Below are 72,089 nucleotides of genomic sequence, written 5' to 3'. Positions count from 1 at the left end.
CCACGCGTAAGTGTGATTCATTATATCAGCTGCTTACGTTTGACCACGCTGAATGCCGACAGTTGTGCAGATTTTTTACACGGTCTCCTGGCCAGAATCCTACAAAGATGCCTCCGAAGAAAGTGTTCATTTTTTTTATTACGTATTTCATTTGGGCGTTTAAGGTGGTATCCTCGGTCGATCACCTAGGGATACTTGCATTTTCACAACACATCGCGTGAGCAGCGCCGCGCGTGTCGGTGACTACGTGCAACAGTGTTCCATGGTGTTCCATTTCAAGATAGAGTGCCTGGAAGTTCGAACACTGCTGAGAATTGGACGCAAATACCTGCGGTGCTTCTTGGGTACAGCGCTAAGGAATACGGGACACAGACGAGGATGGTGAAGACGCACTCGTCTGCGTCCTGTTTTTTTTTTTTTTTTCGCGCTGAACCCAAGAATGAATCACCAACTCGCCCAAGCTTATATGCCCGGTGCTGTCAAGTAAAGCCTCTCGAAACCCTCTCTTAAAAACATGATCGACCGACAATTCGGTGCCATATTAGGGTATAACGCTGCGAGGGTTCTTGGCTCCAACAACGCACAATAGATAGATCTGTGGGAGCGCGTTTTATGTTGATGACAGCGCAGTGGTAGCTGTCAAGCGTCTTGTGCTGATAGGAAAGTGATCTGAGTCTCTAAACACATAATACTTGAATGCACCGCGTACCGAGACGCCAGAATTTGTATTGAGCGCCAAATGGACATGATCCCTCATGCTCTGTTAACGTAACAATGCATCTTAATTCCTATGCTGGGCCGCGCAAAACAGCCGCGGGTCTTTGGTTTATTGTTCCTTTATACCTATCAGAAATTGGCCTTCTCAGAAAGATTTAAACGAGGTTCACCTTCGTGAAATAGAAAAGTCTAAATCTCCCGCCCATAAATATCATTATCTCGTTTACTCGCTCATTTATATGTGTAGTTATTTTCTCTTCTTCCTTAGAATAATTCAGTCAGCTTTCTCCTTTATATGCAAAGCATCACTTTGGCAGTCATATGCACGCCGTCAGAAATATCAGCCGCTCAGTGCTCATTTTTCAACTGCAATAACAGCAAGTACCACTGTGGGGACTCGACAGATCCTCTAATGGATGAGTGCAACATTTTTTGCTGTTCCTACAGACTCTGAACACAAAACGCAAACAGCGCCCGAATTCGTGTCGCTTCCTTCTTTGGTTTTATCGCTGAGCTACAAGGTGAATCAAGTTAATGTTTTATCTACATGAGCCCACGAGGGGCAATCAAAACGTTTTGCAACTCGTATGTCAGGAAACCTGCCAGATCTTAAAGGAGAAAATAACTTTGATTTAAGACGGAAAGATTTGGAAGGATGGGCTCCCTTCCCTAGGTGGCAGCCATGAGTCCTTGAGCTGTAGCGGCACCCTCGGCTTGCCGAAGGACTTGGAGTTGCACTCCTGGGTCTGGGCTTAGCAGTGCGGTCTCCCACTGCTCTCAGTTAGTATATGTTCTATCTTGCCCTGGCACTCTGAGGCAAGCCCACAATATATGATTCAGGTCCGCCCTTCGATTACAAAACCTGCCAGAGCTTAGAAAAAAAAAATTATTTTTCAGCGTAATCTCCCCGCACACTAATGCACTTCTCCGATTTTTCCGGAAGGCTTTTGATACCCTGCAAAAAAAAAATCTTCCTGGTTGCCAAGCCACTCTGCGGGAGTTTGAACCGAGTTCAAGTAATCAAGCCTTGTTCCCTTGAGGTGTTTATTCAAATTCTGAAATAGGTAAAAGTCACTCGGGGCCAGGTCGGCACTGTAGGGCGGGTGGTCCAGCTGTTCGAAACCACTCTCGAATGTCAGTCTCGAATGTTCACGAGACCTGTGAACCGGGCCGTTGTTGTGCACCTCTTGTCATTAATCCTCGGCGTTTGTCCGCGATAGCTGTACGCGGTTTTCGAAGAACGTTGGCGTAGTATTCGCCTGTAACTGTCCTGCTGTTTTCATGATACTTAATGAGCACGATCCCCTTTGCGTCCCAGAAAAGTGTGGTCATCACTTTCCTCCCCGAGCGTTGGGTCTTGAACTTTTTCGGGGGAGGGGATCCCGGATGTCTCCACTGCGTAGACTGGTGTTCTGTTTCTGGGTCCCAGTGATACAGCCACGTATCATCCCCAGTCACAAGGCGGGAGAGAAAATCTTCTGGGACTCTTGAATAGAGGTGCAAAAGTTCCCTTGATGAATAAACGCGGTGGTGTCCATCTTGCGCCGAGAGGTTCCGTGGCACCCATCGCGCCGAGACCTTGAACATACCCAAAACGTCGTGGATGATAGTGAAAGCACTGCCATAAGAAATGTTCAATTCTCCAGCAACCTCGGACATCTTGATTCAGTGATTATTCACGATAAGGCAATCTGCAGAGACTGCATTGTCCAAATCGGTTGAAGTGGTCGGCCGGCCTGACCTTGGGTCGCCTTCCACGTGCACACGGCCAAGTTTAAACTCGTTGAGCCACCGAGTCACTGTAGCATATGAAGGACATTCACTGCCATACACATTCACCATCCACCCGCCACGGTGGTCTAGTGGTTATAGTGGTCTACTTCTGGCCCGCAGGTCGCGGAACCGAATCCCGGCCGCGGCGACCGCATTTTCGATGGAGGCAAAAATGCTTGAGGCCCGTGTGCTTAGATTTAGGCACACGTTAAAGAACCCCAGGCGGTCGAAATTTCCGGAGCCCTCCACTACGGCGTCTCTCATAATCATATCATGGTTTTGGGACGTTAAACCCCAACAATTATTATTAATTGCATTCGCCATCCTACTGTGGATTTCTTTGGCGGAACTTCCTTCTTTGCACAAAAATTTGATAACGCTCCGGTACTCGAGCCTGAAATCGTGGGAGGACGCCATGTTTTGCTGACTGATGCAGACCAAGTAACGAACTGGAAGGTTTGATATTCAGGCCTTGCTAGGCTGCAGAGACGACCTAAACAAAAAGTAGAGAGAGACCACTGTCACATATTTGGTTACAGCCTAGTTGCAAAACTTTTTGATCTCCCCTCGTACCTTATTTCTTGAATATCCGCGATCTTAACTGGACGGGAAAAAGCCCGAGAACAAGAAGGAAGACAGGCGATATCAGCAGCGCAAATTCTCAACTGTATATATAATTTATCGCAGGAAGAAGTATTATTATTATTAATATACTGCATCTTTTCAGGCACCGCCCACCTTAGTTCAAAAGTTTGCGCTGCAGTCACTTGTTCTTCTTTTGTCCCCGTGTTTTTTTTTTTCTTCGCATCCAGTACAAATGAATGCCAACTCGCGCAGCTGTCAATTCATCCGCGACCTTATAAATGTAAGCCTCGGTAGACAATTATATTTTCACCTCGACGACACACAGCTCACCAACTGTGTGCCGGACGCCGCATTAGATAATTGTGCTTGGCGTGTACCGTGAGTGACACTGCAGAACTCATCGCGCGTAGCTGAAGTGCCACGTTTCGTGTGCAGAGCCCGCTCCCGAGCCCAGCGGCGGCTCCTGGCCCAGCGCCGGTGGCAGCGCTGCCCCGTCTGAGAGCGTGAGTCCTTGCCCGCCGCTACATACCGGCGGAGCCGTCCAGCCCAGCGCCCTGAGCCCACTTCCCGCATTCGGATCACCGGCTCCGAGCAGCATCAATCTGTCCCAGTTCCAGAACTTCAACAGCCTGCCGAGGTCATGGTCGCCGCGCTGCTCCAGCCAAGCCTCGTTTCGACCAGTGAAGGCCCCCACCTTCTACGCCCGCTAATGCCATGGCCGTAGCTGGAGAGGCCAGTGTCGAAGTCAGGCTGTCATTTGCCGGCTCAGCAGGAACGCCGCCCACTCATGCCCTTGCTTAGAAACCATAAAGGACCGCAGACAGCCGGGAATACCTTAGAAATTACCTCCTTTGCTTTTGGTGGCGTAAGAGCGTACGTCGCCGCGCTGCCGAAGCTGCGGGAGGTTTATCGTGTTACGTACGTATTTAATGTACGCCTTGTGACGCATTTCTTTTCTGGCCTTGCTCCTGTATCATTAGACAGAAACGTACTTACATGCGTGTGTGCAAGGTTCATTCTGGGAACCCGGTAATTCAAGTACTAATTGCATCGTTAAAGAAAAACAGTACCTTCTTTTGCTTCATGACCCCTGTTGTCTACCACGCCTTCTATTCTCTGCGCATCGCTTTAAGGTTCGACCTCCGCATTGCGATATGAGCAGAAATCTTCGTACTACCCGGACTATTCACGATCTGTAAGATTCTCGATGTCACACTTTTTTTTTTATTTTGTGCCTCGGCTCATCTGTTCTTGTTGCATCGGCAGAAGACACGTTGACTTCAAATGAAACCATTTCTGCACATACGCTTGTCTCCAAGCCTTAAGAGAGGCAGAAATGCTTTCATGAGTGATAATGCAGTGTGTGTGCGTGTGTGTGAGTGCAGAGAAGATACAAGAACAAGAAGGAAAAAAAGTTCCATGAAAAGACTAATTCTCAGCTTAGTTTCAGCTAAGCTGAGACTAAGTCTCAGCTTATATATATACATAAAAAGAAATAATACACTACAAGTTGAAATGGACTTCCTGTAACATATTCGAGGCGCATACCAACAAAAACTCGAAGTGCAGCAATGTATCAGAATGGTAACCATGAAAAAAAAATGTTTTACAGAATGAAGGATGAGGAAGGCTAATTTAATGAAGAGGATTCATGAAACACGCCAATGTGGTAGCGCCGCCAGGCGGAGTAGCAATGAATTGGCGAAAATAAGTAGGTGCTATGTTGCGGCTTAACTTCGGAAAAGTGGCAGTGACTATAGAAGCATTCTAAAGGGGTCATATGACGCTGACAATTATATTGCGTCGTAAGGAAGCCCCCACTGCGCAGTGATGCCTTCGTGAGCAGGACTTTCACTTCTCTTTTCAAATACTTTCCTGACGAGCTGTGTATCAATAACTGTACTCACCCAAGGGAACCTAGCTGCTGACGGGAGGCAACAGTCTTGAACAGTCATGCACAGAGTCGTGCGTAACTACGTGAAATGAAGCGCGATAAGCATCGATCAAAGCACAAGTCATCGTAAATTCGTCAACACCAATACCGCGACTCGCTTCGACCTAGGAACAAACCAAATCCGACAGTGCGGTACATTTTATACGTCAGAGCGACGTTCCCATATTCATGTAATTAACGACGACGTGCTTGTGTGCTCTTCCGGGCCACCGAGCACGAATCTTGCCCGAGCGTCCGGCGGGTGGGCCTCGATCACTCGCGAATCGTTCCTGCGTGCACACAAGTAACGTACCCGCAGCGTGGCTATCATCGAAGGGATGTGCAAAGAGTTCCTTCCGAACAGGGAATAGTAGAGTGTATTTCTCAGAGTGCGTGACACGCCTGGAACACCTGCGTTGGCGCACCGCGGCCAAAAGGCGGTAGGTACGACAATTTCTCGTTATCACACACGCCGCATCACACGACGCGTGTGAAAGTCAATCGCGTGCGACATTGTAAAGGCGCATGACTTGTTCATCGAATTTCACGTGCATTTTGCCTCGTCAGCCAAGGAGACAGGCGTGTGTACTTTCTGAGTAACCGTGCATACTATACAAAAACAAAGCAACGACACAGTAACAACCTGCTGCCTTTAGGTAAGCAATGACTGCATCGCCCTAGTGATATATAGAAGTAGATATTTCACTGCTATCATTAAAACAACCATTGTGCCACACGACCTTCACAAGGAAGCCTACAATAGCGAGTAAGCGCCTTTTTTTCTGCTACGAGAATTTTCCTGCGGTAGTAAAAACGGCGCAGGGGTAAGGCGTTTACCTGCTATCAACCATGTGTCATGACCTCCGTTTCTCTGCTCAACTGCTTCATTTATTAAAATGAGCGTGAGTTTTTGATGACGATGATCGAAAGTACGAAAAGCTAGCGACAAAATAATGTATTTACGATTCGATATGTGTATGGCGTGCGTGGGCTGCACATTTAGCGGCGCTTTGGAGAGCAACCACTTTCCGCTGTAAATACTCACCGAGGAAATGAGACGATGCAAGCGAAGTACCACGACGATATTGCACTTGCACAAATGGCTCTTCTTGCGGAGCTCATTCACTAAGACTGCATCTTCGATATAGTATTAGTCGTAACGCACAGTGCGCTATCGAAGCGAGCAGTCAATGTGTACCAGGCGCAAGAATGCCAGTGTACGATAATACCTGGACGCACAACAAGCATGCGGCCTTTGTAGTGTAAACACGATGAAAAACTTTTTTTTTTCGAATCCCAGTAGATGAGAAAAACCAGCCTAGACTCCAGTTTGCATGCGTGCGATTTTCTTTGTCGATGTTTGCTTGTTTCTCGACTGACGGCGGAATAAAACGTTTCTGCTCCCGTCTCTTCCCGGATCCCTGCATTTCTTTCCATTTGCATAGCGCATTTCAGGTCGCCAGGATGTATTACTGCCGGCGTCAAATGAAACCCGAACGGGGGCAAGCATTCGCAATGGCATAGTGCGCGCCGTCCAGTCATCACAATGGACAGGCGCGCGCATCCGGTTTGGCAGCACTGCGCATGTGCGCGCCTGTCCACGGTATACCACGGTGATGACTTAGCTGCGCGCACTGTACCATTGCGAACGCTTACCGCAGTTCGAGTTTCATTTGGCGCCGATAGCGCACACACAGGTTCAATACCAGTTGTAAGGACCAGGTGGCCCTAATCAAACTATGCAGAAGTTACAAAAACCCGGACGTTTTTTAACTAAGGAAATTTTCTTACCCAACTCTTGCATTCCATTACCATTATATACCATACACGTAAAGAATTCGCTAAACAAAGCATGGTCGCTTGTGCGATCCCAGTTACTATACCCACCCAGTCCTTCATCCTCATAATAAATCCTTGTAAGCTTGCTAAAATAAATAAAAGTTGTTTTCAAGTGGCACTGCTATTGCAACTATGCCTATACAAAGACGCGGTGGAAAAACCCTGGCTCAAGGACATGTCCGCAAAATGTGGACAGAATTTCGCTAAGGGAACCCACGAAATTCTGAGGAAATGCTGGGCATATGTTGCGACAGGGATCATGTATGGTCTGTGAGAAGTGTGTGGGGTGGGCAGGTGCGCTGTGTAAAAGTATAAACTGCACATTGGAGTACGACGCAGTTTTGATGCGTGCGTCGTTTCGGAATGACCCTGCATGTCAAAATTAGATGTGGTATGAATGAAATTCGTTTTGGGCGGTGGTGGAGCATGAGAACGTTTTTATTTTAGGCTGAAATATCAGAATCCGTGCCCGACTCGATGTTGTAGATGGAAAGCATGGAGGCCGTCCGTCTAAGCAGGGTAGATGAGTCCTCGGAAAAAGGCGTCTCCTTTGAGTGTAGCAAATATAAGGTGATTCTTTTATAACTGACCTATTGCATTGGGCTGTAGTTTTGTTACAAAGTATCCGATTTTAATGCGGTTTGCACCAAAACATTCAAGAAAAATGAAAATTTAATTACCCTCCCCGTTTTTTGACCTGCAACGCCGAAAAAGAAAAAAAAGAGCAATAAGAAATAACGAAAACCGCAAAATGCTATACAAAGAGGGATGGCTTGCGCCTATAAAACGTTGTTAAAAACTCTGGTTGCCATACAACCTATATCAAACGTGACTAGTAAAGCTTTGTAAAGGTTATAAAGGTTTATAATCACTCACCTCACAGCAGACGTTGAAAATGGCCACCCTCCTGGCGTGCGTAGGCATAACCGAACTCGCCACTCCATGTTGTCTGCAACACTTCGAAATGTGTCGGCAGTGATGTTCGGCAGTGCCCTAGAAATGTTGGCCTTTAATTCGTCCAATATCCGTGGCTTATCGCGATAGACACAACCCTTCAGAAAACCGCATAAGAATAAATCTGGGGACCGAGTTTTTAATAACGTTTTATAGGTGCAAGCCATCCCTCCATGTATAGCATTTCGCGGTTTATTTATTTATTTTTTGCGTTGCACATCAAAAAACGGGACAGGCCAGTAAATTTTCATCCTTCGTCAATCTTTCGCCGCAAATCGCATTAAAATCGTATAATTTGTAACAAAACTAGAGACCAGTGAAATAGGTCAGTTCTAAAAGAAACACCTTGTGTAGAGCGCACGAAAAGAACGAGGACGAAGAAAGAGGACACACCGCGAGCATTCCGTCCTCGTCCTTTCAAAGCGATATCGTCGATTTCTCTCAGTTCGACCTTGACAGGACCGACAAAATCGGTCGTATTCGTTGATGAGTGGAATAAAGCAAAAAGCTGAAAAAATATTGGGCCGCGTATTTCCGTGCTTCGCTGCAAATGTCGTCGAAAGACGATAGTCGTCTGCCGGCCCTACTACATGAGTCCTCCTCCTCTATGTTGAATCGCCGCATCTGGCTCATAGCGTCGCATTTGCAGCGCAGCCCAAAAAACACTAGCATTTTCGGCGCAGTCTAAGAAACACTAGGGTCTTTAGAATTACATATCTATGTATTTTCTAGTAAAGTAAGACACCACCTAATACTTACGTATTGATGTTGCGCCTCAGATATGCGTAACATTTGCTTTTTGATCGACAATGTTCACAAGTATGAACGGCGGTACCAGTTCAAGATGGCTGGGCGTTCTGCAAGTGGTTAAACTTTGTCCGGATGGCTGAATCGGGTGACCGACAGACAAACAGAAAGACAGACAGACAGACAGACCAAAATTTCTGCGTTAAGTTCCCCAAGAAAGACTATCGTCTTTAAAAAAATACTGCTGACTCAGCTGGCAGTATTTGCCCCATTGTAGCCAATGTCCGAATCGAATACGCACCTGCATTGTATGGGTTCAAGGTACAATAATTAAAGATGACATTAGCGCGCCTAAAATGCGCTATTTTAAAAAAGACAAACATGGCATGTCTTAAAGCTGGTAATACTGCGAAAAAAAGAAAAGAACTAAACCAACGAACTTAAAGGGACATTAAAGTGAAACAATTAGTTTAGACCAAGGGTCTTAAACACGCGGCCCTTGGAGCGCTGCTTCACACGGAATACAGTTTTCTAAATTTGCTATAGTACTCCCATTGCGTGTGTACGTATGTGGGTGCGTGCCAGTATCGCATGTGTATGTATGCGTGCGTGTCTGTAATGTATGTACGTGCTTGCGTGCGTGTCTGTATAGCGTGTGTATGCACGTGCGTATGTGTATATCGCGTGTGTGCATGTCTGTATCGCGCGTGTATGCGTATGTGTGTGCGTATCTGTATCGCGTGTGTATGTGCGTGCGTGCGTGGGTGTCTGTATCGTGTATGTATGTGCGTGCGTGTCTGTATCGCGTGTGTATGCATGTGTGCGTGAGGCTACATCGCGTGTATGCATGTGCGTGCGTGTCTGTATCGCGCGTGTATGCTCGTGTGTATGTGCGTGCGTAAGTGTCAAGACCACAATTATGAAATAAATTCTAGTCTATACTTTGTGCTGCTTACATTATATACGCTGAACACACCTCCGCGTTACGGTCCGTTTATATTTATCAAAGCGTCTTAAAAAATATAGATTTGTCACTGTTCTGTCAGAAGCCCCCTTCCGTCACAAGTTTCTTAAAAGACAGATTCGTATTTAATGTTTCAAGGGGCCGATTAAACAAGCGCGCTGCTGCTGAAAAACATTTATTTACAGATGTTATTTACAGGGAGGCTGGGAGCGGTCCTTAAGGGGCCGCCCCGTACAAACACTAGGTGGGCTCCCTCTTACGGGAGCCCATTGGCGATGGCCGCGGCCCGGGCTCGCTCGACCAAGGCCCGTTGGGCCGTCAGGTCAGAGCAGCCGAGCAGGGCTGCCTCCCAGTCCTCCCGCGAAGGGTTGGGTAGTAGGGGAAGGTTTGGAGTTTTTTGGCAAGCCCACACCATGTGGAAAATGTCACAGGAATTTTCCTCACAATGCGGGCACTTCCCCGTGCAAGCGGAGTCAAAGTGTTTTATAATTGCCGGGCACAATAAAGTTTTGGTATAAAGGCGAAGGAGGATTCGCTCCTCCGCCTTCGTGAGGCCTTTACAGGGTTTTGGATAGATATTATGGCCGGATTGATAAAATTGTGTGACCTCCTTAAAGGTGTAGGCGGGATTGGGTTCGAGGTCCGGATCGGTAGGGGACGAGGATGGTGCCCGGAGAGTGAGCGCGCGGGCAGCGGCATCGGCCGTCTCATTACCATCGAGGCCCATGTGCGCCGGAGCCCATATGATCGTTCGGTGCGCGGGGGCACCTAGGTAGCTGCTGTTCTGCAAAATTTTATAGGCAAGGTACAGGGGTGCCTGTCGCAATATAGAACAAGCGCGCGCAGTGATTCCAATGCCGCTGCAGCGAGCCAGTGGAGGGTTCAGTGTGCCGTGCGCAGCGCGCCGGCCAGAGGAGGGGAGTAATCCGAGAATTCAGGAGGAAAACACGCACGCGGAGGAGAGTGTCGCTACTTTCCAGATCAAGGGGCTTTAGGCAACAGTAGAGTTACTGTATATGCTAAAGGTAGCATATACAGTAACTCTAGGAGACAGCGGCAGGCAGCGCCCCCAAGCAGGCAAACGTATTAAAGCAAATTTTAGTTAGACGCTGGAAGTTGTTGTGTGCCGAATGAAGAGCAGTATGCCGCAAGAATTTTTCAAATCAGTACATTACGAGCTGAGAAAAACAATAATTTGCAGCGGCGCGAAACCATGAGGCGAGGAGGCGAGTTTAAAACCCTTGCCACTCGCTCCGTGTAGCCTTAGCAAGCCAAATCTCTTCCCTGCCCTCTTCACTTGACACATACGCAGGAACACGTCATGCGCATGCATGGTCACGTGCGCATGACGTGCCCGAGCCAGCCCGAGTACGCGAGCGGCGTTGCATGGCCGCTACCTTTAGTTTTATGTAGCGGCCCTGGGCGTTTTGTCGGCGTTCTCTGTGGTGTACTGCCCGCTTCTGCGGGACGGCCATGAAAGTCGAGACATTTGTACGGGCACGAGAGTTGCGGTATCATGAGCTAGTGCCGCATTAACGTTTACTTGGACGCGGTAGAATAAATGAGCATAATTAGTGCTCGATGCGCTAACCGCGGGGACACGAACGCATGGGAAAGGGAGGCACATTAGCCCCGCATCTCGCCGCAGTTCACGAAAAAAAAATGAAAAAGACGCACACATTCCCTTTGTGTGTCTCATTATTTCTCTCAAGTTTTATTAATCTATTCAAGCAACAAACTATATGTGTCAAATAATTATCGCAGTTTCACGTGCTACTGTTGACGACGTCAGAGCACAGTCGTCTACGTAGAGGAGCGACGTCACAGCACTACCATCTACGTAGAGCCATTTTCTCATGTACGTAATCCCCTCATTCTCTAAAGCACGCGCCCGCGAGAGGAAGGGCAAGCAGCGTTCACCTTGACCCATTTGACCCATTCCGCGGCGCGTAGTGTTGCAAATTTTGGCAGACGTAATAGTGAACGCCCAGTGTGTGTATTAAAGGATGTACGTCACGCCGAGTTCCGGTCGACTCCGCGGAGCAACTTTTCCTGCGCCACGGAGTGACTCCCACTCTGAATCCACTCCGACTCTCCCATTGGAACGCTTGACTCCCTCTGCCATTTGAACACACTTGCTCCAAAAGGTGCAGAAAAGCTTGCTCCGACTCCGCCATTGGAATTCAACATAAGATTATGGTCTTATGACCATAATCTTATGACCACCAGGGGCGCAGCCAGAAAATTTTCAGGTGAAGGGGGGGTATATATTGTTCCGCGCCAGCGACATTCCAAAGAATGATGGACACTGTTCTCACCGGTCTAAAGTGGCACACTTGCCTTGTTTATCTTGATGATGTCGTCGTCTTTTCGGTCACCTTTGAACAACACCTGATGCGTCTGCAGGCTGTTCTGGAAGCGCTCCGCTCTGCAAACCTCACGCTGAAGCCAGAAAAATGCCACTTCGGTTACAAAGAACTCAAATTTCTGGGCCATGTTGTGAGCGCAGACGGCGTTCGACCTGACCCCGACAAGACCACCGCCGTTGCCTCTTTTCCTGTTCCCCGTGACAAGAAAGCAGTACGTCGCTTCCTCGGACTCTGCGCCTACTATCGCCGCTTCATCGCAAATTTTTCTAAGATTGCCGAACCTCTGACTCGCCTCACACGTGAAGATGTACCATTCACCTGGAATGAAGAACAGGACACGGCTTTCATCAATCTACGGGAGCGTTTGCAGGCACCACCAGTCCTTGCTCACTTCGACGAGGATGCTGCCACAGAAGTTCATACCGACGCGAGCAATATAGGTCTTGGCGCCGTTCTTGTCCAACACCAAGAAGGCACTGAGCGAGTAATAGCTTACGCCAGCCGTACCCTCTCTCGCGCCGAGACGAACTATTCTACCTCAGAGAAGGAGTGCCTCGCAGTAGTATGGGCAACCATGAAATTCAGGCCTTACCTGTACGGTCGTCACTTCAAGGTGGTGACCGACCATCATTCATTGTGCTGGTTAGCCAATTTACGAGACCCGTCTGGGCGGTTGGCACGATGGAGCCTTCGTTTGCAAGAGTTTGACCTTACCATCGTCTATAAATCAGGCCGCAAGCACGAAGATGCTGATTCGTTGTCCCGTGCACCTACTGAAGTTTGTGATCCCGACACTGAGGACGACAGCGGCTTCCTCGGAGTTCTCACTGCAACTGACTTGATCGCACGACAACACGAGGACGCCGAGATTCGCGCAATCATCGACAATCTAGAAGGACGCAACACTCCCGTACCACGACACCTTTCTCGCAATCTCGTGTCATTCTGTCTGCGCAGTGGTGTCTTGTACAAGAAAAACCTGAACGGCAACGGGAAAGCCTACCTGTTAGTCGTCCCTTCTGACATGCGAGACGACATTCTTCTTGCCTGCCATGACGAGCCCACATCCGGCCATTTAGGTTCTTCACGAACCCTCGCCAGAGTTAAACAGGCGTACTACTGGCCCAAACTTGCTGCATACATGAAGCGCTACGTAAAAAGCTGCCGTGAGTGCCAACGCCGCAAATCTCCGCCACTGAAGCCTGCAGGCCTGCTGCAACCCATCACACCACCTAGGGCGCCGTTCGATCGAATAGGAATGGATTTACTGGGGCCATTTCCGCTGTCATCTGCCGGTAACAAGTGGATCGTCGTGGCGACAGATTACCTAACGAGATACGCCGAGACAAGGGCCCTACAACGAGCTACGGCTTCCGATGTTGCCCAGTTTTTCATCGACCAGATCGTTCTTCGGCATGGCGCCCCGTCGTGCGTGATCACTGATAGAGGAACAGCTTTCACGGCCCAGCTTATTGATGACGTTTTCAAACTCAGCTACACGAACCACCGCAAGACGACGGCGTATCATCCGCAGACTAACGGCTTGACGGAACGAATGAACAAAACCATCGCCGACATGTTATCCATGTATGTGGACGTTCAGCACAAGACGTGGGATCAGGTCCTGCCGTACGTAACATTTGCGTACAACACTGCCATCCAGGAAACAACACGATTCACGCCGTTCCGTCTCGTCTACGGGCGTGAGGTACAAACCATGCTGGACGCTATGCTGCCACACGACTACGACGCTTCGCTTACACCTGAAGCTGAGCAGCTTACTCAATACGCCGAAGAAGCTCGCCAGTTGGCACGACTCCACATCACGCAACAGCAAACTGCAGATGCCCGCCGCTATAATCTTCGCCATCGACACGTCGAATACCACCCAGGAGATCAAGTTTGGGTATGGACTCCGGTTCGCCGCCAAGGGTTGTCCGAAAAGCTCCTGAGTCGCTACTTTGGACCGTACAAAGTGCTGCGTCGCATGAGTGATGTGAATTATGAGGTTGTCCCAGATGGAACCATGTCACCCCAACGTCGAAAGCACTACCCAGAGATTGTTCACGTTCTACGACTCAAGCCGTACTTCACGCGTTAGTGCGACTGTGCCTCGGCCTTCTCATTTTTTTTTTTTTTACGAAGTGCCCACACTGTGCCCGTTTGGTCTTTTCTGCTTATGCATGTCCGCTTGCACGAGCATCGGGGCGATGCTTTTTCAGTGGGGGAATAATGCCACCTGGATGATGAACTGCGGCAAGCACGAGCCCGCATCGAGCAAAAGCAAACGAAGAAGTCGTTTGGGACAGCGCGCGCTCTCGCTCAGTCTTTGTTGGTTTTGGCGCGGCCATATTAGTAGACCTGCGTCAGTCTTTCTGCCAGCGTGGTATTTCTTGCCCGGGGACCTCCTTTTCGCACGTGACAATATACACAAAATGTAAAAATTTGGGGGATGTTTGAACTCCCCAAACCCCCTATGGCTACGCAATGGCAGCCATACAGAAGAGGGCCCGTATTCACAAAAGCACCTGGTTAGAATTATTCATAAGGCGGTAGAATTGTTTGTCTATCATCAGCCCCATCAAAGTTCACTCCACAGAAAACTCATTCTGGAGAAAAATAAGCTTCAACTTCATGATAGCCCAAAGTTGCTGTTGGACACATCCATTACCTGCCTCTTCATTATATATCATAACGCCCCTGTGCAAAAATTGGGGCCTATAATGATGCTTCAATACTCCACATATTTGTAAGTTTCTGTCCCTTTTATGCTTAATGCATCCCTTATACATTCTACTGCATTAGGAGATTATTAAACCCATAACGCAATCTTACAAACATTACCAAAATAAGATTGTCGAGGCAAGGTGGAAGACGAGGCTTGCTGCACAACACATTTCTTGTAAATCCCATGCATAGCCATAGAATGCATGGCCGTGCATGGCAAAATGAGTGCTGCTATTTCCCACATACCTTCAATTTTGTAAATGCACAGGTCATTTCTGCACTCTTTTGTTCTCATTAAAGGGAAATGCCACACATATGCAGGTGCTCCACAAATCTTGACAGATAATGAAATGAAGCAGGACTAGTTTGTTAAAAGTGACTGATCACATACACAGTACTTGCACTTTCTGCAGATTTGGCTTCATAGGCACAGATAGCCATCCAAAGTTAGACATCTGCTACTGCCTAATGCCAATGGACAACGTATCCCATTAGCCAGTGAAGGTGGCCATTCCACGCACATTCCCATCTGTCCATGTGACTTGTAGATAAGAAATGCACGTGAGCACTCATGGTTCAGTGAATTTTTCTAATTTATTTTCCCTTGGTTTTTGTTGAACAAAAGTAAAAACCAACATAAAATGCGCAAAAACGAGGAAAACAATAACACGACGCCTATGGTGCAAGCGCAGCTTGCGAAGGCTGCTCCAGTGAAGGCCAACGCAAGGGAAATATCTCCCCAGAGGAAACACATGCACACACATGCACACACAAAAGAACTCTCTCACCAATGGGCGTCACAGTAAAAATTAAAATGTACAATGTGTTTTTTTTCTGTTCTTTATACAACGTCGTCTCAAAAAGGCAAAAACACTTTTCACCACCTGTCCTTCAAAAACCTAAAAAAGGGGCTTGTCCATCAGTACAGAGCGTATTAGTGGGACTCTAGAGGAAGTAAGACTATTGCGTATATATATGTACAGACATGGCGGCTAACCTACCCGATCAGACGAGCAGGAAGAACAGAAAGACTGCATCATCTGTGGGGTGTGCCCCAGACCCTGCAGCTAGTTGGCAAACCTGTCAGCGACCTGGTTCCACAGCTATCAACCTTGCTCTGTCACTCAACTACACATGAAACAAACATACACATTCACACACTTCTCTTTTAACTGACAACCAGCAGCTGAGCCAAATTGTCTGTCCACCTGTGCAAAAGCTTCCTGACAAGCCCATGTTTTGCAATGGATACAAGCCCAGGACTCTGCTGCTGTGTTCGAGCCTCGCTGAAATTGCAATCCTTGATCATAACACAGCACAATTTTAACATTGCCGTGTTCAGTGCTTTCTAGCAGTTAGACAATCCTGAATGGATAACCAATGTTTAAAAAGTCACCTCTTCCAAAATCACACATCACAAAAAGTTTTACACACTCATAACAAATGCCTCTGTACTGTCACAAGCACTTGGGAACAGTCTCGTGTATAACAACAAGGATGATAAAAGCACAAGAAATGAACCTCTTGTACATGAGAAATCCAAATGAACAGAATACAGACAAACGACAGTAGAAGAAAGAAGAGAGTCAATAGGGCCAACTAACAATCAGAGAGACAGATGGTGCACACATATGCAATTGCAGATCCTACTTTAAAAAAAAGAAAGACAACTCCTGTGCTAGGATGTCTTGCATGCTGCATGACTAGGTTCCACATGCCTCGGGCCTGACCTCTGCACTCAAGACTGAAAAAGCAGCCTCAATGGCCTGCACCATATCTTGCTCCTTCTGCCACACAGCCACTCGTAAAACCCTCAAAGAAGTCCACTTCGATTATCACAAAATCTGCCAAAAAAGCTAAAGGCATGCAAATTTTCAGCTCCATACAGTGAGCATACAGCTCCACAATCTATATTCCCTGCTGAAAGCAGACCCTCCTTTCTCACTGCTTTCATCATACTTTCAGTGATGCTAGCTGGCTAAAAGCTGTAACAGAAGCCAAAACTAACATGCCTGTGAAATTTATTCACCTGTTGGCCTGAATAAAATCCCATCAGCCGGCCCCTTCTTCATAACTCTCTTCCCAACAGACCCCTTGAGTTATGAAGAGATAATAATGGACAATAATTTACCTTGCACAATGAGCACAATTCTATTTTTTTTTCTATCATGCACTTTTTTTTTCACAATATTTTAAATACATTTATCTTCTTCAGAATAAAAAAACTCAGTGAAGCCTAAACACATAACTAGACACATTCTTCTAAAAGCCCGTCCCCATACGTAAAAGCAAGAAAAATAAAATGGCATGACACAAATCGTGCAGTACTGCAGCTCCAGATGTTGAAATGGGAAAAAAATAATAAATAAAATAAAAAAAGAGAACATGAAGGCTCTGATGCAACAGACATCTTTCAGCAATGAGAAGCCTTTCACAGAGCTTACAGCTTTCACTGGTACTTGCATGCTTTCCCTGCAGTGTGCTTTCCTACCAATGTTTACTGTCATATGAAAGTCAATAAAAAAAAAAAGCCAATGCCAGGAGCTGCATTTGTGGGGTGCAAGCAGCAACACAACTCCACTTTGCACAATACAGCTGCAAAAAAACTTAAAAATACAATGGCCTGCACACACAGAATTGGCTTGGGAAAAAAATTTTCTCCAGATACATTCGTCCTGGGGATACTGCCATAGCCTTATACATTGCAGCACATTATAGTGCCCACCGCAATCAGCATACGGAATTACAACCCTTACTACTGTCCAAATCTTTAAAGACAATTGTCAAATAATCCATTCACTTCACCTCAATGGGAGAAAAGAAGTTGTAATAAGGCAAAACTTATTAAATAAAACCACTTGCCCAACGGCAAGCATGCCCACCGTGTGAGGCTTCAAGATCACTCCATGGCCCCATGTTGTGAAAATCAAGGCAAGCAACGTTGAGCTCGTGGTTATGGAGAAGAAAACTGCAGAGATGGACAGCGAGAGAACAGGTGGTGCACGAGTTCTTCCTCCAGAGGCTTCCTGGGTGCGTCTACCCCAGCTGTCACAGTTCCTCCCATGAAGCTAGGATTGGTAACGCCGTCGATGGTAGCTGTTTGCTGAAGCCCCTCCATTGGATGACTGGTCCACAGACTGGTCTCCATCTATCACTTCTATTGCACCATCTGCACATGTAACAGGGCGCGTCATACATTGGCAACAAAAAAAATGCACAATCTGCAATGACTTACGAAACATGCAATATAGTAAAAAAGAAGCAACAAGAATATTCCATATATACCACAGGCAAAGTTAAACATAAGTTGCTCTTAGCAGCTCCTACCCTCATCCATACTGATGTGAAGCCAAACGAGGCAACTCTTGAATACCTAAATAGTACACAAAAAAAAATGATGGTTGATTCCTCTCAGACGGAAATCATTCATAACACCAAATGCAAAACATGTCTAGAAGTTGTTGCAGTTGCAGTTCGGTTGGATGTTAAGAAACAGAATTTGCACGGTGTTAAGCCAGCATGACAGCCTTCGACGTGGATGCACCCATGTTGACGCCCACTGCCACATTTCTGCCGAACATTGTGGCAGGACTCCATTGTGTCTTTAGCAGCCCGGAATGTTGTTGCACACTCAGCTTTATGAATGTGAGAGGTACAATTCATAGTCACACGGTCTGCTAGGCTCAATTTATGCGACACTTCCGATGCATGGCGACGCACTAACACTAGCTTTAAATATTAGGACGTAGGATGCCACATTGTGGGTGACCTGGACACAAAAGCTCACAGCCAGGGAACTTGGGTGCTGCTATAGGCCAGACAGTAAGAAGCAAACCCGTTACTCAAGAGTGAACCTGAACTGCTGACTGATGTCTGACAACTAGAACTGCATCTTTCTCTTTCTCACAGATGGAAATTGAACTCTGATACTTGTGGCCCCAAAAACAAAGCATTTTGGCACATTTGAGATGGTGGCAATTTTCAAATTGATGTGGCCTGCATGTAACGCAACTAGGGCTCCCTACTGAAGCCCGATTACAACCCCGGAAGTTGTCTCTAAACACGAGTGACCTTGCTAGAAACCTTTTGTTTTTGCTCTAAAGTTGGCCTTCGATCATGACCAGGCCTCGCCAAGAAAAGGTGCTTCAGTCTGGGAATATACCAACCAAGGGAATGATCAAGCTTTTGTCATCACTTGATTAACTCTGGGGCAAGTCTGTAAATGGCCAGAACTAGTTCCATACTTTGTGCTAGCACAGGGTAGTATGGCCGATGTTTCCGCTGGCAGAGTTTGAGCAGCTGACATGCCAGTTCAACAGTGAACTTCACTCAACAGCAGTTTATTTTGAATGCGAAGCAATACTTAGTGAACTTCTGAACTTCGGCTACAGCTTTGTGCTCTCATAGCCACTTCGTAGGCTTGATATACAGTCAACGTCCAATTTTTCGGACTTTCTAGGGACCGCGAAACCATCCGAAAAATCGGGCAGTCCAAAAAAAGTCACAGTTTCGCCGCAAGGGCGAAGCAATGAATGCGATAGCAGGAAACTAATGCTATAAGAAGTGAGGCTCGCCAATGGATACTCTCAGTTTGAACAGCGCTCCTGTTGCAAAGGCGGCCGAAGCAGCGAAGAAAACTAGCGTGCTTCAAGTGTCGAGCTGTGACACTTGATAGTTCGCGCTCATCGTCTGCTTGTTCATTTAGCGGCGTCCCTTGAGATCGAGCGACTTCCGTACGCTCCGTAACATGAGCGCGGATACCACGGTGAAAGCAAGAAACAACCCTCTTCCCCTCACCACCAGAAAACCACGCGAGCAGACAGCGGAAGGGCAAGGTTCTCCCTGCGCAATAAGAAGAAGCGAGCGAGCTCGCCGACGACTTTTAAATGCGCCCGTCGTTCTCCTAACGCCATCTCGCTGGTAATGAAGAAACGCTTATAAGCGCAGCCGTCTCCGAGTCCTCCAGCGGTAAATGGTGTGTATATAACGCTCGCCGTTACCTACGTGGAGGATCTGCGTTTCGTGGCGTAGTGGCTAGCGCCACTCGCTGCAGAGCAAGAAGTCCCTGGTTCGATTCCGCGCTTCGGGAGCATTTTTATGAATTATTTTTCTTTGGGGCTTTTAGATATATATATATACTTATACATATACGGTGCATGACGGCGACGGCGACGGCAAAATTCAGCCGAGACTGTCCATATAATTGCTATCGCAATAAAAAGAAATTCACGCTTTTTTTATTCTACTCAAGCGGTCAAATCACCACAGCCATGTCCGAAGTGGCTTAAATGCCTCCCGGTACAATTATCAGGCGTTTTGGTGCGTGCCCAGGTTCTCGCAAATACATTCGGTACCTGCCGCAAACCCCGCTTAACTACGTGCCAACAGCCACTTGCAAGTTTGCATCTCGTGAAGAGCGCTGCTGATACCAGCAAAGCGCGGAATGGATTACGGCTCTCTCGCATGGATCGTTTGGAAACGATGATGCGGAACACAAATACTGTGGCGGAAGAGCGGACGACTCGTCTGGCTTTCCCCAATGCATGTGTGCATGTAAATGATACGCACATACATCGCCGAATCTCCGCCGATACGCAGCATTTGCTGTCGTGTGAAGCCGATCGTTTCTAGTTATGTGCAGCGCATCGCCAGCTAAGCTGACGCCGTCACTATGCTGTTGCTGCATCGTATGCACGCATTTGTCATGAAAGGGATCGTGAAGCGCACTTTGTTTCTAACCGCACACAGGCGTGGCAATGGCGAGCTGCTTTCGTTCGTGAAGGCAACACGTTTGTGCGGCGCACTTAGCCGTCTCGCACAAAGAGGCAGCATGAATGGCGGCACGGCGCGTTTGGGTTTGTGCAACTGCGCTAGGCCACATGCACTACCCAGCAGTTAACTTAAGATGCTTATCGTAAGGGTTGTCAGCGATTAAGCCCTACTGGCGTGTTTGCCACCTGCCGCCTTCACGCCTCCGTGCATTTCCGCTGTTTATCCGTAAGGACATCACCGCACGGCACCGTGATAGCGGCCCCTTTGAATTTCTGGTCTGCTTCACCCCATAACACTTCGGCATTGCGGCAAAGCTTACCTTCGGACTCTGCTACAGTTGCAAACAGATCGACTCGCAAAAGCGCTGGTTTGAATCTTCGAGATGATAGACGCGGCAGAGGTGGGGGCTTCAATTAATGTCTTTGGGATCTGCAATTTGGGCAGAAAGTCCGAAAGATCGAACGCCAAAGAGTTTCAGCGTCCAAAATTTCGGATGTTCTCATACATTGACGTCTATGGGGCTGGTGACGGTGCCGCGAAAGCATCCGAATTTTCGAGCATGTCCAAAAAATCGGCAGTTGACTGCATACCAAAATTGGTATGGCGTGGCATGACTGTATGACAAACATAAATGATAGGTCCTAACATGCAAATTCTGACATGCATGTCATGCAGAGCACGATTTACATGACACTGTCCTGGTACGCTTCCGGCCGTTTTAACTGGTGGATATATGCCAAAATTGGTAAGACATGACATGAGTGCATAACGAACATAAATGACAGGTCATGTATATTCCAGAATACAGTCGAACACACTTATAACAATCCCAGATATAATGATCTATCGGTTATAATGACCATATTTCGGTGCACTGACGATTTTCATATGCTACTTATGAAACTGCGTCCAGATATAGCGAACATTTTTAAAAGCCTCCTACTTTTACAACAAACATTTCAAACATGGTCGCGGTAAAAATACGGCACATACAAAGTGAAAGAAAAGTTATAACAGGACTTCTAAAGCATGAGAGAGGCACGCGCTCACGCTCGCGTATGCCTTGCTCCAGTTTACTCGCAACTAAGGCCCGTATTCACAAACCAACCTTAACTTAGCGCTACAAGGCACCCTTCATAAGGACGAGAAAAGTTTAAGGATAAGAAAAGGTCACAGTGCATTTCATAAACTCGCCTTATTCGGTCTTAAGGCAGCCTTGTCGTCATAAGGAACGAGCATCGGAGCGAGGCTATGAACTTTTCCTGGCTGATTGTTGGTTTATTAGCAAGAAAAAATAGCTGCATGCTCCTCCAAACATTAAGACAAATGCAGGAACGAATGCCCGGGCAAGTTGAGAAAAGAACGCGTCTCGTCTGTCCGTGCCGTGTGCTCTTTTTCTTTGTTAAAGCTTTACCATGGTCATAGCAACCAGCGGCTCGTGTAGACGCGCCGCAGCACGCCGAGACAGACGCACCGGTCCACGAAGCGCTCGTTTCTACGAGGGCACCGACAGATGCATGAAGTTGCGAGTGGTTTTTCTCCGTCTGCCTGCGTGTGTGCATGTTTGTGTGTGTCATACATATGCCTTGTTATTGAGTGAAGGAAACTAACAGAGAATAATACCACGGAAAGTATAGGGGATGTTATTTCTAGTAATTAGGATATAAATGTGAAGCAAGTAAAGTGGACGAAAAGATAACTTGCCGCCGGCAGGGACCGATATCGGTCCCTGCAGGTTCGATCCCTGCCGCCGGCAAGTTATCTTTTCGTCCACTTTACTTTCTTAACGTTTATATCCTAATTATTACAAATAACATCCCCTATACTTTCCGTAGCATTATTGACTGTTAGTTCTCATTAATATTCTTATTGAGTGCAGCAGAAAGACGAAAATTGATTTTTACTGAAGATCCAGCACTACTCATCAACTTGAAAGCGTCGCATTGGGATAGTGAAACATCGTGAGAGCACGCGGTGTTAGTGAAGGACAACACAAGGAAGTGGGAGCAGCTCAAAGCAGCAAGAGCGACGTGCGGATGCGCACCGAGCAGCTGCTTTGCGATTGCAAAAAAAAAGAGAAAACTATTCCATACTGCAGTGAAACACGTTCGCTTCTGCGCCGTACCTACACTGATTTTTCCACATGTTTAATAATGCAGGGCAGTGTGGCTAGGTATGTCCACCAACTCACCATTCACAATTTGAAAAGTGCCTGCGCCGTAGAAACAGAGCGCCACCAGCAGCTGAAGGAGTGGTGGCACAGGAAAACGGACGTAGTGGGGGCTCATTTTCAGCAAGCTCGGGGGCATGAAGTGCTCGCTAGCAGAATCTGCTCATTAACACACCGTCAATGAACTCTTCCACAGAATTTTGACGGTTCCTCAACACTCGCAGAGTTGATTGCACATATGGATGCTGATCGCGCACGTCACCTTTTCTTTAATGACTTTGTAAAGCTTCTTGAGTATTGAGCCATAGCACACCGCATAAGTGGCACCTTAAGGTACCTGCCAGGCTACATTTTAAAACACCACCTTTTCAAGGTTAAGGAAAAGATGAACTGAGGCATAAGGTTCGTTTATGAAATGCGTTAAGGTGCTGAAAAGGTAGGAGGGCAAAAGATAAACATAAGGTTGGTTGGTAAATACGGGCCAGAGATACCTTCGATCGACGAGCACTGTATGCACATTTCGGACACTGCGAGCGAGGTTGCTCACTTTTCGGACGTTTCTTCTGTGACAGAATTGCAGCGAGGAAAAAAAATGAAATGGGAGGCAGCATCAAGCCTTGCAGTCAACTTTCACGAGGCAACCTTTTTTGTCGCCATTCTCTGCAGCTACGACTGCCTACGATGAACGAAACAACGCTTTGGAACGCAAGAAGTGATAACCGCGATAACTTTTCGTTGCATAAAAAAAAAGTTCACTGCTCCCTTTAACTCGTCGATGCCACAATCTGCCACAAAGGGTATACGTACCATCTCTTCGGTAACGGTAGAGACCGGTCGATCAATGATTAGATCTTCCACGCGATTGTGGCGATGCTTTCACGGATAAGCATGAGAAAAGAGCGAAGGCGAGGTGGCGGCAGGCGATAAATGTGCCATTATGACTTATCGCCGACAACCTTATCATAGTCATCTGCAGCTACAGTTGAACCCGTTTATAACGAACTCGAAAGTGTCGCGAAAAGTGGTCGTTATATCAGTAGTTCGTTGTATATGGACTCGCCCTTAAAAACGGGCGCTTAGAAGCCAAGCCATTTTTTTTTTCTTTGCACTTTTATTAAAGTACTAACAACCCTTTCGGTGACAAGCTAAGCCTTTTCGCGTCGTGAAGCGACGCCTGCTGCGTGCTCACGAGTGAATTAACCGCCTCTGTAATGAGCTGACACCATTTCACCGAAGCGCGGGACCGCGACGTGGAGCCGATCATCCCTGGCTAGTTGCGTGCAGCGCGTCGCCTAGTCGGCTTGCGGAGTCACTGCCGGGCTGCTTGCTGTATGCCGTATGCGCGCGTTTGTACATTCTTCGTGCTTGCTTCACTCCGGACCGTGCATGGGCGTGGCGACTAGCCTCTTCGTTCAACGCGGCGAAAACAAGCATTTTGCAAGCAACGCGCACTCGACGTCTCCGCGATGCTCTCGCGGCCCTGCACGACGATGCGCGGCGCACTTGAGTTGTCACCTAGTCAAACACGCAGTATACGCTCGCTGTCAGTGCATCGACGTTTCTCGGTGCCCGCGCCACTCAACAACAGCGAGCTACTTTCGTTTCTACAAAGCGATGCGCACTTTAAAGCGGTCTCGCACGACGCGGCGATGGCGAACTTGCGAACCGCAGCAGCGCGCTCGTACCGCCGTCAATCCGCAGTGTACGGCGTACGCAACACGCACAGCCGAGCAGCACGTCCATTGACGGCCGCCACCTCGCCTTCGCTCTTTTCTGATGCCTATACGCGAATGCATCGCCGTAATCGCACGGCAGTCGTAATACCGAACGGCCGGTCTCTGCCGTTACCGAAAAGACGGATGACCTTTTGCGGCACATTGTGGCGTCGACGAGTTTAGGGACGCAGTGAACCTTTTTGCGATGGAAAGTTATTGCGGTTATCACTTCTTGCATTTATGCCCTCTTGCGTTCCAAGGCATTGTTTGGTTCATCGCAGGCGGTCGTAGCTGCAGAGAACGGCGTCGGGAAAGGTTACCGTGCGAAAGCTGACCGCAAGGCTTCATGCTGCCTACTATTTTTTTTCCTCACTGCCATTCTGCCACTGGAGGAACGCCTGGAAAGTGAGCGACCTCGCTCGCAGCGTCCGAAATCTGCGTGTGGTGCTCGCCGATCAGGGATACCTTAGTCGCGAGTAAACTGGAGCGGGGCACGCGCGAGCGCGTGCCCCTCTCACGCTTTACAAGGCCTCTTTTAACTTTTTTTTTCGCTTTGTATGCGCCATATTTTTACCGCGACCGTGTCTGAAGTGTTCGTTGTAAAAGTAGGAGGCTTTGAAAAATGTTCGCTGTATGTGTTAGCATAGGAAAATCGTAAGTGCACCCAAATATGGTCGTTATAACCGATAGATTGTTATATGTGGGTTCGACTGTATCTGTTCGGCTGCGTGTGTAGCGTAAACTGTGCGGAGTGATGACAATACAAGTGTGTCGTGCTGCCGTTTGGAAGTTTGCCACTGCCGCGTTGTGCAAGACCGCTTTAAAGGGACACTAAAGGCAAATATTAAGTCGACGATTGTTGCAATAGCATTGCAGAAACCTCGCAGTGCTTGTTTCGTGCCAAGGAAATGCTTATTTTGAAAGAAAATCACGTTTTAGTGGTCCGCACGGCGTTAGTGCACTTCAAATCACCCGCCTGAACGGGCCTTCTGACGTAGCAGTTGCCGTGCCCAATGTTGCCCGCCTTTACTGCCCGGCCGCTGAAGCTACGGTTTCTTGCGCAACAGCTGCCATCAACCTTGCCCAGACGCAGCCACGGGCCACTCTGAAACTGTATAGTTCGCTGTAACGAAGCTTAGCTTGGCCAGCAGCAGCAGAAGTAGAGTATTGGCAGGGCGAAAATAGCGAGAGCCAAGCGCACGCAGCAGTACGCGATACCGAAACTACCACTAAGACGCGCAGATCGGCAAAAACGAAACTTTTGAACCACTCTCGTCATTCCCAATGGTAGCGCCAAGAGGTTCTTTTTTCCATGAGTCAAACAGAAACGAACGGGCAGCACTTTATTACGTCTTGTGATGAACCGAAGGTTCTTTTTTTATTGCAACTAGTTTGATTAGTAATGGATAATTGTCCTCGTGACTCTTTGACGTCATCGAGATCATTTCCAAAATGTCCCACTCGTGGCACATATCGTGTCCTACATTTACCTTAATTTCTCGATTACTAGAGCACTGCTGTTGGTACTATTGACGTCTTAGACGTTCTCACACATTGACCTTTCACTCTGACATAAATTACTTGCTTTAGTGTCCCTTTAAGTGCGTGTCGCTTTGAAAAAACCGAAAGTACCCCGCTCTTGAGCAGCACGGGCACCAAGAAATGTCGATGCACTGACAGCGAGCGTAACACTGCATTTTTAAAGAAGATAGTCTTTCTTGGGGAACTTAAACGCAGAAATTTTGGTCTGTCTTTCTGTCTGTCTTTCTGTTTGTCGGCACGTCCCTCGATTCAGCCACTCGGCCAAAGTTGAACCACTTGCCCAAGGGCCAGCCGTCTTGAACTGGTGCGGCTGTTCATACTTGTGAACGTTGTCGATCAGAGAGTAAATATCATGCATATCTGAGGTGCAACATCACTAGGTAAGTATTAGGTGACGTGTTCCTTTAATAGAAAATGCATACATAAGTAATTTTAAGGACCCTAGTTTCTTAAGCTGCGCTGAAAATGCATAAGAATGGAAGCTTGAGCGAGTTGGTATGCGTTCATCTTTGTTGAAACAGCGCTCACTAGACGACGACGAAGTAAAAGAAGGCACAGGACAGGCAGCGCCTGTCCTGTGCCTTCTTTTACTTCGTCGTCGTCTAGTGAGCGCTGTTTCAACAAAGCTGAAAATGCAACTGCGCTGAAATTTGCCGTCCTCCGTGCCCTTCGCACGAGCTCATTGTTGTGTTTCGGTTTCGGTTCTGTATTGCACTGTACGAATGCCATGGGTTGGTGTTGAAAAACTTTAGTTTTGAGAAGGCCAAGAAGGTGAAAAAAAATATTTTAAAAATGAAAAAGCAGCATTGTGGGCGGCCTTCAGGCTGCCGGTTGTGGGCGCCGCTCTGGCGTTCCTGTTTTACCCAGGCGACGTGTAAATAAAAGAGTGTGTGGAGAGTACTCGTTGAGTGCGGACGTTTCTCTGCTTCAGCGCTTCGCGCCAAACCGCGTTTTCGGGCTGGCTGGCGTCCCCGCCGGTCGCGTTGGTCACCGCCGGTCTTCGCCTGCTGCTGCGCCGGGACTACCAGCACGCAACACAGCACTCATGTTTCCCGACGTATTGCCAGATGGCGTCCATATCTCACACAGCGCCTCTTCTATCGTCTTTACACGACATTTGCAGCGAAGCATGCAGATACGCGGCCAATTTGTTTATTAGGCAACAACCCAAGCACCGCACCTCGTTGTGCAGGACTGTGCAGAGGCATAGGGTACACTTTGCTAGCAAAATGCTTGTCTTCACCGCGTTGAACATCCTGAGTGAAGCAGGTACGAAGAATGCACAGACGTGCACATACGGTATACAGCAAGCAGCCCGGCTGTGACGGCATGAGCCGAGTAGGCGACACGCTGCACGCAACTAGCCAGGGATGATCAGCTCTAAATGGCGGTACCGCGCTTCAGTGAAATGGTGTCAATTCATTGCAAAGGCGGTTTAATTAGGCAGTTTTAGAATAGCATACGCCAAGACAGCATTTGTTGCGGTCGCCCGCTATTTCCGACACTTAACGGGGGCCCACAAAAGGATAGCGTATGACATGTACACAATTGTGACAAGCGCTAATGCAAAGCTTTTGCCTATACTATTCTAAAACTGTCTAATCTCCCATGAGCACGCATCGGGTGTCGCTTCATGACACGAAAAGGCTTAACTAGTCACCGGAGGGGGGTTAGCACATTTTATTAAAAATGCGCAGAAAAACAAACAGCTTGGTCGCTAAGTGCATGTTTTCAAGGGAGAATCCACATACAACAAACTACTAATATAACGACCGCTTCTCGCGGTACTTTCAAGTTTGTTATAAACGGGTTTGACAGCATATGTTTCATTAGCATGGTATGTACCATACCGTACATGCATACATGCATGACGAACATGCGATAGTGACCTACATGTCATGACATGAATGCCTTCATTTGCCTCAAAGACAAACAATGAAATGTATGCAGCTCCTTGATGACTGCTTCGCATTTCATCGATTCCCACAGCGCGTGGGATCTGCCAGATTTTTCAATCAATGGAATTTATGCAAAAGCGTGAACCTGTGACATAGGCATCAGGCTACCCAGAGAACCTCTCACTCTTCAGAGTTGAATTCATTACTCCAATAGTCACTAACTAAATTCACCACCTATAGGTCAGCTGATTATTGGTTGACAAGGTGTGACCAATCGAACACAACACTGAGACAGTAAGATGACATAGTGGAAAGGCTACAGATTACCGTATTTACTCGAATCTAACGCGCACCTTTTTTCCGGAAAAACGAGTCCAAAAATCGCATGCGCGTTAGAATCGAGTACCGAAAAAAAAAAAAACTCTGTTATCGTATTGCCATCGACATTTCAAAATGGCCGCCTCCTACGCGCCTTGGCCATTTCTGCCATTTTTTCAGTTCGTACGTGTGCTGAGGAGATTGTCATCCCGTTCTGCGTTCGCATCGACGGTATGGAAGTGCCGACTCCAATACTCGACGAGTGTACCACAATGCCGCATTTAAAAGAATAGTTATTACATGTGCAGAGAGACGGACGGAAATCGGGCCGCATCGCGGTCGTTCGGATCAACGTTGGTTCGGATATAGTTCGGAGTTCCCGAAAACGTGCGTGCGAGACTGGCGCAAACAGAAGCAGAAGATTTTTTACAGCAAAGCTTCACGAAAAGGTTTCAGTGGACCAAAGCAGGGCCGGTTTCCCGAAATCGAAGAGTGTTGACAGCGACAAGGAGTTGTCCGACAGCGACGAGGACTGATCCTACGCGACTCGTATCGCCGCCGTTGTGGTGACAGTTTTAGCGGCAAGGCCTGCTTTTTGACTTTGTGTTTTACTTTTTTGAAACTTCAGTTCTTTAAAACCCAAATACTTGTTCTTCTGAATGTGCGAAGTTTGACTCCTACGGACTTTTTTTGTTCTTTTCTCTCACGAAAAATGGGTGCACGTTACAATCGATGTATTACTTTTTTTTTTTTTTTGGTCGCGGAAAACGGGTGCGCGTTACAATCGAGGACGCGGTAGAATCGAGTAAATACGGTAATTTTGATTACTGAAGTTCTTCAACGTGCACCAAAATCATGGCACATGGGCATTCTATCACACCATCCGCACATTGTATTCAGCCAATACAGCCAGGAAGTGACACCCCAACCTCATGCCTACAACAGACTGCCTTACTGCAAAGGTACTGAAGCAAGTAAAAGCTCAGCTACAAACTCCACTAATTCTTAAAATAAAATATCTATGCTCTTTGATTCGTGTATGTACTATACCATGAACGAAAATAAGAAAGATAAAAGAAAAAAAAATAAAATAAAGGCCTTCTGCAGAAGCTGTAGTACATAGTTCTGAATCCGGGCACAGTGGTTTTAAGATGCAAATCCTCCCGGCAGTACACTCGGGTTTTACAATGCCATCATTTTGTAGTATTTTGTACCACACCTTGTGAGGAGCCATGCAAAGCATTGCGACCAGGAGTTCCAAGGCTGTTGTGAGTCTGCTCATACTCCAGGACTTCCTTGTATATCAATTCTGCAAACACATGAAAAGTAAAAGAGAGCATTTACTGCACTACAAGCTCCGTTTCTACCACTTATTGCTCAAAAGTAACCAAAGCTGTGATGTACCAAGCACAAAACATTACAGAAAATCTTATGTAAGCCACATAAGCTATAGTTAGCTTTATTGCTCTAGCACAGGAGTTCTCAATTCCATGAATGGCAGCGCAGGGTTCAATAAGCAATCGGAACGAATCGATCCCATCCTGTTTTTACATGTTTATTTTCACAATTGCAGGTGCTCAACCTACATCGATGTGGAAAAAAAATCTAGAAAATCCAGGATGTCCAAAAGGCTTTCTCATTGTGCTGCTGGTAGGCTGACGTTGACATCAAGTGAGCACAGTGGTCGGATGATGAATGAGCAGCTAATGCAAACAAGTAGGCTTGTGCGAATATTCGAGCAGTTCGAATATTCGAACAAATATTACAGTATTCGAATTCGCTTCGAAACCAAATTTAAATTATTCTAAACTTCGAAGTATTCGAAATGAACATCATGTAACCCCCTGTAAAGGTGGTTTCACTGTAGTGCAGGGGCGCTATGCCGTGAATACATCTACCCAGGGGAAATTATCCTCACATCGATTCATCATTTTTGAAGTTTAAAGGCTCGTTATACCGGCTTATATGCTCTAAGTAAAGTAAAGTAAACTTTATAACCTAACATATTTTACATGTCATCACTTGCATTCTACCGAAAGTCAAATCCTGCTACTATTCAAAGTAGCTTCCACTTTCCATTGAACCAAAAAGAATGACATTTGCACATGCCCTGTTTCAATTAAAAAAAATATATATTGTGCAGGTTAGTTGGGTAATGACAAATTGCTCATTTTTCTTTATAATATGCGATACTATATACTATTCGAATTAGATTCAAAATTATTCGACCAAATCACTATTCGCTTCGAATTCACTTCTAACCTAAAATTTACTATTCGCACAAGCCAAACAACAACCTCGAACATGGGCAATTTCCTCAAAGACCACAAAGCTTGAGTCCTGCTCAAGAGTTTCTTTAAATAAAAGACCTTTCGCAAAGGGCCAAAAAATGTCAGACAGTCAAATAAGCAGGTTTTCACCTAACATTATGATGGGGCACGTGTCATCCATCTAACTTGTGAAAATATTTTCGTCCTTGCTTTTCAATACTACAGACTCAAAATCAAAATGAGCATTGTAAGCAGCTCTAGGCATTCGCTACATATGGACAGCTGTTTCGTTAACCCCCTCAACCATTTTGGACGAGCGTGGCTCATCCGCTTGAGATAATATCCCCCATGAGCATTTTGAATGAGACTCCCTCGTTTCCAAGCTAGTTCGTGTGTCGCTTCACAGATGGCAGCCCTTGCTTGGCAATTTCATTTTAACCACCATTTCACATTTTTTCGCGACTTGCGTTTAGAAAATGGCATCCAGTGAAGGCGATGCGTGCGTTTCTCGTGCATCGTCGCAGAAAAGAAGCCTTTCACCCTCGTCCAGCTTTTCAGGCGGCAATTATTCAGATATCGAAGTTTACTTTGATTATGGAAGCGAGAGCGATAGTGATGATGACATCGGGATAAGCAGTTCATTAGACAAGGAAGACTGTTCAGAGGACACCATCATTATGCACTTCATTATGCTAATTTGCCTCAACATACTCAGCAATTTTTTGTTTGTCAATCAAAACATGCTTTTTAGAAGCAAAATATTCAATATCAAATTTTTTTTAAATAAACTTTTTAGACTGAAAAACTCTCAAGAAACAAAACGGCTAAGAGGTTTCTACATAGATGTGCACCAAATGGGTATGGCCTATATATAACTTGACAGCACAGAATGATCTTAATATAATGCTCTTGATCATGACTAAATTTCCTCAGGCTTCATAAGATGAAGTTCGTTACTTTGTCCCTTCCACAATGCGATTTTCATATGAGCTAACAAATAGCTCAAAAGCTGCTTTTAACTGGTACTGTTGTAGTGACTTGTAGCCTTTGGTGCGCGCTCATCTGCCTTTTCATTACCAAGACCCAGAAAAATCAATTTGGTTTGGAAGTTTGAGCTTATTTTTTTCCTCGCCAAGAAGGATACTCTCTGGTGCAAAATAAAATCTCAAAGCAATGATCTTATAAGAATATGATAAAATGCACTCCTGATGGGGTTGAGTTCCTTGAAAATGACTGGCTTGCTTACTTGCACAAGATATGAAAAGGAAGTCAACTGTGGTCACAAAGCTCTATCCTGATCTGATCTGGGGTCAATTGCGATAAAAGTGCACACAGTGCACTTTGGTTGCTATCTGATAATGACAATTTTAAGCAAAGCAACCTTGACAATAATAATAATAATAATAATAATAATAATAATAATAATAATAATAATAATAATAATAATAATAATAATAATAATATAACTGTTGGGGTTTAATGTCTTGAAAACAAAATATGATTATGAGAGACGCCGTAGTAGAGGGCTCCAGAAATGTTGACCTCCTGGGTTTCGTTAACGTGCACCTAAATCTACGTACATGGTCCTCATGCATTTTCACCTCCATCGAAAATGCGACCACGATGGCCGGGATTCAATCCCGCGACCTCCTGTTCAGCAGTCGAGCACCATAACCACTAGACTAGCGTGGCGGATAGCTTGACAACTTCTAAAGGCTTCATCAGGCTTTAAAGACAGTAGCCCTTACCTTTCCACTGCTCCACGGTGTGTTCACGTTCATCTACAGAGTGGTCATATGATGCAGGTGCTGGCTGCAATGCCCACAAAACAATCAGCCATAAAACAATCCCCCTTACTCCAGCTTTCAGATTGCACAATTCAAATATATTGTACTAATGGGTAAACAGTAATTTTCAGTGAAGCAACAAGCACAAAGAGGCCCTAAGACAATGTGCCACACATATAATTCAAATACAGTAAAAGCTTGTCAATTCGGATTTCATGGGGTCAGAAAAAATGTCCGAATTAGCCCAATGCCAAATTATCAAAAGCATCAAAGGAACAATAAAGTGTCTATAACATCAATGCATTTTCATTTTATTAATGAATACATAAACCCAGTAGTTATTTTGCATAACCGCAGCATAAAGCCACGATTTTCATCCTTCGGGACTTCGTTCACTATGTGACCGCGGCTCATGACCTCCGTGTCGTTAGCCGAGACGTGTTCTGAATCCAACCCTTATTTAGTACCGCCACCACACACCCACATGACGATAATTTTTTTTCTTTTGTTGTTGTTGTTTTTTCGCCGGAATAATGGCTGGCAACTCATCGTTCGTTCATCGCAATGAAGCAAGTGAGTTTTATGCCCGCATGTGGACCGCGGCTGAAGCTCTTCATCTTCAACAGCTCCCACCATGCTTGCGTTTTGTGACATTGCACATGTATTGCCCAAAGTCAAATTGAAGCTACTGAGTGCCGCATCCACTGTGGACGACACCATGGTTGCTAAAGACACGATCATAGCGTCCTGAAGGCCATAGCAGTTCTGAAAGCCGCTAAAGCCTTGGTCACCAACAACGTTGTGGATGGCAACCACGCCTTTCTGAAAACCCACAGCCATTTCGGTTGTTCGCGAATGCTGTTTTCGCTCCATTGCGTTGCTTCGTGCTTGACACGCTCCGAAGATCGTCCGAATTAACCAGGTTGCAGCCAAATATGGCCACATTAATGAGAGTTTGATGCTATTAAACAATACATATTTGCCGGGACCAGAGAACATGTCTGAATTATCAGGTTTTGCAAATTAACGGAGGTCAAATTAACAAGCTTTTACGCATTCCCAGTTATTTTTCACATACCGATAAGCTAACCAGGGAGCATTTATTGTCAGAAGGGATAAGAGAAGGCAGCATGAACCCAAACATCAGATGATGAATGATTAGAGTGAAAAATGAGAAAAAAAAAGAAACATGTTTACAGTCAACCAGTCTTGTCACTCGAATGAAAAAGTTGGTAGAGCAATCAATGTTGTCCTTGTTCAGTACAACACCGTCATTTGTGCACCAGACAGAAAAGAAAAAACTCTTTTTACGAAGCAATGCACACTTTGTGGGGTGCATAACTATTTCCAAGTGGAAATAGTTATGGAATGCGTATACGAATCAGCTGACAATGCAAGTTGATTCTATCTACTTGCTTTGTGTAAATGTAAGTAGCCAATTAAGCAACTACTGGCTGTTATTAAATTCACCCAAAAGGCAGTGCTCCAAGATGATGGCATCATTACACTCAACACTACTAACTGCTTCGTTAGCATGGATTTGTTTTGCACATTTCACCCATACTTCGCCCCCTTTCTTTTCCTTTTACAAAATAGGTGCAACTGGGTTCAATACTATTCTATGTTTAGCCACCAGCAGAAATAAAATTAACAAAAAGATATAGCCATTCCTGCTCCCTAAAAACAAATTGGCAAGTCCAAAAATATTAACATAAATGCCTTGCAATAATTACCTTCAAAACAGAGGCATGAAAGTTAAGGTAAACCAATCATTAACGGTTACGGGAATATCCGTTGAAATAGCCGACAGATATAAAATTCTGGTTATAACTTTTTCTGCTGATATTACATGGTCACTTCATATTAAATCAATGACCAAATCATTACCATGTGCTACTGGTGCTGTCACAATGTAGACACTTTCTTCCAAAACAAAGCCAAACATCAGTGTTGTCATGCCCTGTTTTCTATTTATATCAACTACTGCCTATTTATCTGAGGCACTACAATTGTACGCAATGTAAATACAATTCATCAACTGCAAAAAAACAAAAACAAAAGGAAACCTCTTCAGACACCCAACTGTCGTTGGAAATAAAGATTTGATTTAAAATAATGCACGACATTATCTTTCAATTGTTTTTCTTTTTGGAATGCTGTGCATTCATTTGCAGGCTGAATTTTCTACAAGGTCTCCTTTCCTTACACCCTATTCTTTCCTTCCCTTATGTCACTTGAAATGTAGCTGAAAATGTGACATTTGTGAAAGTTCAAAGAAACAAGGCTGGCATTTTTCATAAGTCAAATTACTTTCAGGATTTTTTAAAGTTTCCCAATACGTGTACATTAGGAATGCAGCATTTCAAGGTGAGAAAAGCTAAGCACACAAAAAGCTAAATACATAGCTCCTAACCAGAAATATAAACTGAAGGTACAAACCCATCAGCAGACTGTCACTTCTGAACCACATTGCTTAAGAACTTGGGGACAGTTCAAGTATTTGAGCATTACACAGGGCCACTCACCGCGTTTACTTCAGCTTCGTCGTACCACACATTGATGTAAGGGTGAGCAAGGGCTTCATCGACAGAGATACGCCTTTCTGGGTCAATCACAAGCATCTTGGAGAGAAGATCACGAGCTTGACTGGCTGCAATGCCACCCCAAAAATGTTAAGATGGCACAGTATATTTCCATGAGAACAATGCCCTTGCCAAGCTACAAAGTGATGAGATCTCATATTAGAGCTATCCAAGCTGTATATTCAAATGTGACGCTCTAGAATACATTGCACTTAACATTGTCCTTAACATTACACGCACACAACCAGGTGCTCACCTTTCAGCCGGCTGTGCTCATGACTATCGGAAGGAAACAGTACGTCTGGAAAGAGCTTGTCAAAGCTGTAGCCTGCATACCGAGGACGATTCTCCACATAGTTGCGCACTGTTGGCTGTAGACGGCGCATGAACTCTTGTGATGGTGTACCCAGCTGTTCAATGATCTTATTCCATTGATCAATGTCTGTACAAACCAAAGGTCAAGGAATACTCTTTCTTTATATCCTGAAATAACTCATCTCATTTCTATTACACCCAACAGAGCAAGAGTAATCTCTCTTGCAATACAGTTAAACCATGATATAATGAAGTCGGTAAAATCGACAACTTACTTCATTATATTAAAAATCCATGAAATTCAAATTTATATGCCAAGTATGGTTCCCAAAGGGATTATTTTTCTACAGAAAGTGCCGCAAGAACATTTCAGCAATACTGGCAGAAAGAAAGAAAAAAATTTTAAAAAGTGGCCTTTCTAGCCACTATACTTTGGCCAGCAGCTCCAGTGGGTGTCAGTACCTGAAGCTGCCTGAAGCTCATGCGGTGCGCGTGGGGACAGCCGAAGGCGAGAAAGTGGAGGGCAAGAAAAGCCGAGGTGCACAGATTTCAATTCACGTCCGCTTGCCAAATGTGGCCATCAAGAAAAAAAAAAGCGTAAGGAACAGAAGCTCTTCCATCAACTGCCAGTGACCCCGAGCAAATCACTACTGAGCCACTGTTCATCGTCAGGATTGTAATAGCTGCTGATTGTAATATTGCCTCTTCCATCAACGATTGACACCTCGAAAATGGCGTGCGAGGCTCTTACGGAAACTTCAATCGTTGATGGCACAGTATATCTTCCAATCTTCCAATTTGCAGCGGCAGTTCTGAACAGCGGCTTCATAAAAGATGAAAACAAAACAGCTTCTTTAAAACAAGTGCGTGGAATAATTACCGTATGTTTTTGCATGTAACCCACACAAAAAAGTCCCAGTTTCGCCACAACAGTGAAGCAATGAATGTGATAGCAACAAATTAGAATGTCACAAGAAGAACAGAAAGCAGCTCGATGCTTGCAACGCGCCGCTCGAGCATAAAGAACTGACGAAAAGAACACACACAGGACGACCGCGAACTAACAACGGTCACAGCTTGACACTTGCAGCGCACTGCTCAAACACAAGGACGGACACTCAAAAAGAACGCACAGGTACACACAGGACGAGCACGAACTAACTGTTACAGGTGTTACTTCTTCGTGTTTGAGCAGCATGCTACAACCCAACACTCTTAGACTTCCTTTCCTTTAAAACTGCGGCGCGTGGCGTGACTCCTCAGCGTCTCCTGCCGCGCGATGGCGTTTGATGCATTGTTTACTCGGCGTTCCACATCATCAGTGGGTACCGAAATGGGCCCCTTTTTAATGCGCGTCTCAAGGGCAGCTTTCAAACTGAAGGAAAATGTAGGAGCGTTGCTTTAAAGCGCGCCCTTTGGGCAAATCTCGCGGGTGATACTACACACACTGAAGCACCTCCGAGCTCTGCGTGCCGTTAGTGTTTAATGGTGTATATAAACAGCTCGCTGTTGTTATGCTAAACAGCCGGTGGCGTGTGGCCGAGTTGTTTAAAGCAGCGCACCGTGGAGCAAGGGGTCGCAGGTTCGAATCCCGGTGGCGCGCTTAAAAAATTTTTCCTTCCGATTTATTTTTCTTTGTGGATTTTATTTATATATCCATACATATACATATCCGGAACATGACGGCGATGGCAAAAACCAGCCAAGAGTGTCCATATAATTGCTATCGCAATAAAAATACAGGAAATGCAGAGCTAAAGTTAAGATGAAAAGCATAAATTCTGGTGCGCAAAGATGGCTTCACAGCTATGCAGGAAAGCTAGCTTTGCAGCAATACGCGGGGATCACTTTTAGAAAATTTTCCGCGAATCATTGCTAAGGGTGCAGGTTATACACAAGAAAATATGCTCTATATTACAGGCAGAGACAGAACGCAAACGTCATATCGTAACCATGCCACAGCGTCCCTGATTTCTCGTTTGTTTCGCTGAACTGGTGGTACTAGTTTCGGTTTCGACAACCCCCCAACTTCGAATTTCAAATTTAGATAAAATGGGTCGACCTACAATATTGTAAATACGATAAGTGAGAGCTCATTGTGCATAGCGGCACCTCTACGGCTACTCATGCTTTTTGCTTGACACGCGGCGATAACAAAAACACCAAACTGGTCATTGACGCATTGCACACACGACACAGAATACAAGCCTAGTGTACAGTTCGTAAAGACATAAGAGTAGTGAACGACATGATGGGCCAGGATTCCCACATGCCACACATCAGCTGCATGCACTCACTCTATGCTGCTGCGAAGGTGAGGAGAGCATTGAGGTGCACCTGCAATGAACTGCAAGGCTGCTCTCTGAGAGCAGCCTTGCAGTTCATTGCAGTTCAATCGAGACCCCGGCTGCCTTGTCAACTGATACCTTCCCATGGTGTACCGTATAGTACAGCACCTCACTGGAACAATGAGTGTTATGCCTTTTGGCCAAGTTGATCAGCATTTGTGCAATTGGTGGCAGGTATACCTGCCAACTTGGTGACCTCGAAATTCAGGAGATAAGGAAAGTGGGGAAGGGGGGTGATGCGACAGAAGAAAACTGGTGTACGCATTAATTTACCTTTTCGCAGAGCCAAAGCGATATCGCAAACTAATGATTGCCAGTAAAGCTTTTAGACATCAGCGATAACATTGGTACTCGTAATTATGTGGTGCATACATGCGGACATAATTAAGGGACTAAACCTGCTTTGTCCAATGACAGCTAGTAGCCCCTTGCCAATCTTAGTGTGCTTTTTCGCATGATATCAATTTACTGTGGCGAAAGTGACTTAAGTATTCCTCACACTGATGCATCTTATTTTAGGCGCTGCTCACATACATGATCAGAAAGGTTTAGAATTGATGTCCTTATAGGTTATTTTTTTTCAAGGTGGCATCAGCACTGTCTTTTGGGAGATTTGTGGCCGTGCCCATACAATTGGAAGAACTTCTCAAAATTCGGGAGTCTCCCAGGCAAATTGGGAGAGTTGCAGGTATGAATAGCTTAGTTGTGTTGAGGCAAAAAACAGGCAAAAAGGATACGATCTGTGCCAGGAAACAGAACTGCACCTCGGATCATTTCTCCCATTATACAGCCAACTGACCAGATGTCCACTGCAATAAGGAAAAAAGACAAAAGTTGTGAAGCCAAACTTAAATGTGACACAATGACAGTTTTATTGTATAACCTTTGTATTTGTAGTACAGTAAAAGCTCGTTCATTCGACTCTCGTTAATTCGGACACGTCATATGGTCCCTGTAAATATACGCATCACTCTATGAGACTGGGGGCTCGTAATTTCGAACAGATTTGACCGCAAATCGGATAATTCGGCGACTTTCGGGCCGCTGGCGAGGCTCGAAAACGAAAAAAGAACAATTCAGAACAAAAGTGAAGCTCAAACGCAGCATCGCCATGGACATCAATTGTCGACTTTGCTTGACTTGAGACTGGTTGAACGTCTTTTCTTCGCGTGTGTTGTTGGCGGTACCATTTTATTGCTTTGTTCCCGTTGGTGTGCTGCATCGTTGAACGCTGTTTTATCGAGGAACGATTCAGTACGGCTCCTTTAGCTTGATTGTTGCTGGTGCTTTTGTGCTGACTTTTCGTGTGAACGCACTCTCCGCCGATGGCAACGCCGGCGAAGCGGCCAAAGTACGAGGCCAAGGACTTCACCACCAAAGTAGAAATTTTGCGTGCCCTGAAAAATGGCCTCTGCCGACAAGAAGTTGCTCCTGTGCCATGACGTCGGCAAACAATACGACTTGAGTCTCCAGAGCGCAGTTAGCATTCTTGCATATGTGTGGCAGAACACGCCTGCGCACGCCATTGCCAACTGTTTCAGGCACAGTGGCTTTGTTGTACCCGACTCCAGCGATGCCGAAGTGTCGCCGGACGACGGTGCCGACGATGGGCAGGATTTCGGAAGTGTTATGCCTGATGCAGTGACACTAGAGGATTATATCGGCATTGATGATGGTTAACATGCAGAGACACAGACCTCTTAAGATTATGGCAGGATTACACTGTGCTCCAAGAAAGTTCTGCCACTGACAAAAATAGCCAGTTTCCGCAGTATTACAGGTTCTCAAGGCCTGTAATGAAAAAAAAACCACCAAACAAGACCCACCATTTTCTTTGTAGCCCATGCCAAGAATGACTTCAGGAGCCCGGTAGTAGCGAGTGACCACATATGGGGTCATCATAAATGTTGTCCCTGCAGTTCGTGCCAAGCCAAAGTCCAGGATTTTCAGCGTGCAATCCGACTTAACAACAATGTTGCTAGGTTTCAAGTCCTGCACATGAAGTAAAATGCCTTGATGTGGACACTCAGACAAAGAAACACATCTGCATTATCTGAAACTTTACACACCTACTGTATATAGCAAGACAATAATTTCACAGTAATAATCAAAGAGAATAGTGAATGAAGTAAAAAGGCATAGTGAACAAAATATACAGTCCACAAAAACATGGAGGCCCGAACTGATTAACAGTGGTAGAATAAGAAACATTACTGGCTCTAGCACAATTCCTTGTTCTACCACTGTTTGTTCATATTGAATAAAAGTTTGGTGCACTGTACTATGTCTTGTTTGAAAGCTACAACAACAGCTAAACATACCTTGGGAACAAGCTCTCATGTCATCACTTCTATGATCAACATTTCCCAATGACAAATTTTAAAGGAGTCTGAAAATTGTTTTGCAATGGCTTATCAATGTGGAGCTTCCTCCACTGCAGGGATATAGCACGACCATACATAAAAAATCAAAAACAAAAAGCAGGCTTGGTGCTGCACCTGCCTTGAGACTTCAAATGCTTTCAATAAAACCCAAAACCAGACCCTGAAATAAGCACGCATTGTCACTTATTGGAGTGATCATAGATTGTGTGTGAGTGCCATGTACTGTAATTTTTCAGCGACACCAGTTAAGCACTCATAACCAAGTTTACTGTGTCCCCGTTTGTCATTTCTATATCACAACTGTCACCATGCCATAAAGTGGGGAAAAAAAATGTTCTGCCCACAGTTATGTCGGATAGGAAACTGGGCACACTAGTCCCCTCTGCTACCACACAACATTCACAGTTTAGTTATTATGCAGTAACTCTTCAGCTCTGAATAAATTTGCATGAATATGTCTCTGCTGCCCTAGCATAATTTTTTTTTTAAATTTTGAGTACTATAAATTTTCTATGACAAAATTTGACATAACCCAACGAAATTCATATCAGATATTGTGTTGCCATTTGTGAGCTGGCTACTTCTTTGGCATGCAGAAATGGTGCTTCTTTAATATGCCATACTTCTACACACTAATAAGGTGACTTTGCTCAAGAGAAGGGCCGTGCTGTGCGCAGCATTTCATATCAATGTCAATTTCAAGTGATAGTATTTAGCAGAACTAAGAAAATGAAGACCAACCAATCCGAAGGCTCTAGCAGTTACTACCGTAATGAATATTACTAGGTCTTACACAGTAAAACCTGGTTAAAGGGACCGTGCAACACTTTTCCAAGTAATCATCGAATGGCTTCATTAAAAGAGCTTATTGACTCATGAATTCACTGCCACAAAGATTTTTAAAATCCATCAAGTACAAGCGGAGGTAGAGGTAGCATGCATCAAGCGCTTTCTCTTTCCTTTCGTACCAGCGAGCACGCTGAAAGCTACGCAGGGGGGGGGGGGGGGGGATGACAAGGAGGCAAGAAAATGCATACATTCATGAGCACGCGTCATGACCTTGAACACGTTTTCTTCAAACATGCAGCTTACTTTCAGTGTGATCGCAAGCGCACATGCGGGCACGTGGCGGCATCCCACTGAAGGCGCGGCAACTATACAGCTCACGATACTCAAATTAGCCAATAGGCCTCCCAAGCTTGGCGAGAGGGCGTTGCGGCGCACGCGTTTTGCCGCCTTTCTGGCAAAAACCGGTCACTTGTTTTTCTGCACCCGCCTTTTGCCTGCACTTTCCCCACACCTTCACGCGCCCTGCACGCGCTGTCATCTGCTCGTCATGCGCGTGCAGCCTCACATGCGCCTGCTCTGAAGGTTTAAAAAGAATTAGAGATGGACAAAACATTGTCACGGTGTGAATCTCCCTGGAGAGTGGTTGACACTTTTGCAGGAACCAACAGGTCATCAAGGGCGATGCTGACTTTCGATGGCTTGGATGCCAAGTTTGTCGTGCGGCTAAACTTATTATGAGCTCAGTGTGAAGAGCTCATAATGAATGCCAGCCCTGTTGAGTTGCTGGCAGCAGTGCAATGCACAGTGTTCAGTTTCATGGGAGTTTCACTTTTGTGGAGGTTTGCATCGGATGATAACGTCGGATCGCAAGTTTAATGCCACCCTGGATTTTTTTACAGCTCCCACTGACAGCATACTGATGCGGCACAAAAAAATGTTTCATGCCCACTTTGACCATGCATGTTTCCTGCAGAGGTGTTTCATTTCAGATAATATATCAACACCTGATCACACACAGTGTTCGCCGATTCGAATGTCGCCTTGATTGTTTCAGCAGCTCACTTGGTCAGCATCACACTATGCAATACCCACTGGGATCGTGCATGTTAATGATTACGCCAAAATTTGCCCCGATGATAACCTCGTCAGCTTTCGCAAAGCCATCGAAAATTTTATTGCCGCTTTGGTTCTTTTTTCAGCTCATTTCCAAAGCGGAAGCTATATATCGCCCGCAGCTCACGCGCATGCAAGGCTATAATTTACTAGCCAAACCCAAGATATGGTGGCTAGAGGGGGAGGTGTCAGCAAGGGCGTGCCGGAGACGAAGCATTTTTTCATGACGATGCGACGGCGCGGGAGGCATCTCGGTGCCTCCCACGCCGTCTGTCGCGCGTCTGTCGGCCTGTCGGCTCCCAGATTTCATCCGCACGATGCCTTAGGTTCGCGGAGGTGTTTGGCACGGACGCGAGGCGCGTTTTCCGTCCACGACTTCTTACGGCGCTCACTAACCATACAACCACATAATTTTCGAGATTAGGCAAACATATCAATGAAGCTGGCCCAACAAGAGCTTTGGTAATTGCTTCGTGCTGCTGAAGCTTTGTGTGGAGTGTAACGATTGGAAAACACTGCACCTCGGCTTATGCAGTGGGTGGTCGTTTGCAGTGGGGGTATTGCCCCCCGTTTCACTGGCAACTTCTTGGAAAGGTACGCAGCGACGTTCGGGAACAAAGCTGGAACCGAATCTGGTGTTAGGGAAGGGCGACCACGGGGAATTACCACTGTTTCACCGTTGATCACGTGTGTGTAGCTGTGAAATATAAACCTCTTGTGGAAGTGAAGTTCACAGAAAACGCTGTTCTTGTACAGCGGCTTATCAGCTCGTGGAATGGAACGTTCTCATCCCTGGGGATGTTCATCATTGGCGGGATAACTGCGATGAGAGAGACCTTAATTTCTATCTTCTTTCCTGTCTGAGACGTATCCCGTAGTGGATCCATAGGCGAAACAATGTCTCTGCTGTCTCTGTTGCTTTGCCATCACGTAGCGTCAGCACATGCAAACAACAAACTCGCAGGTGAGCCGTCGGCGCATTGTAGCGGACACTTTTCGGCTTTCTTGCGAGCCTCGGTCGACCACATAAAGTAACTAAGGCACGCGTCCGCTGATCTTGTGACGGCAACGGATAATCTATCGACGGGACGACACAACTTCACGACAGAAAGCGTTTTGTGTGCTGACGAGATCGGCAGCAACACTAGCGTTCGCCGCACAATTGTCTTTTTCGCTCGCGAGAAAACGCGACATGCGTTTCTCGCTCGCGAAAAATGCGGCATACGTTTATCATTCGCGAAAAATGTGACATGCTTTTCTCGCTCGCAAAAACCACGACATACGTACGTTTCTCAGTCAAGAAAAACGCAAGATGAGTTTCTCGCTTTAGTAGACAGCGTGCCATACACGCGTTTGCTGACTAGGAAATTCACGTTTCCGCGAAGCGCCGGTGGTTACGGCAACGCCTTTTGCCATCAGGCACCAATACGCACAAACAAAAGCCGAGCAGGCGAATCAACAGGTCAAATAACACGCGCTTTGCCGGAGAGAATCCACGAGACCACTTCGACAGACCTCGCTCTAGGCATCTCGGAGACGACGAGCGCGCCACCTGTCGGCGTCATGAAAATGTGCCGCACCGGCTTGCACGGCGCAGCCTGGCCGATGCTGACACCTCCCCCTCTAGCCACCATACCCAAGATATCATTATGAGGCACGCCGTGGTGGGTGACCTCGGATTAATTTCGGCCACCTGGGGTTCTTTAAAGGGGTACCGACACAAAATTTCGCATCCACAATAGCCTGCGGGATCGATTCCCGTGAATATGCGTGTATCATCTGCAAAATACCAACAGCAAACATAGCTTAGAATGTATTTTGCATGAATTTTTAAGTGTGCGTGCGCAATCAAGCACCGCCCTCTCAAAAGTGACCCATGGTGACCTCCCTACTTCCCTAACGTCACCACGCTGCAGTCAATACAACAAGCTATGATGACGTCATAGCCCCCATTTTTCTTTTTGCTACGTTTGCTCCAGCAGAATACTACGCGGCGGCTGCTCACGAGTCCTAGCCACGACACATGCACTGAAAGTTATGTGTTTGGCGACACTGCTGTCCTGTTTCCTGTTCAAATGGACTTCTTGATGCATACTGTGCGGAAGTGCGTCACAGTTCTGTGTGCTGACGTGGTCGAGCGTTGCACACGCTAGGTGGTGATAGTTGCACCCAGCGGCATGTCATTTTTGGAGCTCTCTCAAACCCAAACTGAGACTGGTCGGTAATGAGGAGCATATAATTAATTATTTGTCACGCGCGGCAGTGAACGATGTGCCGTGCTAAGACTAACAGGCCCCAAACAACACATTGCAGCAAAAAACACGAGGCCAAAATTCGTGTGAGTGCCCCTTTAATGTGCGGTCAAGTTCAAGTACACTGGTGTTACTGAATTTTGCTCGCATCAAAATGCAGCTGCCGTATGCGGGAATCGAACCCACGACCTCCATCTTAGCAGCGCAACACCTCTGCCTGCTAAGCAATCATTGCGTGTTGCATGCAAGGCCAATATAAACGCTCAGTGAAAACATGCAGCTTAATTCTGTTTACATTGAGCAGTGACGGGAAATGTACTGCCATCAGCTGAATAAAACACTTGTAGTACTCACGGCACGGTATTGAACTGTGGTGTACACAGAATGCCGCTAATACGATTTTGAAGGGACCGTAAGAAACAAACGTAAGAGCTGGGAAACACAAGAGCCGAGAAAGAGGAAAACCGACAAAAAATATTTAGTGGTACAAAATTTTATTTTACTTTTTTACACTTCAAAAAACCATGCAACGTTGCCTGGTGCGTTTACTCATGCCAGAGCAGCATGAAAAGTTTTTCAAGCACCTGCAGTGTCATATACTTTTAATAAATGTAGTGCCAGCACGGCAGATACCAGGCAAACGGTTGCTTTTGGCGATACCTTCGCGATACTGTCACCGGATGTGTCGGCATCTCCGAGCGATAATGCAGCACAGTTGGCATAGTGTTGGACCACCGTGGCTCGCCGCAGGTGGTCGAACGCCTCGCGAAAGTGAAAGTACCCCCGAAAACGATCATCGAAGAAAATGACCCCTTTTCCACCAACTCCTCAACTTCGCCACTGGTGCACGCATGGCGCATTCGGCCACAATCTAGCCGATGGACAGAACCGCGGAGCTGACGGTGTCATCCACAGAAATGTAATCAACATATGCAATTCTATTGGCACCAACAGTTGTAGGCGTGAAAAAACGAAGCACACGCAACATAACCAGCGCGAAGAGTCTGACCACGAACCGCGCGAACTCCTCCAACCGTGCCTCCGACAAATAATGACGACGAGCCTACGGCAACGTGCCAATGCGATGGCAGAAACATGCCAATCAAGGCCTTACTTTCGTGAGCGCTAAAAATAAGTTTACAACCAATTACGTCATACACGCCATATTTACAATATGAATTTCAAAGGCTATGCTTTTGTTCGCGGCACCCGAAAGTACGTTACGCGTGTTGCTTCGGACACTCATGCGGCTAATCTTACAGTTAAGCCTGGCCAAGCTGCGTGAAAAATCAGCATGGTCGCTCACTTCCGTGGTCGCTCGACCGACTCAGCGGGCACTTTGTGACATATCATGCGGAAATGGTCTCACAGTGCGACGTAACAGCGGGGTTCTCAATACATTGGATCCTATGGGAGCTATGCCAGGACCAGCGGAAAACGATGCAACAGCCAGGAAAATGCAGCAGTGCGAAATGTAACAGCGGGGTTCTACTGTATTAAGCTAACATGCTCTGCTGCTGTCACTTACAAATGGTTTACTTGGAAAGCCAGCACGCAATCTTGAAATGTACAGCATCTGTCTATTTGTTGTAGCTTCGCTTCACAAATGCACTTCCCTTTCAAATGAGCGTGGCCGTCCCGTTTCTCCCCGTACTAATACTATGTGCGACAAAAATTGCTTCAAGGTGACAAGACCGTGAAAGCATCGCTTAGTTCGGCGAACTGCCATAATCCACTCTTGACGACTCTGCTCCTCGTACTGCTTCGATTGGAAACGGTAGAACTTGACAGGCAGTTTTCAGCTCTTCGGTATTTTTAAACCTTTGTGCCAGTTCACAATGCAGCAGGAATACGTGCTTGCTTTCCGAGACGACAAAGGGGGACAGCCATAGCTAGAAAAATACGAGAGAAAAGTGTGGAGAACCCCACCTGCTGTGCACGCAATGGGAAAACCAAGCACGTGCAACCCGTCCGAGCTACCGGAGATTCCCCCTCTCTCCGCTGGGGCAGGGGAAGGCGCTGCACAAACTTGAGCGTGGGAGGCCTATTGCCGTGGAGTTTGGGTTTATGGCGTGGTCATTTGAGTTTATGGCATCATTTGTTGAGAGAGGAGGGAACTATTTCTAGCTGGCTGAGAATCAATTGTAAATTCAGGCCGTGTGTTGAGTTATAATGTTTGGCTTATGTGTTCTCAGAAGCCTCGACTATCAATCGACAGCGTTTTTCTCACCATTGCAGAAGGGTTGATAGGCGGACTAGTAGGCACAAATTCATTATAGGAACTTGGCAGCACAAACAAACGGGACACAGAAGAAGTGGGACACAAACAAGAACTGACCATGCTGAAAAAGTGTTGCAGGGCCCCTTTAACATGTACCCGCTTTAACCCTTTCGGCCCTGGCGGTGTCAATTGACACCATGACACAACATTTCCCCTAGCACCTCGGAAATGAAACCAAAACTCGCCATTCTTGAGGGAATACTTCTTCAACGATCCCCACTGCATTTGACACCAAAATGGTGACATGCTTGCGGAGGTGGGAGCCGTAGTGAAAGAAGAAGCTTGACCGAACTCATGGGTGACGCCGTGGCGGGTCAGCTGAGGCGGCTAAGCGCAATATTCGGGTCGACGTACCGAAGCTGTTTCAATGAGTATCACTTTGAAAAATGAGACGTGGTTCACATTTTGTGTACTCTAGTGAACAGCGGGAAAAAAGATGCCATTTTTCTCATTTCACAACCGCTGAGCCCTGATGACCTAATTTGATGTCATGTCTGTAATTCGATTAATAATTGCACCACTGGCTCAATTTTTCGTTTGTGGTCTTCTGAGGAGATAACTATTAGGAAAACAAACACAAAAAATGTCCCCGACCAAAATAAAAAATCCAGGGCTGAAAGGGTTAAACGTACTAATGGTGAAAACATACTTGCGACAAATCTCCAAGTCTCAAAGACTAATGTATTCAGTGACCACTTAGGCTGCACAGGCACTGGTTAGCGAATACCACGATAACTTTTTGTCGCATAAATGTTAACAGCATCCCTGAACTCATTAACACCACACTGTGCTGCAAAAGGCCTTCCGTGATTTCAGGAAGTGCAGAGACCGGTAGATCAATGATTTAGACTTCTGTGCGATTGCAACGATGACTTTACGGATAAGCATCAGAAAAGAAAGAACACAAGATGACGCCCACCGACAAACATACCTCGTTCTGCATCCCTCAATTTGTGGTGGCGCTGACGACACAGTGTGCCACAAATGGTCTTGCATCTTTTTCATAAGTGCAGAGATTGGCTAACCAATGATTCAGACTTTGGCACAAGTGTGGCGTTGCCTTCACAGATAAGCACAGAAAAGCACAAAGGTGCTATGGCAGCCAGCAATGAACTCACCAGTATGGCTTATCACTGACAACCCTATCAGGATAACCACCTTCAGCTACCTGGTCAACAATGTGTGTGGCATAGCAAAGTTGGTGTTGTAAGCGTACTGCATACTTTTAATAGGCAACAACCCAAACGCGCTGTGCCACCATTTGCTGTTACGTGCTTTTCCAGGACCACTTGAATGTCGTGGAAACGCAGAATGCTCATTCCTTTCAGAAACAAAAGCAGTTTGTCATCGCCATGCTGACCCCCACACTGCATCTGTGGTACCTGCAGAGTCTTGAGTGGACCGGGTACAAAGAACCCTCCCACAACAAACGCATGAGTCCAATAAAGCAAGCGCCCTGGCAGTGACTGTGCGAGCTTAGTAGGCAACACGTTCAAACAATGAAAGAGCACCTCTTTTGCTCAGTGGCATATAGCGGTACAGACACAAATATGTATTTGGCAAAGCCAGACAAGTGACCCATCCACTCTACCACTATGTCAGCTGCTTTGTGTTCACGTTCATAGTTTCAAATGCTCCTTAGCAATGTCACTGCATGATAGCGTACAGTGGTAATGGACTTGCTACAGTATGAGTCTACTCAGATTTAGGGGGACGCGGCTTTCGTATTGCGAAAAATGGCAAAAAAATCGATTTTCTGAAAATCAAATTTTCAGTTTCTGGAACCCTTTTTCTATCTGATTCCAAAATATCTAAACTGAAAACCACCCAGAAGTGCTTCGAAAACTTTGTTTTGCCCTCCGAGGTGGCGCAAATTATTGTGGAAATTGCAAAAAAAACTGCGATTTTCAAAAAATTGTAGCTCCGCGATGACGCGACCGCGAACCAACTTTTTGGGCTTGTCGGAAAGGGCATTTCTCCGTGTTCAAATTCCCCGCTTCAGCGGGCTCCTTCATTCAGAAAGAAGCGCACAAAAAGCAAACACTTGAGAGTCGTTCCGAGGCCTCCGATTGGCCGCGTCCGCCATGTTGCCCCAGCTCGCCTCGCCATTGGTCCGATGCTCGCTCCGGGAGATCGTCGTCTGCGCGTCGCGAGTTCACGGCTGTCGAGAATCGCGCTACTTCGTGACACGTTCTCAATAGTTCTGTGTTCACGGCTCGACGATCACTTAAAATATAATTGCGCTTTAGTTTGGAGCTGAAAGAGGAAGTTCGATCTGATTACGATGGTGCGCCGCGCTCCTAGCGAACATCGCAAACGTGCGTCTCGGACCGACTCTAGCGTTGACTTCAGCGTCGGATTCGCGGTTAGATTTTCTGTTTAGCAGCACTTCTGACATCGTGACGAAGGCGATCGCGGGACGACTCTTTGTACTCACGACCACGCATTACGCACTTTGAAGCAACGGGCACCACGGCCTGCGCACCTACTGCTCGGAGTCGTCACTAGGCCTAACTCCGCTCACGGCGCCGTTTGGCGAGACGAACCTCGAACTTTGCGGGCAACTACAACGCGCTAGCGTGCTCGCGGCTATGTGCTTCTTCGCAAGCGAAGAAGCACATCGCTCGTCGGCACTTCGGAACCGCGGATGGGCATTTTACGCATCGGCAGTGAACTCGACAGCCAAGCTCGATCGTCAGACCCCACGGCCACGGACTGCTCGGAGCAGCGGTAGCAATTTCGCGCGTCGGCACCCGAAAATGCGATACAAAGTATACTGCGCGCAGATTTTTCGTCATCGTAGCTTTGCATTCGCGCATCGTCACCGAACGCCGTCACCAAGCGCATCACGCGCCGGCTCCACGGACCCCGCGGCCGAGCACTTCGCGGTCAGAGTGCTATCAATAAGCAGTAGTGATGTAATTTAGACGTGCTTGGAGCCGTGCTTGGTATCGCCGCAGGCGTTTATGGATGTTCTGAAACAATGAAAGCCTCGTAGACTAGCGTTGCCGCGGTCGGCCGAATGATAATACGTTTCATACGCGAGAGTGGCAAAAGACCGTGTAGGAAGCAGGGGGACGAATTTTTATCTGCCCGACTCGCGTCATTGAATAAACTGCTCAAAAATCCCTGTGCCACTAATGTCTTGGCCATAACTGTTTGCTATTTGGAACGAAGGCATCGGCTATCATGGTGTGAGCCATTTTCTGTCACAACAAACCTTTCTCTTTATAAAAATTATTCTATGATTAATTGTAATCAATAAGCAAGACTAAATTAAGCTAATGACAGCATAAATACAAAAAATATGTGTAATTATTTCAGTATATGGCCTTATTAGATTGCAATATTTTCTTTTCTGTCATGTCTGTCACACCACTCCTTCATACAGAGAACTTGGTTTGAAATCCATACTGGTTTTTTTTAGATAAAAAAAAAGAAGGTCGTGAAAAAAGAACAAAGGCACACTGCAGAAAGGCCACATGTCCAAGAAGTGAAACATCATAAAAAAAACCAAAGATCACAATCTTTAGGTGTTTTAGAGAAGGCCAAACTTTAAATGCAGTTTTCTCAATACTGTTTTTTTGGCATCTTGCTCAGCTTGTGGAGCAGATATCTTGGCAACTACTACACAGATTTTGATTCCGTTTTTTCTTTTTCAATCCTTGAAGTCTTGTTGACAGGATGACATTATTCTTTACCTTGCTTAGGGCCTAGTTTTTTTTGTAAGTGATAATTAGTGCATGAGAAGTTCTGATGCAATACATGAAGCTGATGGGGATGTTATTTGTAAAAAAACTAAAAGCAATAGACAATTTTTAATAATGTCATCCTATGTAGAGCTCTTTTGAGTAAAGATCAAAACCACTTGGACCTTCCTGGCATGTTTTGTTACAATGCTAGGCTTTTCACCAGCAGACTATGTCATCAGATCATGTAACATAGTGTAATTTGAAAACTACTCGAGATATCACAATGAAACTTTATATATAGCTATTCGAGGCACTCTTCAGTAGGCCTGCCAAATTTCATTACTCTAGGTCAACAAACAAAAAAGTTTTTTTCGATCGCCACCTGCCCCCTTAAGTGCATATTGAAGAACCCCAGGTGGTCAAAATTATTCTACAGTCCCCCACTATGGTGTGCTTCATAATCACATTGTGGTTTTAGCATGCTGAAGAACCCCAGAATTTTTTTTTTTTCTGGGACACAAAATTTTTATATATGCTTTAGGTAGGCATACTTTTGTATTTTTAATCATCATATTATTTCGCTGTTTTTCTAGGCTTTTCTTTTTTTCCACCCTACATTGTTTTTGTTTTTTTCTCCTGGCTTCGAGTTTTAGGGGATAAAGATCAACCTATAATCAAGGCGGGTCTATACTTGAGTAAACACAGTACTGTCTGCCTTTAAAATATGTAAAAACATCTTGGGAAGTAAAGCAATGACTAGGCAAGGCACATCAGTTCAGGTCAAGCCAAGTGTGGGTTCTGCAACACTTCCAGCAAACTGTTCTGGTAGTGCTTTTTGTTGTTTATATACAGTAGACCTTCGTTAAATGGAACCTGAAAGCATCAGGGAAATATGTTCTGTTTAAGAGAAGTTCCATTTACTGAGATGAACAGGGTTGCAGAATTCAAGTATGAAATCAATCGTACTAAAGGCAGTTGTTCCATTTAAGTAGCAATTCCGTTTAAGAGATTTCTGCTTACTGAGAGTCTACTGTAGTATGGAAAATGTGGATTCCTAAAATCTTGTTCCTATTGAATCTGTTCGCACTTCACACACAAAAACGTGGCACTAAACCTTGCACTGTCAATACATTTATGTTCTCCACAACAAACTTTCTCTACGGTTGGTCTTTAAACTCTTATGGACCACATAGAAGGAATAAACAATTCTTTCTTGCAACCATATCTGTATGCAGGGTCCTCCATTCGGGGGGGGGGGGGGGGGGGGGGCTAAGTTTCACCGCAGCTCCCCCTCACCCTCCCAATGGTGGAGTCCTAAAGAAAACAAGCTTTGCAGCAGATACAAAAATGAAAATGAAGCGATGACATCCCTCTGACAATGGCCTGCCTGGAGTCCCTAGCTTTCCGGGGGTAAAGGTGGGAAGTGAACAGTTTTTGGAATGCAACATCAGTGGTCCTCGGTTGCCATTCTCAACAAAAACCTGCATGGCCATAACCCTGCACATTAAACAATGACGGGGCAGCTCCAACTGAGCAAAGATATGGGGCTGACTTGGTGGGCCCCTTAGATGATTAGGGGACTGCGTCCCCCCCCCGAGTGCATGCCTATGGTTGCAAAGGAATTGATTAAAATGGAATCTGGATTACGGCACGATTCAAAACAAAAGCTCATTAGCACATGAAACCATTCATACATCACATAAGCTCAAAATTTAGTCTTATGTTTATATGTCCACTCCAGCATTTCATGTGTTCTGCCTGTCAAACGTATTCACGCACTTACAGATTGAAAAAAAGTATAAACGAATCATTTTCCCCTATGCTTGTTCTGGTTTTTCACTGTTGGCTTTATGTGACACTATGCTGCAAAAGCCCAAACAATGCAGTGCAGTGTTCTTACTCTGTGAATAATGCCAGCAAGGTGGAGATGCTTGATGCCACAGAGCATTTGGTAGAGAAGGTACGACATGCGTTCATGATCTAGGTCCATCTGGATCACCTGGCACAGGTTGGCATCCATCAGCTCCATGACCAAATAGCTGCATAACGGTAGAGAGAGCACCATTTATAAAAGAATTCAGTCAAACCCCATTATAACAACATTGCATCTAACATAAATACAGTAGAATCTCGGTGATACGAATCTCAAGGGGGAGCGAAAATATTCGTATCACCCAAAATTCATATCCCCGAAATTTCGTACCACCAAAAACTATCGAAATCTGTTTTCAAACCGCAACACACACACAAAACGTTTATTACCGTCAAAAGAACTCGCGTATGTCTTTCTGGGACACACGTGAACGGACCAATAAGAGACAGCGCAGCTGGCTGCCACGAACGCACACGCCAAAGCTTCGCTTGAGGCCTACTGAAAACTAAGCGCCGAAGTCTGCTCCACCATAATCATAAGAAAATGACAGAAACGCCGAAACGCTTAGTGCCTTTTTACGACTTTATTGCCTTTATTTATTGCCTTAATTAATTGCCTTTAATTATTGCCTTAAAGGGACACTAAAGAGCAAAACGATTTTTCTCGCATGAGTAAAGTAGTCTTCCGCGATACCAAAAACATCGCGCTTGCTGCGACAAGACGCTTAATAAGCGAGAAAACGCGCAAAAAGAAAATACAGGTGCCGACGCCACCTTTGAATTCCCGCACCATTTGCCGTGACGTCACATATTTTTGACGGCGCCTGCTTGGGCCTACCTAGTTCCCAATCGGTTAAATCGAAGTACATTGTCCTCTGAGGGGGCCAGAGACTTGACATAACGAGTTTGTGGAAATTTCGTCGAGCCAGTGGCGCCAAAATACGTTAAATGCTCTTTGAAATCTTTTACGTCACAAATTACAAAGTTCGGCGCGAAATTTAAAAATGAAACTTTGAACTTGGTTTTCTCCTCTAATAATAAACCTATGGTGGTGAAATAAACCACACAAGATTTCTCCGAGCACACTTTATCAATCTAAAGCAATTCATTGTTTCTCTTTAGTGTCCCTTTAAAACTCTATTACATTTGCAAGCATCCAACTCCAAACCATGCCTGTTACAGAGGCCACTGCAGAAAAGTTCCAGTACACAAATTCAAGTACTCACACATCTTGGAACTCCTCCAGCGACTTCTGCGGGGTAAAGGCATTGAGCAGGCCAATTATCTGAAAAAGCAAAGTCACCTGCTGTAACACTGGGCGAGGGCAGAAGAAAATCAATTTGCAAGAGTTGTGTAGATGGCACATCTTTACTGGGATCAATCCAAACTACAAAAATGTTCACATTGAAGCATTAAAAAATGTATTTGTACAAAGCAGTGCAGGTTTCATTGAAGGCACAAACTTACAGAAGCACGAAACATTGATGCACATTTAGTTTTATACAATGCACAAACCTCAGCAAAATAAAAAAAGGGATAAACGAAAAACATTATAGAGGTGTCCAAATACTCAAAACATATGAATATTTAACATTTTCAAATAATTAGCACTACCAGGCAAGCACTTCAAAATGAACCACTAAACAACAACTTTCCAACTGTGGACTACTCGATTCTAATACATAGCCTAAGCTTTTCAATCTCTGTGGGCTCAGCATGAATCTCAGGGCAACACTGACGCTTAATACTCATGTGACCTCAATGGTCATGTGCCACCAACACATTTTCGTGTGTTTAGAAGCTTGATTTATTTATCGCATTCTACTGCATAGCTTTCTGGGGACCAGGCTCCTAGTGGTGCCCAAGTACTCTCACTTCACTCGTGAAGCTGTTATTTTTCTCAAAATATGAATTTGAATTTTAAAGTTAAGTGAAGGCAACAAAATAACACCTTCAATGCTACTCACAGTTACACAGTGACATAAGCACAGCGACATAAGAACAACTTAAATGCTCTATAGACCCTTATATCCAGTATGACACCATGCTGCACAGTACATAGTAGTGCCATCAATGAACAGGCTGATTTCATTGCCATAATGGCTTGGGCAAATAAATGATTTACACTGTATGCCAGATATACAGCTATTTCAACAAATTAATAACTAATCCAAGCAGATACAAACTAATCCAAACACCATAGCTTCGATAGCACCCCCGCCCCCTCCTCATGCCATTGTGGCGACCACTGCGCACAGACCTACGCAGCCTCCGTCTCGTCACTGATTAGCCCGGCGTGACACAGCTACTTGCTGCAACATGCTTCCGATAAAAGACAGCGCCACGCAGTTTCGTCGGAGGCTTACGTCACCACTGCTGGCTATATAACCCAAGCTACCAAGCTTGGTTTCATGTTTTGTTTCTCTAACCTTCCGAAGCGCAGCATCGGCATGCTTGCCCTGCTGCTGCTACTACGTTAATAAACATCGTTTCGTTCTATGTTGGGATCCGTCCTTCACCGACTCCGCATCCCACATTTGGTGACCCGGACGTGATACAAACCGCACCGCCATGACCCGGACCTTGGAATGACCTTCCAGAAGATTCCACGGGACCTTCACGCCGAGTCAACCGACCTCTGACACGCCTATCACGATGGCGCTGCAACTGGATGAAACCACGGCGCACTGCATTTTGCTGCCGCCGGAGTTTCCCAAATTCTGGCCGCAATGTCCAGCCATCTGGCTCATCAAGATGGAGGCTGGTTTCTCCCTGCGTAACATCGTCTCGCAGCAGGACAAGTACGCCATCACGGTAGCTATGCTTCCTCCTGCTCTGCGACGCGTCATGCCTCCTCCTGGGCCGCAGGCATACGACCAACTTCGAGGGTTCGTGCTAGCCCCACCGCAACCGGCAGCGCCACGTCACATACTCCCTGCCGCGCTACACGTAACCACAGAGCCATTGCAAGACATCGCTTTCGACGCGGCACACAGGACGACACAGTGCACGTCACGTGCCACGACTGAGTATCGCCTGCCGCCAACTGTTTTGCCTGCCACTCCTGCCATCGCCGACGAACAGCCTTTGGTAGAGTGGTCAACGCCTGTGGACACCTCAGTGAGCATGACGGCATCAGCGCCTACTGATCCTGGGTGCGACACCCAAACCAGTGCTGCCTGTCACGTTTTCGCTGGCACCACGGATGTCACCCTAACCGAGCCACCTCAGACTGTCCCGACCACGCTGGTTGGTTTCGAACATCAGACTGTCCCGACCGCAGATCCTGCTCAGGCTGTCGAGCGGCAGCACAAACAAGATGACGCCCGCACCGACCGCGACCACCCGGTCCCAGTCTCCCCGGACGGACCAGCGCAAGGCCACACCTGGCACCCCAACCCTGGTCATCCCGCAGAATCTGGGGCCAAGGCCCAACATCATTCTGGCGCCGCCGCGCATGATGCCGCCCCCCTTGTTTGCCATAGTCCCAGGACAGCCTCTGACACTACAACAGCTACAGGCCATGCTGCACGTGAAGACCATGCTGGCCCAGCCCACGCTGGGTGCGTTCCAGGCAGACCAGCGCCAGTCCCTGGTGTAGATATCGACGTTCACCCAGCCGCAGATATTGGCGCAGGACCACCACCATCCCGTCATGACCACCACGACGGTGTTGCATCCGGCGCCACCGCAACATCTCCCCGTGTATGTCTCGGCGCCCATGACGTCGGCGACGATACACCACCAGCCACAGGCGCCTACTACAACGGCGCCACCAGCCGCGGAGAAGCCCGTGAAAGCGCCCACGTACACAAGCGCGCCCGGTGCGACCGCTCTTCCGCGGATCCACTCGGCCCTCCTGAAGCGTCTCTCCGCAGCGCCGCCCGTCAGCGGAACGGCTCGCAAAATCCACTAGGTTTCTACACCCGTCCTCTACGCCACTCTCAGCCCCGACCCCCAGGAAAAATTGAGCACCCGTTCGCCACTCCGTGTTACCGACCAGGACAGGACCGACTCAAGCCCGCGTACATCGCGGCGAACGAACCTGGCAGCGCCATCAACTGGCGTCCGTCCACAGCCACCGACGTCGCAGCCCGCTCCTTTCACGACATGCTCTGGACGTCTGGTACGCCTCCCAGATTTCTACAGACCCTGAGGGCTCTGCACTCGGCGGGGGGGGGGGGGGGGGGGGTGATGTGGCGACCACTGCGCACAGACCTACGCAGCCTCCGTCTCGTCACTGATTAGCCCGGCGTGAGACAGCTAATTGCTGCAACACGCTTCCGATAAAAGACAGCGCCACGCAGTTTCGTCGGAGGCTTACGTCACCACTGCTGGCTATATAACCCAAGCTACCAAGCTTGGTTTCATGTTTTGTTTCTCTAACCTTCCGAAGCGCAGCATCGGCATGCTTGCCCTGCTGCTGCTACTACGTTAATAAACATCGTTTCGTTTTATGTTGGGATCTGTCCTTCACCGACTCCGCATCCCACACCATCTTTGGTGCCGGCGGACGAAATGAAAAAAGCTCACTAGCACAAACTGCATGATTTACTTGAAGCGGAAGATGCCCTGCAACCTACACATGTTACTGCAGCTGCAGTGCTGTACACAAAAACTACAGCCAAATGCTTTATTATGTTGGTATGCAATGCAGTTGTGCACACAGTTAAAATTACACAAACAGCAACCGACATGCAAGTTTCCTGCTAGAGGTACTATTTGTGCATTTTATATGTCACGTGTTTCACAACTCTTCGTTGCCATTTTAACTGAGATAACCGAGCTTCCACGTGCAGCTTGCAAGATAATAACAGCTACGCTGCAAAATTAGGACTACCCCTGCCCCCTCCCACCCTTAACTCAAGAAGGGCTTGCCCCCATCTCCCCACACACGCACACACCTATGGCAAAGACCATGTGATACAGAAACTCGATCTAACGAAACCCAATTTAATGAAGTTCTTTTAGAAATAAACGAGTAAAAATGCGGTGATTTCGTTGTAATTCTGAAACAGGTGGGTTTTTCGTCCGCGTGTGTGCTCTAGTACTAGTGCTATTCCGCTCTAGTGCTATTGCAGTAAGACATCTTAGCTGTGCTAGTCACGACCCTAGTTTCATTTTTATGGGGCTGCACGCCATGCCCATGCACGGAACAATGGACTTGAAAGCCAATAATGCTCTTAAGTACCAGATGACGCTAGGGGCGGCAGTGGTTTATTGTTCCTGTAAATGTTCCCACAAGAAAATTACGATGGTTGCTTTCATTATTTCATGGCTTTTGCGAAAGATGGCAGCGACTGTTTCCTTGCAACTTTCTTGCTTGGCCTACTCGCACAATTACTGCATTTTTTCTCCCCATCTTTGAATATCGGCAGCCTGTGATAGCTTCATGGGACTGCATACCTGCCAACCCTCACAGCGTGAAAATTCTGGAGACCGCAGCGGCGGGGAAGGGGGGGGGGGGGTCTTTTAGCATAGTGGAAATTACTGAGACTGGAGGAGACTGACATCAGAAAGGAATAAGGATGTTTGTTTTGAGCTGCTTGAACCAAACTTCTTTACCTACGAAGGCACCAAGGCAATTCACAGGCGCACGTGGTACAGAATCCGTACTTGTCACCTTTCCGCGAACTCACAAAGCACGGAAACCCAGCTGTATACGAGTCCAGAAACACTTGCAAGAACTTTGATTTTGACGCTGCCATCGACCTTCTAACTGAACTCTGAAAACACGCAACCCCCACAGCAGACGGTGTAGCGTACAAAATGCGGGGGCCAAGATGGAGACGCAAAAGTTCTGGCTAGGCTGAACGGAAACGATTGCCGCAAAAGAATTGAACGGTGGCCCGAGCGGGAAGATTGCGACACGTGGCGCTGTTTCTCCCAAGCACACCGATATCCAGAGTGCAAAGCACAATGGGGGCCGCTTACTTACCACCGGTCTGCCGGTCACCCCTCCTTTGAAAAATGGAATGTGCTCAACAGTCTCGTTACCGGAGCGCCCGTGAAGTGCCGCGGCTCCGGCCCCCGTGCACTTTTGGCAATCTTTTTCTGTTGAGACTGTACCTTTTCCCTCGCCTTCTTTCGGTACGGTGGCGAGCGCTTCTCAAGGCCAGCAGACCAGCCTTCGCCCAGATGCGCAGTGCCTAGAATGTACTCAGCGGTACTCTACGGTATGGTTACAATGAAATAGAAGTGTGGTGGCGAGTGCTCTTCCGCAGCACCGCCACAGCAGGAAAGGCTGACGTACGTGCATGGTTTAAAAAAAAAAGAGAAAAAAAAAACGCCTCTGCTGTGGTGGCCACTTTTCGGGAGATTCGAGATGACATTCGTACAATCGGGAGATTAGGTCCAAATTCGGGAGTTTCCCGGACAATTCGTGAGAGTTGGCAGGTATGGGACTGTCTAACTGGCCTACATCGCCCGGATATGGGAGGCTCCATAAACAAGCCACCTTCGCAGACTTTTCAGATGTGCAGGTATGCAGGTATGTGCTGAAAATACAATGCCGCGGTAGCTTTAGGGTGTAGCTACAATTTTAGATTTCAAAGGGTCGAAAAATCCCTTAAACAATTTTACAAGCTTCCCGATTTAAGAAAATAATTCGAGTGTGGTCATCAATTCGTTCAACTGAGTTTCAACTGTACACCAGTTTTGCCTACCGAGGCTGCAATGATGTAACTAATACAAACATTTTTGCTTATATCAGTATTTCAGATAAAGAAAAATGAGAGAATGCTCACGTTTTTGTGATTGACCAGCTTCATAAGCTTGAACTCCCGATATGCCCGCTTGGCATGGGTCACATTCTGAAAAGGACGGCTGAGCTTCTTGATGGCCACATTTTGACCAGTCACCGAGTCATAGGCCGCACTGGAATAAAAACATTGAATCTACAATAACTGAAAAGACAATTTTTTTTAATAATGGCAATGCAGAAGTGACATTAAAAACTGATTAATCATTTTTAGACTGCAGACACCTAGGGAGGTAAAGGAACTTACCACTTTAGTAGTAATGATTCACCAACAGGTTGAGAAATATTACGGCCATTCAACACTTCATTTAACGAACTACTAACAAGCTTACAGCGATAAAAATTTCCACAAATTCCTTCTTGCCCTCACTGACACAAACTGCATACACAGGTGATCAAGCTTGGGCTTTTATACCAATTAGTTCCATGCACTCCACTGCTATTAGACACCAACACACTTGCAAATGCATAGGTGTCCTTTGACACCTACACATGTGCAGCAAATGAGCATAAACTGGCATTCAAGTAGCATGAGTACACAATATGGTGCTCTGAAATCCCTTAAGGCATTCAACAAAGGCTCACCAGACTATGCCTTGGGCGCCAGAGCCAATGGACTTGAGGTTCTGATACCTCCGCAGAATGGTAAACTTTGTGTCAACCACCTCAAAAGTGTAAAACAGGCTCGAGTGCTTGGACATGGCGCACCGATGGCAGCCAGAGCACAATGTCTCCTACCGCCACCAACCCAGCGCCATGACAACAACCCAGGGAGGTTGCCCTGCAAAAGAAATTTAAGAAAAGCATTTGTCCACATTGGTTACATTGCAAACAAAGCAAATGGATGTGACAGAACCCCTTTTTATTGAAAATAAGCAGGAGCACATGAATGTGAAGCATTCTAATTAAATATGACGAATGTAAAACATGGGCTCCAAGAACTTCATTGAATAGTGGACATTAGTGCATTTTTGGCAAGCGTACAAAAGAAATAATAACTAAGAAATAAAGCACACAAGATGCCATTCATGTCCTCAAATACCACAACAAGGCAAGGCACTTTGAAACAGTGTACACTTTGATCTTAGTCAAAAGACCACGAAGCAGTTCAGTACTTTAAAACAGAATATTAACATAGGTAAAAGATAACGCCCTTTTTAGGATAGAAGTACCTTTTCTTTTATCTTAGTACTTGGACATACCACCATAACTATACTTAGAAGCCTACATGATATACCATTAAAACTTGCTTTGAAATTTACTAAAACTGTGGTGCTCAATGTACTGAAACAGCCCAGTGCATACTGATGGAAGCTGTGGTAGAGGGCTCTGAATTAAATTTGACCATCTGGGGTTCTCTGATGTACATGGGCATGTCTGCATTTTTGCTTTCAGCTGCTGTGGCCAGGCCTGGAACCTACGACCATGCTCTCTGAAGCAAAATACTGCAGTCACTGAGCCAAGCAGGAACTTGTAATTTAACAACACAATTTTTCACATAAATTAAAAACAAAATGCTTTCTCAGAGCAATAAATGGAAAGGCAAGTCCGTGGACCAAATAAATACACACTCGATTTACAATTCCGCACTAAAACTGGGGATGGGGTGGGGGAGATCCAAGGGTCAGAGCACCTCTCATATGGGACGTCCTTTGAGCCTTGTGGTAAAACTTCATATCTGGCAGTTGAATCTACGCCAGTACTTGCATTACTAGAGCTACACCTTGATTTAAACTAGTTTCTTATTTTTTTTTCATAAGTGCACTGCTCATCTTAGAAAAAAATACATTTAATGATCCCTGGCAGATAAACCATGCTCAATGCTACATTTGTCACTATATCATGTACACCTGAAAGCATGTACTTGTGCATTATGAAGATGACAGCTTTAAAAAAAAAAGGAGGATTTAGTATGCAAAAGTATTTCCACTCCCATAAACCCAGGCAACCCGTGTGTTGCTATGAGGGCTTGGAATATTACTGCGTTGCAAAGAAATTGTACAACGCACATTAACACACAGACATGAAGCTACTACTAGTTCATGTGCCTTTCTTGTGTCCTTGTATTTTTGCAATACAATATTACCCCAAGCAACCAAGGACAACAACTTCGAAGACTACCATTCACCAGACCTGTCGCACTTCCTTTTTGCTTTTCACTCCCAGGACCCGAGAAAAAAAATTTGGTCAAGACCACGTCAAAGGACCTTTGGTGAATGTTTATAGAAAAAGGCATGAATGTATTCATGCTAAATGATCACGTAAGTAGGTCACTTGCCACACTACGGACCCTCGCCTCTATGAGGCAAATCCATACAAATGTAATGGTAGAATGCCCCAGCTTAATCATTACAGTGCAGAGCCAAAACATCTAAGAATTTCTGGAGGTTACCAGCAGCAAAATAAAGCTTCCTGTGCAAGAACAGACTATGATAACAGCATTACAACCCCACCAATTTCCACCATGCTATTGGGATTCACAATCTGCCAAATGAGCTTCTTATAAAATTGCCACATGCAGATCTGTGAACATTTACATGTATGTAGAAACAATAACAAAAGCCTAGGGAGAGTGGGATAGATTATAATATATATATATATATGTATATAGCTTCAAGGTCCCACCTCAGGAATTTTCCTGAATAAATCTCAAAGCAAGTATTCATCTGGTTTGCTATAAAAAGCACATGAGAAGATATGTCTATATCTTCTCATGTGCTAGAAGATACGTCTAGCACTGCCACAAGAAAGTGGTGCAGGTGCCATACCAAAAGAACCACACATATTGAGAGTTTGGCTGATAGGCATGGTCAGGAACCAATGGTGTGGCAATGACATCAGTGACCTCTCACCCCACTGATGTCACCATATTTACACCACCTGCATGGTGGGTGCACGAGTGATGCCTGCATTCACATGATCTCTCACTCTCTTTATAAGCACGTGCGAGCCCCCCCCCCCCCCCCCCATGTATGAATCCACCGGCAAGAAAAAAAAAAATCAAGAATGAGTTGGAGTGTTCACCCGCAAAAGCTACCAAGGTACAGCTGCAACACGAATATATAGCACATTGTTATAAGTTTCACCATACTTTCACACGGCACAGTAGCCCTAGCACAAATGAGGTTGGTGACTGGCACAAGACTGGAAAGCTGTAACACAGAAAAAATCACACTCCCTTTTGCTAATCAGAATGGCTGGAAACCAGCCGTGTTTCAGTTTGAACGTCCAACTGAGCAACAACTCATAGTGCACAAGAGATGCATCTGGAAAGGCAAGAGTTCCACATAGTAAATACAAACACCAAGTGCAGTGCTGAAAAGTGATACAAATATGGTGTCACCGTGCTTGCCGGGCCACTGTGACAGGCTACATCGGATGAAGTCTGGTCTTGCTGCCCAACCACAGTTTTTAATCAGCGCCTGTGTCCTGTATCCGTCCTCGTAAAGTGTGTGCTGTTTTTGAATTGTTATGATCAACCAACTAGCTTAAGATGAGTTATTCAGAGTAAAATGGGTTGTGCTTAAATGTGTGGGGAGGGCAACAAGAAGGAAGAATCCTCATGCTCTCCTGGAAGGCAGATATGACTCCCCATGACACTGTTTTCATCATACACATTTCTTGTTATATTGCACCCCCCCTTCCCCATATTTTTAAATCTTACAACATTTTCACCAACAGAACAATTTTTTGTAAAGCTAAATGCAGCATCCACAAAACCTTAGAAGCAATGGCACTTAAGTGGAGAATTTGGGAGCATTTGTACACAATAGCAATGGGTCAATTCAGTTTAAAATTAAATGGAGGAAACGTTAAGCTAAGCTGGTCAGAAGAGGAAGTAGACAGCCATTCCATGCATGGGTCTTCCTTTTAGTAGGCAGACTCCCATAATCATAGTAGCATCCTAATTTGGCTGTAATCAAATATTTAGAATACGAAGAAATGAAAATGTCACAGTAAGTGCTTCAATTTGAAAGAACATTTCAATGTCATTTTAAATATTATTACACACACCAAATAAAAATATTCATATTTAAAGGCAATAGCTCTGTTGTTACCCTAGTTAACATCATGAAACCTATTTGGGCCTTCTTTTCCTTATGTTTAATGTGTTCTGAGGATAACTTATAATGAGAAAATTTAAGGGAACCAACTGCAGGTATCCATAACAATTATACGACAAAAAATATTTTTGCGGAAAGGAACCCACTGGATAGCTATTTTGTGAAGGCTGCAGAAAGCAACGTTGATATGTGTGAGGAGTTATGTACAGAAGACAGGCAAAGACAATTCAAGGCTTCCGGAATCACCTAAAACCTTTCAACCCTCGGAAATGGTGGCAGCATGAAGCAACAGTTTTATATTATACTTCTGTGGAGCTGCGGTAATATTGGAATCTACCTCTTTAATTGCTTCGTTCACGCGGTCCCGTCAGACGTAGTTTTGGTATCGCGTACTGCCTCGTGTGTTTTGCGCGCTCGTGAAAGTCGCTGTGACAGAAAGTTTGACAAAATGCCGCATACATGTGATGTTGCCGGATGCCTGAATGGTGCATGCCACCAGTGCACACCGACGTGCAGTAAAGGCGGGCAATGTTGGGCACGGCAACAGTGACGCGAGTAGGACCGCTTTCATGCAGGTGACTTGGAAGTGCACTAACGCGATGCGGACCACTAAAACGCGATTTTATTTCAAGATAAGCACTTCCTTGGCACAAAAGTAGCACTAGGAGGTGTCTGGACCACTATTTCAACAATCAACGTCGACTTAATATTTGCCTTTAGTGTCCCTTTAAGGTGCCCCAACCAGCAGCCCCTTTCCATTCCCTGGACAGAGACTGTCAAGAAAGGGGGACGAGAGTGTAGCTTAGAACTTTAACCTAGCCCCTGTCACACATCCGGAGCACCAGAAATCCTATTTTATAGCTATAGCTAGTTCTTCATGGGCCACCCCTTCCCCCTGAAGGTTCTCTATCATTGCAGCTGCACCCCCAGGGGAAAAATCTTGGCACCACCCCTGCACTCGGCAAAGCAAGACAAACATGTTTTTGTATAGGGTTGCTTGCATCAGCTCCAAGCACTTGCGATACCACTAGAACTGCTGAAGAAAATTTTGATAGCTCATGAATCTTCAGAAAATGTGTCTGCGTTACTTGTTTAAAACTCTTGCTAAAGTGCAACAAAGCCCCTTACCAGATTACCAAGTGCATAGTTAAGGCAATACTAGCTGTATATCTGTATTTATTTATAGATAACCTCAAGACCAAAGGCCTTACAGAGGGGAGTGGCTAAAAATGACACAATAGAAACAAAGCAAATAGAATAAAAATATGAGGATTATGTTTTTGGGTATACAATATTTAATGCGGTAAGTACTTGCTAGGAGAAATAACTAAAAAATAGTAAAAAGGAAATGACCACTTTTTTGTGAGCCTCAGTATAGAGCGTTAGCTAAACTGTTACGGAAACAAAAGTTGTCTCGGAAGCAGGGAAACCATGGAAGCAGTATGCACTCGGGACCATGCACAGTGGCAAGGAACTATTTCTTTAAAGCTCACTAATGTCCACCTTTTTTGAAATTGAGGCACTGAATGTTGAAAAGTGAACGTCTGAAAGAAAATGTAATCCCTTTGCACCCTCTTAGGTGGATACACCAATGTTCTTAAGTTTCCACCATATGCGACACTGAATGGTGATAGCCAGGACAGTGATTTTGTACCCCCTCAAACAGAAATGTCTCATCTTTCAAGCAGAGGTAGACCTCTACCACATAAAGAAATTCCCCAACTTCTCTGGCGGGACGGCATTTGGATGCAGGTTTGACGGCATTTGAAGCTATGCAGGCTCACGGATCCAAATGCCGTCCCGCCAGAGAAGTGCACTAAGCGGCACCGGAGCAAGTTTGTTGAGTGTGCCGGACATGTGGTGTACTGCCTCCCTCTTTCGTGTGGGAAGCAGTACATTGGGCAAACCGGGCGATGCCTCAATGAACAGCTACATGAACACCACAACAATGTCAAAAATGGCACCAGTGGTTTTTTGGCGATCCACTGTCGAGATTGAGGCTGTCTCCCTTCGTTTGCTCTAAGTACGATCGTTTCACGCGGCAGAACACAGCTAATTCGCGAAGTGACGGAGACAGAGGCGATTATAAAATTAGGTGATTTGTGCGTTAGCTCACCATCACTGGCCCTCACCAATAAGGAGCTTGTGTTCCTAAGATCTTCTAACACGTAACTGTTTGTTTTAATCATTTTTTATGCATGCATGGTCTTTTTCGCGTCGCGTCCATTTGCGCGCATGTGTGACGTATACTGTGGCAATATATAAGCAGATCCAGTGGCACAATAAATTCAGTTGAAAGTGTGCGCTGTGTTTGTACTTGTCTTCTGTCTGTGTTTTCGTCGCGCAATTTCTTTAATAACCTTCTTTGATTGTTTTCAAACATAACCCATACAAGGGCATTCATGTTCTAATGCATTAAAGTACAGAAGCACTATAATATTAAATTGACAACTAAATATATAAGGCAGAGCCCAGGTGCTCTACAGTAGCATACTAATCAACATTACTAAATTACAATCATAATGATGGCTCATCTTGGGGAAAAAAACACAGTATTTGGTTTTTGCACTAAATCGTACTGCAATATTTTTTAGCAACACATCATCTGATACCTCAGTGTTAAGATAAAAATTTTCCATAAACATAAAAATTACCCCAACAGTTTATTAAATAAATTTTATTTAAGCACAGGTGTTTATGTGACCTATGCTCGGTATGGAAATATTGGCAGCACTATAAACATACAGTACGATTATGAATGAAATAACGTGTGAAATTTTGAAGTGGGCCTTACAGATCAGTCTCTAAGCCAAGTTTTTGCATCATTAACGAATCCATTATGCCATGCTCGGGAACGCTATCCCACACTACTGCTCAACCATTTTAAAGGGACACTAAAGGCAAATAACAATTTATGTCAGAGTGAAAGCTCAATGTATGACAACTTCTTAAACGGCAATATTATCAACAGCACTGCCCTACTTACCGAGAAATTAAGCTAAATGTGTCACGTGATGAGCGCCACGAGTGGGACATTTTTGAAGTGATCCGGATGTCGTACGAGCGTCTGCCCACAATAAGTCACTAGTAATCAAACTAGAAGCAATAAAAAAAGAACCTTGCGTGCATCAAAAGACGTAATAAAATGCTATTTGTTCGTTTCCGTTTGAGTCATTAAAAAAACCTCTGTGGCGTTGCCATGGGGAACGGCGCGCATGGTTCAAAGGTTCCGTTTTTGCCGAACTGCGGTTCGCCCGGCGCCCTGCTTCGCTCACGCGGTCGCGTCTCAGTGGTAGTTTCGGGATCGTGTACTGCCGCGTGTGTTTTGCGCGCTCGTGAAAGTCACTCTGACAGAAAGTTCGACAAAATACCGCATGCAACGACGTCGGCACTAGGAGCCCTGAGCAGCATGCCGCATTCATCGGGCCTTAAGTCGCTGAATCGGAGCCCAGCGTCGCGAGCCAATGTATCGTCAAGTTCTCCGTCCACGTCCATTGCGGCGATTGCGGCAAGCTTCGATGGCTTCGATGGCCATTGTTGCTGCTGTGGGTCCCGCTACTTTCGCTCTGCTGCTACTAGTGTCGGCGGCCACGCAGTAAAGGCGGGCAACGTTGGGCATGGCAGCAGTGACATATGAAAGTCTGATTTCAGGCGGGTGATTTGAAGTGCACTAACGCGATGTGGACCACTAAAACATGACTTTATTTCAAAATATGCATTTCCTTGCCACGAAACAAGCACTACGGGGTTTCTGCAACGCTATTGCAACAATCAACGTCGACTTAACATTTGCCTTTAGTGTCCCTTTAATAGCTAAAGGCGGACTATTTGCATGTGCCAGCAGAAAAGAGAGAGAGAGAGATGAAAACATCTAATGGCAATATAAAGCAACAAAACAAAAAAACGCCAGGCCTGCGCTGAACCCGCAGCACAGTCACAGCGAAAGCTGCAAGAGCGGCGTTCCTAGAGCCCGTTAAGCTCTCTTGGGGCTACAATACAAGTACACTAGAAAGGTACCCACTACGCCATAAATCACAATTTTTGTGAAGTTGGGAAGCACCTACTAAGCAATTATTCATCATTCTGCGGAGAAGCGAGGCACCAGCTACGCGTCTGTAAGGCATTATGTGCACTTTGTTGACGCGACGACTGACGACGAGGAAGAATTGTGGCTCAGCCCTTTGTAATGGGTTGGAATCTTTAAACGCCCACCAGCTATGTAATTTGCATTGGGTGATGCCCGGTCGCTATTTCCATCTCCCGTCATGCTGTATAACATACGTTGACGTGGGAGAGAGACGGGGGGGGGGATTAACTTTACTGAGACCCCGAGGAAATGGATCATGCGCTTATGGGCTTCCTTGGCAACCAATACAAGTGCACTTGCGAGGAACCCACAACGCTATAAATCATTGTAATTTTACTGAGACCCCGAGGTAGTGGATCATGCGCTTATGGGCTCCCTTGGCAACCAATACAAGTGCACTTGCGAGGAGCCCACTACGCTATAAATCATTGTAATCTTTTAGAAGTAAGGCAGCAGGCACTGTGCCATTTTTCGTCATTCTAAGGAGAGCCGTGGTACCTGCCAAACGCATGTAAGGCATTATGCGCACTTTGTTGATGCTGTGCCTGATGACGACGAAGAATTATGGCAGATCCCTTTGTAATGGGTTGGAAGCATTCAACAACCTACTCGTTGCGCAATTCGCATTGTGTGACGCCTGGTTACAGAATTCGCGTTGCGCGACGCTTGGTGCTTATTTTACTCTTCTACCACGCTATATTGCATATGCTAATGTGGTTCCTTCCCGACATGAAGCCTGTATAGGACCTTTTTGCAAAGCAGTTTCAAGCACCGGCATGGCTCAGAGGTTGAATACTGAGCTCCCACGCAGAGGGTCCAGGTTCGAACCTCGTTCCATCCTGGAATTTTTTTCTTATTTAGTTTTTTTTTTCTTATTTCGAGCGATACTGGTTACGGACACCGGCGGCGGCGGACAACTACGGCGCCAAAAACGGCCGGTGAAATGATCTCATAACAGCTTTCACTGTAAAACGGTAAGGCTGGGATGGGAGACCAAACACCTTTCAATGACCAAAACTAATTTGCTTATCCCAGTGCTCAGCTGCAGAACTGCAACATAGCTGTCAAAACTAATAATTATATGCAACAATAATATTGATCAGAAATCAAGAGTGCAACAGATTTACTTTAATAACTAACAATGACTAAGGAACAAGGCTTCTTGGCAAGACGACAAAGAAACACAAGTTGGTGACAAGGCTCCTGGCCATGAAACTCATTGTACAGAGAATGCAGAAAACGAGGTCTTTTTTTTCTGTTTTCTCTGCACCTGTAGGCACACAGGCCAATATAGTGGTTATACACCTATTTCACGTTCTAGTGCTGCATGTAAAAGCTCTGTTTCAATTAAAAATACTCTTTTATTCAAAGCAAATAATTTTACTGATCAATACAGGAATTGCTCACGTACAAGAGCGCTTCTGTTAATAGATCGTACGTGCATGTTTAGCACGTACGCTGGGCCATAACGGAATGCACCTTACTTTCATTCGAATTCCGCTACTTGATACACACTTATGTTCTCAACACATACAAAGGCAATGAGTGAAGTATACAGTAGAACCTTTAAAGACACTTCTAGTGCGAGGAGATACATTCCAATTCTACGAAGAGATAGTACAAGCGCATCGTCATACACACGACAACCAGGTATAGTGGGAATAAAACACTTCTATATGAACAAAATATACCTGAGCGGAGATATAAAACCATTCTAGGAAACGCAAGCGCGTTCCTCATAAAACAACAGTCAATGACATTGGACGGCTGTTTCACGTCGTCAGAGGTGAAGCGATCAGTTCACTGGCCCCATTAATCGTAAGCAACTTGCTAGGCAGATTTCCAGAAATAGACAAAAACTACCCCTTCTCTTGTAAGAATGCATGTTGAAACGACGGTACCAGCACTGATGGGCACGAATAAGTTAGTTTGTAGCGCCTCGACCGCTAGAACAAAGTCTAAAGCTGAGGCGGAACTCGTAGGATTATCCACACATTGGTGAATTGGACGAACATAAACAAATACAAGGTAAAAACCAGAATATTAGGCTTAATATAAAGGCCAAATACCGCACCGGCAACGATACCATGACCCGCGGTGACACCACGCAACTACGGCGCCTAGCCAACACGATCACATCAGGCGAAATGAAGATATCAACGCTAGCTTAAATAGGTTAAACTGCTTCGAACAAATAGCGTAAATACCTAGGCCAGTTCAAAATATCTAGCCTTAACCACGGGTGACAGTATCTTTGAGCATTTCTCTACGGACGAGCCCAGAAACATCGTCACACTAGGCCTAAACACTGCACGGGCGCATTGAATGGGACGGTGCCGTGTTTTGGCTCCGGCATCCGATTCCGTACGGACCGCATACCTCGTTGTGATCCTCGTGAGTCCGGGCTAAAGACTTCAGCCCGTACAGTCAGGTACGATGGACGCCGCTTGAATACCTACTGGAAAATCTAATTTATACTTATTGCACTTGGCCCCGCGAAAGAGGTTTCTGTCAAAATTTTCGCAGAAACCACACAACACAATGGCGCCATAGGCACTTTTGCTTGACGTCACACGGTTATGCGGAGGAGCGGCACTCAACAAAAATAACAACCAATACCATTGCTAGTTTCGGTTTCGAGTTTTTATGGCTCCTGTCGATACAGTGCGCCAGTTTGATTTGTGGGTTCCTCTAATTCGGCTGCCGATATTAGCTCACGTCACTCTTAAGACTATTTTCCGCGCTCACACAAATGCCGACTAATACTGTTTCCAAAAAAAAAAAAAAAAAATGTTTTCTTCACGTCGCGGTTGTCGCATACCACTGCAATGCATTAAACCTACGCCGCAGTGAATTAACATCTTGTGTTCTGCATCAGTCATGAGCCTTTACGTACGTGACATGAAACTCTGTTAAATGAATTGAAAGATGAAGGTGACGTTAATGAAATGGTGGTAATATTTCTTACCACTGTGAATGCGCGCTATGCTGCTCTCCCCTGAGAAGTGTTCCTTCTTACTTATTATGAACCGCTATCAGTAACAGTAGTAGCAGTAGCTATATACTTACAGTTGCCAGCTCAGAATTATTTTTTTTTTTTATGAAACGCTCGTGACTGCGCAAACTGCGTGCAAGAACGCGCCGCTGTTATAATTTGTGAAAACCCCAACAGAAGGCGCCACTGTGTTAGCACTGCTAGTCTGCTAGCACCGCCGGTCGTAGCTTCCACTGGGCTTCCGCGCCTCCGCGCTACAACCAAAGGAGAAGCTGCTGCCAATTCATTTTACTCATGTTCTGCATTCCATTATTCCATTTAAGCATGCGTAAACCGCCGTACGTATAGGCAAATTACATTTATTGGCCAGCTGCAGTGCGCTTCTGTGCATTTTTGCAGTCCTCATTCTAATATTTTTTCCCCTTCTTAAGTTTCTCCACAATGCAGAGCGGTTTTAGAAACTGCCCTCCAAACATGGTTCTTTGTTTTACAGGTGTGCCAAATTAATGGAAGCGTGTGGCAAAATCACAAGATTGTTCGTTCAGAATAGAAAGAATTCATATATATATATATATATATATATATATATATATATATATATATATATATATATATATATATATATATATATATATATATATATATATACAGTGAAACCTCGGTGATACGAATCTCACGGGACCACCAAAAATATTCGTATCATCCGAAATTCGTATCACCAGAAAGCATGGAAAATTAGCATGCGACAAAAGAAAGCTGGCGGACATTTTCATTAATTGTTTTTCAGGGCCGCAGCAACGTCAGCAGGAACCCTGAATGATTGTCAGTCAAGTTTTTTGATGTCGGCAATCATACCAGCACTCGTAAATATACGGCCCGTACGCGCGTATTTAATTAATGAACCAGGTGCGTTGCGACCAGCGACAGCAGTAGCCCCTTCCAAGTATTAGTATGCTTTTCTGCATGACACCGGAGTACTGCATCGAAAGTAGCAAAAGACGCCCTTTGACGCGATGGATCAAGGGCAGAAAATTACTAAACCACGGTCCTGTGTTATGATTTTGTTATTTCGGAAGTGTTGGGGATGTTTTTTGGGAGACTTACGGCCGTGCCCGCCCAAGTGCGACCTCAACGGTCACGCATGTTGACGTTGTGAGGCCTGACTCCTTCTACCAAGACCGTCCTCGCCTTCTTTCGGTCCTCGTCCACCTTTCATAGGATGTCTGATGCTCGAAGCAGGCACGTGTAGACACAGTACAACGACAGCAGCCCGCGTCGACATGTTAGAAAAAAAAAGCATGGCGCTTACGTTCTCTGTAATACAAAACGCGAAGGCACACGGAGGCACATAAGAGCCTCAAAGATTAGCGCACACAATCTCGGAGGCCGTGACGCGTCTCCGAAGGCTATTCTGACCGTAAGAAAAGTGCTTTTCTTACACCGTGATTCTGACGATTTGGCGGTGCGGCGCGCATGCCCACGCTTGCGTTCCCGCGATCGCACGATCGCACGTGCTTGGCGCGCCTCCCGCGACAGCGCGTACAGCACCTCTTCGTACCTGGGCGGTAGCGTACGTTCGTATCAAACGTCGCTGGGTGAAAATCGGTTCGCAACAACCGTAATACACTATCAAAAATTTGGAGGCACAAAGGAACAAGGACAAGAAATGACAGGCAATTCATTATTGGGGGAATTGTGGCATATAAGCCAGTGGCATTGTTATATTTTTACCTCTGTTTGTTATCACCTTGATATGTAATAAACAATATAAAGTACTAACAAAAGGAACTGAAAACAGTGTGCTACGAATACACTACCTCTTTTTTTTATGCAGCAAATTCAGTTGGTTTGTATTGCCCCCGCAGCAAAGCAATGCAATGGTGGGACTAAATTTTTAAAAATCTTTTTCTAAACTAAAACGAAAATTCCTTCGATTAAGCTTTCTCTGCACGAAGTTATGATTCTCGATCGTATGCGCTTTTCCACTTATTTTTTCTTGGACCACCTTAGGGTGCTACAGACGTCTCAACATCTAGGCCAATGTAGCGTTTTTGACAAGTTGAGGATTTTATTTTAGAGCCTAAGCGCCGTACACAGGAGAAACGAAAAAATTCGGAGATAGTACGTTTAAGGAGAGTTTTATCAAAATAATTTATGCATTTGATCGAAAACTGTCTTTTGTAAAAAAATTCCCGAAAACACGAGAATTTACTCAATTTTACCTACGCTCTAAGGAGTAAAACATATAAAGCTACTATAAGGAACTGTCCTATAATAAAATAACGATGCTCTAAAAACGCAAAAAAAAGCAAGTTTTAAAAGAGTGCCTGGAGCGGTCGATTAATAGCGAATTTTTTTTTCTTACCTGGTTTTCCAACATTTTGTGAAGTTTAAATGGTGCTCACATGCCCAAAAAGTTTTTGCGGCTCAAATTATTTTAGGAATACACTGTAGAACTAATGTCTATATGTGTGT

The 72,089-nt window shown here is 45.8% G+C and overlaps 2 protein-coding genes across 2 annotated transcripts in view; one reads left to right on the top strand and one right to left on the bottom strand.

The window, feature by feature from the left end:
* LOC119406117 (synaptopodin-2) overlaps positions 1-3,917 on the top strand; it is a 128,566-nt gene extending 124,649 nt beyond the window's left edge. Inside the window, exons 10-11 of the mRNA XM_037672958.2 lie at positions 1-6; positions 3,511-3,917. The exon at positions 1-6 is cut by the window's left edge and continues 262 nt beyond it. Coding sequence (XP_037528886.1) covers positions 1-6; positions 3,511-3,785 — 281 coding nt within the window. The 3' untranslated portion in view covers positions 3,786-3,917. The remainder of the gene's footprint in view (positions 7-3,510) is intronic.
* Positions 3,918-15,183: 11,266 nt separating this feature from the next.
* On the bottom strand, positions 15,184-69,190 carry LOC119406104 (stress-activated protein kinase JNK). The gene is made up of 12 exons (XM_037672955.1): positions 68,999-69,190; positions 59,054-59,249; positions 58,455-58,584; positions 52,935-52,993; positions 51,737-51,875; positions 39,152-39,317; positions 38,063-38,134; positions 34,919-35,104; positions 34,606-34,730; positions 32,042-32,105; positions 29,243-29,332; positions 15,184-17,777 (listed from the first exon to the last, which is right to left on the bottom strand). Exons 2-12 carry the CDS (start codon positions 59,167-59,169, stop codon positions 17,677-17,679), a joined length of 1,248 nt encoding a protein of 415 aa, XP_037528883.1. The 5' UTR covers positions 59,170-59,249; positions 68,999-69,190; the 3' UTR covers positions 15,184-17,676.
* Between the last annotated feature and the right edge of the window lie 2,899 nt (positions 69,191-72,089).

This window comes from Rhipicephalus sanguineus, chromosome 1 (assembly GCF_013339695.2).
Source record: "Rhipicephalus sanguineus isolate Rsan-2018 chromosome 1, BIME_Rsan_1.4, whole genome shotgun sequence".
In the NCBI taxonomy this organism is placed as follows: domain Eukaryota; kingdom Metazoa; phylum Arthropoda; class Arachnida; order Ixodida; family Ixodidae; genus Rhipicephalus; species Rhipicephalus sanguineus.
This window is presented reverse-complemented; position numbering and strand designations above follow the sequence as displayed.

Excerpts from the sequence above, each read along its gene's own strand:
- LOC119406104 (XM_037672955.1), bottom strand. The coding sequence starts at position 59,169 with ATGTCCAAGCACTCGAGCCTGTTTTACACTTTTGAGGTGGTTGACACA. Across the intron at positions 51,876-52,934 it reads CTGGAGGAGTTCCAAGATGT|CTATTTGGTCATGGAGCTGA; the intron begins GTGAGTACTTGA and ends ACCGTTATGCAG. Across the intron at positions 32,106-34,605 it reads ACGAAGCTGAAGTAAACGCG|CCAGCACCTGCATCATATGA; the intron begins GTGAGTGGCCCT and ends TGGGCATTGCAG.